This window comes from Lactuca virosa, chromosome 5, assembly GCF_052849685.1.
Source record: "Lactuca virosa cultivar CGN04683 chromosome 5, Lactuca_virosa_CGN04683_v6, whole genome shotgun sequence".
In the NCBI taxonomy this organism is placed as follows: Eukaryota; Viridiplantae; Streptophyta; class Magnoliopsida; order Asterales; family Asteraceae; genus Lactuca; species Lactuca virosa.
Window position 1 is genome coordinate 172320986 of NC_136430.1, and position 72089 is coordinate 172393074.

General features: G+C 37.3%; 1 protein-coding gene across 1 annotated transcript; it reads right to left on the minus strand.

Annotated features, from left to right (window-relative positions):
• Positions 1-22723: 22723 nt before the first annotated feature.
• On the minus strand, positions 22724-25976 carry LOC145112030 (uncharacterized). The gene is made up of 3 exons (XM_079048244.1): positions 25746-25976; positions 24910-25661; positions 22724-22847 (listed from the first exon to the last, which is right to left on the minus strand). The coding sequence occupies exons 1-3, from the start codon at positions 25974-25976 to the stop codon at positions 22724-22726; spliced, it is 1107 nt and encodes a 368-aa protein (XP_078904370.1).
• Positions 25977-72089: the final 46113 nt, after the last annotated feature.

Consider the following 72089-nt stretch of genomic DNA (forward strand, 5'->3'; position numbering starts at 1 on the left):
TTTGTATAATTAGTATTTTTAAAAAAATATATGTTTTTTAATGTATTTTTGAATTAAATTTAAACAAAAAACATAAGGTGAATGTGTGTTTAGTGGTAGATATATCATGGTTAGTGGTAGGGAGTGTGGTGATGATGTGACAATCATCACTATAATAATTAGTGTTGAATATAATGGATGGCGAACAGGGCTTTATCAATTATCAAATGGGATATGCACGACATCGTTATATGTCGGGTCGACAATAGCCACGTTATCCTATCAATAGGCCACATGACTTATACTAACCTTATTATGATTCATCTTTTGTATTTTAGTGGAAACAATTATTGTACTTGTGAATGTTATGCAAAGAGGTATTTAAAATCAATTAGTTTTAGGAATATATTATAATAATACTTTTTTGTTTTCATCGTAGAAGTATAAAAGTTTTTAGTGTAGCACATGCATATCTTCTTTATATGGCCATAGCTAACAATAGAACAATTTAAAATTTAAAATAAAGCTTCCTTTTTGTTTTAGAAATACCATAATTTTATCTTTTCTTTTAAGTACGATAATATCTCTTTATATGATAAAATCCAATTTTGTCTCCTGGTAACAGGTTTTTTATATGAGTAAATGTGACCGTAGTTATTCTATTGTTTCAATTCATCAGATTTCGATCAAACGTGTTTCAAATGAACTTTTAGATGATATTTATAGCATTCATATTGCTTTTAAAAAATAAAAAGCTTTGAAAAAATTCATCATATATTGTAGAAGCCTTATTAAATAGAAAATTTTCGCAATGATTTATAAATTAACACGCTTAGAGGGCTTTCTCAATCAATTTGACACGCCTCTTAGTTTTCAACCAATCTTGAAATAGGACTCATATAAAAATTAAGAGTGTTCACAGTAGGGTATTGTTCGGTTTATAGTCAAAACCGAATATACGGTTTTGAATTTTTAACAAACCACTAACCAAATCGTTGAAGTTCTAAAACGAGTAATGCAGTAGATTTGGTCCGGACGATTTGTATGGTTTGATGCGGTTTAATGAGTTGGCCAAGTTAATTAAATATTTCATAGTAATAAAACAACTAAAAATACAAAAAGTATTAAAGATAACACTAACAATATCCCAATCATCTAAAATGGGGAAAATGATATGTAAGAAGTAGGCAGTCCCTAGGACGTTAGGGAGACAACTTTCGGACTATGACCTCCGGCATAAAAAAGATTTTTTTTTAAAAATATGTTTGAGCATCCACGCAATTGATCTCGTGTAATATGAAAGGTTAGCCTAAGATAAAGAACAATAAATAAAAATAATAAATGACTTATAGCAAACAAAACTAAAATAAAATAATAAATAAATAATATTTTTAGTTGACTTGTTCGTGAATCAACACCTTGAAATCTCCTATAATATGAAAGTGTTACCTCAAAATACAAAATAGTATGTGGCTAAAACGAAAAAGGACAGATACAATAAAGCTAGACGTGAAGGTGGCAAGGGCAACTGATGTACATGTTGGAACACAAAAAAATGTTCAAGGCAAATAAAATGATTTGGAATTAAAATGAACACAAGCACATAAACTTTTCAATTGGTTGATTAAATCAAGCTCAAATGTTCATAAAAAACATGAGCATGGAAAATACGTACCAAGGATTGCAATGGAATGTTTGATCTTGGATGCACACTTAATCCTAAGGCTACACCCACTTATATATATATAGTTCCAAAGGTAGTGGGCATGCAAATCAACTCATTATAGAATGATACGTGGAGCATAGTATCTCACCAAATCTCAACATAAAATATTCTTAGAAATATGACGTGATACTTGCATGTATGCTACAACACGTGTGGGTTTCGAATGAGCAAACGTATCGCGAAGGTCAATTACTTTGAAACCGTAATACAAAGGAAAGAATGAAACATGTATTTACATAACTATTACAAAAATGCTTGAAACAGAAAAAGACTCGAAATTATATTTTGAAATTAGACAGACACAATTGAACTTCAAGACTTCAACAATCTCCAAATTTGTGTCATGTCTTCGAAATCATCACTTGGTCGCTTGAGTGTTCATTGGAGCTGGAATCTTCGTTGGAAATATATCTAGAACAATGTTTAGCATTTGATTTCATACAAGAATGTACCATTATAACATTTCCAGAGTCTTTGCCTTCGGGTTCAGTTTGTTCTTTCCACACAGAGTAATTCTTTCGATGACATGTTCTAGAAAAGTAGTTGTGAAAATGTACTTCTCCGACGTTCTCATGAAAATATGGTTGAGTTTTTCTGTCTAAATTCCCAATCCGTAGAACAACACCCCACTCACGTAATGCAATTATTTAGCCAATTTGGTATGTTTGTATCTTCTCAAACACTTTATCCGGATGAGGAACTTAGATGTCCATAATTTTTAAAATTTTTATATCTTGCGAAGCGATACCCTTTAAGTAATATACCGATAAGTTTGCAATATTGTGTAATAGGTCCTTCGCCTTCACATCTGAAACTTTTTGAAAAAATTTCAACAAAACGATGAAGTTCGTCGGGTTCATGTTTGGAAAATCGACTTAGGTGAATTTCTTTTTCGTTTTATTTGACTTGTGAATAATAAACATAAGATTAAAGAAAATGTATTCGAACTAATGGATTTCCTAAATTTATTCGATTTGGATAATACACATAATGCTCCAAACCTTTTATTGAGGTTGAGAAAGTTACATACATAATAGAATCAATCTCTAGTTATATGACATATCACCAAGATTAATGTCTTTAGACGAAATCAGATGATGATAGGCAAATCCTTTGGTGAAAGTGACATGTCAAGAAGTTTATAAGAAGCATAGTTGTAATTTGGAGTTTGAACGGGAACAATATCCATTTGAATTTTCGGAGAAAAGTTCTCTTGATTCCTTATTAAATTCATGTTGACGAGTGTCCAGACTCACTATTTCTCGATCTCTCATGATCTATTCCAGATGCCTTTTCTCTATGACTTTTATTTTTTCTTCACATTTGATCGTCTTTAACATGTCAGGATTAGTTTTTGTGGATGAAACCTCTCAAGTGTCTCGATTTCATAGTGGAGGAGGAGGGTCATTTGAAAAAGATTTTGGAGTTGAAGTAAGAATGGATGTTGGTTTTGGAGGAACTTGGTCTTAAGGAGGTATGATATCGCTATAATTTCACATACATTTTGTGTGATATCTTACTATCTTAGGTTGTGTTTTGATGTGAATTAAGATAAAAAGTGCTTACAAAACTTTGAATTAATATATTATAGATTATAAACATTGTTAGATCAAAAGGATTTTTGATTGTTGGATTGGAATCAATGAAGAAAAATTAAGTATTGGAATAGAGGTTATACATGACGCGTCCAAAACCTTACACGTGACGCGTTGAGGTGGCTAACTTGAAGAATACATGAAAACCCCACAAAATGTGACGCGTCCAGCTGAATTATGTGTCGCGTAAATTGGATCAGTATAAAACTAGAAATAGACATATATCTTTAGCCTAAGTATCATTCAGATCATATATCATAACTTGGACATCAAGAAATCTCAAAGTTGTGGTTTTGAGAGTCTGTAGGGTGGCCAGAAGCGGAGATATACAGTATCGAGAGTAGACACATTCGATATTTGTTTGGTTTGTCTTATTGATCATATTTGGCATTTTATGTTGATTTCCTTATGTTTTTACTTTCTAATTTGGGGCTTAATACCATTTTACTTTGTGCTTAGATGTTAATGAACACTTGATATTTTGGTTTGATTGATATTTAGAATGTTACAAGTTATATAATTTATTGTGTTTGTTTGATCGGAGATCCATATGTGTTGAAGATTGTAACTTTATTGCCTAATACTAAGTTTATGCAGTTTAGAAAACAAATCTTACTATGTTTGCTTGAATTATAGTACTTTTATGACCATGAAAATAGTTATGACTAATGATGAACCGAATCCTAGGGTTAGGTTGATAAAGTAATGAACTTTAATGTGTGGTAATTGCATTTGATGACCATTTAGTGCTTTAACTGATTTTCATGACTATTTAAGATCAATAAAGATCAAATCTCACACAATACGAACTCAATATTAATGATTGGGTGGCTAATTTACATGACCATTGTGATTATTTTTCCTTATAATTAGGATATTATTATTGGACGGACCAAGGGAACTAATCAACCGAGAAATCGGTAAATAACAAGTAATATCTCTTGCACATCATAGTAATCAATCTTAATTAAAGGATATTATCACGTCTAAGTGAAGGTACCTTAAATGATCTATTTCCAATCTGTTTTCCATAGTTTTAGTTTGTGTTTGTTTTCCATTACTTAGGTTATGCATTTGTATAAAATACCCCATATTTATTTTCTATGTGTTTAGTTTAACTGATAATCAAATGTTCTAATATTAATTCATTCTGGTTCCCTTAAAGTTCGACAAAATGGTCTTACGAAAGCTATATTATCATATGAGTGTGTACACTTTCCAAGTTGTGTAATAGTCCCTAATGTTAGTGAATTCAATCTGTAATTTTAAGACTGGATTAAATTAAACACATCAAGGTGGACTTGAAGGAGTTACATTTCCGATAGGAGTAGATTTTGAACATGAACCATATTCTCCCCTTTGTTGCACGGGTGGGGGCCTTGCAACAGATATGTTTACTTTCTGCAAAAACTTCTTTGAGATTTTGAAAGTGGTTGCATAGCTATCAATTTCTAATCAACCATGTTTTGAATTGATTGCAATTCTTCTAAAATCTTTTGTTCTAGTTGTTGGGGTTGAATTTATCAAGATACGACTTGAGGGTTTTGAAATATGGTTTCATCTATGTAATTTGTTTCGAAATCTCCTTAACCCTTTTCTTTGAGTCGATAAAAGGCTTCGCGGTGGAGGCAATTGTGGCCTTGTGTTTGTCTTGTTGGAAATGGGTGTCTAATATCATAACTAATTGTATAACTTTGGAAATAATAACAAAGTCGTTTTTGGGTTTCCCTTAGGAGCTAAAATATCTAGAAAAGTATTTAAGATAGTGAGATAAATAGTTTATTAGTTTATCATAGCTTGATAAATTAATTAGAAACTTGTAAAAATTAATTTAGAATAATTTTTAATTAACTTGGAATTAATAAGGAAATTATTTAAAGGTACATGGATTGAATATTAATTGTTCAATAGTTAAGCAACTGAAATATTATGGAACCCTTTATGGGGTGGACGGTTTTGAGAATGGTTAGAGACCTTCTAAAAATCATCCAAAGCTGTTGATAAGACATGGATTTGAATTTGGATTAAATTTGATTATTTAATTAACTCAAATTTGTTTTCTCTGCAAGTCTTCTCAGCTATAAATAGACCCTTTGAGCCTTTATAATTTTCGTTCCTTTCTCATTGCATTATAATATTTTGTATTTGCAAGTGACTTCTCTCTCTCCATGATTTTTAGTGTTTAGACTTTTGGGTGTGCACTTTAGAGACATTCTACTTTGGGTGCTAGTCCTTCCAGAATCTTCAAAGGAATTCAAGATCTACAAGTGGTCGAGAAGCAAATTCGATTTTCGTAAAGGTTTATAATTATATCCTTCTTGTAGCATTAATCTTGTAGTTTTGAAAGTAGGTTGTTATAATAGTAAAACCTAGATCTAGGGTGCATATACACTTAAGGTTATTATTAATTGCTTATGTTGCCTAAAATTCGTGTACCGATACATAGAACACCCAACAGTGGTATCATAGGCATTAGGTTTTAGTTATAAGAACTACTTAAAAAAACTAAGAAAATCGCAAGAAACCTGTTAATTGCAGGATGCGGCGCGCCCTTGGCTGATTTAGGTGATTTTGGGTTTTTTCCTATAGTTTCAAAGGATTTATCTCTAGATTTAAATATTGTTTTAATATGTTAAACCTGAATAATTAAACTATGAGGATAAATGTCTAAGTAATTTGAAATTATAGATATTTGATTTAAAATTAATTAATTAAAAGTTAAATAAAGATAAGATGTTTAAATCATGTATTTTTAAATTGTTTAAATTGCATCTTACATTTAATTATATTAGTTTATATATAGTATATGCAAAACTAAAAGATTAAATAGATCGTTAGTCAAATTAAGAGTAGGTTTCATTCATGAGACCATGCTATAAAAGAGGTATAAGGAAACGGCCTATAAAATGATAGTTGAATGGGTGTTTGTTTCACTCATTGCTTCTTTGCATGCTTAATTATCGTTGAAAGGGTTTGATAGGACGGTGTCTCGTTAATAGTATAACGTATAGAGTACTAAAACTAAATACTTGTCTTAGTTATATTAGGAATTGTGAATTGTTTCTAACCCATGAAAAACACACATTATTCCTTGTTGTCTATTTATGGAGCGTGTGTGGTTAAATGACGCATAAATTTGAAACATAAGAAGAAGATGATGTGGCACTTGTGGTTGTGGTTTGTTGGCAGAGCGTGTGTGGTTAATCGGTACATCAGTTAGAGAACCATAAAATAATCAAGGGATCACAAATTTTTGCATGTTTGGTTCACCATCTTATTTATGAGACCTCGGTATCCCAAACGCCAATAGAGGATGTGCAAATCCGAGATTAACATGCCATTAAATAGTTTTAGTGAATTTCAAAAGATCTACGAGTTTCATAGAGATTGAAACTGGCAAAGTGCATTGCCTACCTAAATAAATTTATGTTGTTCCTGTCAACACATCGCAAAGCCAAATATGGATCCTAGCCTTAGTAAATAATAAGTAGGGTTGAAAAGGTTATTTAAAGGATTGATACAACAAATAAGAATGGAATTAATATTGAATGATATAAGACCTCTCAAAAGGATTAGCTAGAAGGATGATTAATCTAATCCAAATTTTGTAATTTGAGAATAGTTCTCATTTACAAATAGAAAGATCATGTCTTAGATAAAGCTCCACCTGAGACTCCACTAACCAATGCATTCCAAAATTGTTAAGAACAGTTATTAAATAAACATATTGAAGTAAAATGGAATTTAGTTAGCAGTTGATTATGGTTATCAACTAGTTAACATGTACATATAATTAGTTCACTCTGATTTTTTATATGAATTACTTGGAAATGCCCATAAAAGAGTTGCATGGCATACTGAGACCGTTTTGGCCGAACATGGAAAATCGTACAAAATTCAACTTCAAATGCTCCCATATTCACTATCATGAATAGAAGTGTCAAAAGGAAGAAAGTCGGTTGCTCATGCGATTAGTGGTGATATACGTAATCTGTCCTGAAACATCAAGGACAATATGAAGGCTTATTCTAAGACTTGTTCTGATAAACTATCGTTGCCGAAATAAGACAAGGACTTAGAAAGCATTAGAGCCCAATATGCCTGATGATTGAGACTGTAACATGGAGAATATAATTTAATCATGGACTACGAGCCCATGCTACTCTCCTATAAGATCAAACGAAAACTCGTTCTCGTGAATGTTTAGCCTAGAATCAGATATGAAAATTCATAATTTCATTGAAACATTACTTACAATCATTGAGTATTTTACTAAGGATAAAGTACTGACATTTGCAAGAATGTGCAGTGGCCGTAAGGAGTAAAAGGACTGAAACAAGGAGAAGCAAATTTGATCATGAATATCGGGCTCTTGATACTGTTCGTAGGATCAAAGACATATCGTTCTCCTAAATTTTTAGTCTATGTTCTTAGGATTCAAAAACAATTTATACAAATGTCATGAGATTATTTTGACTCATTTGAATGTAGAATATTTCATATGTTTGTATATAAAAGAAAAGTCATGAAATCTATGAAACTACTATGTTAACAACAATTCAAAAGGTTGATTTAAATATTTGAGTGAGATGTAATATTGTGGAATCGTCTTCTTGAAAATGGGAATTGTATTTTCAAAGATCCAGTTGGATAGGATTTTGGAATTCATTTGACCACAAGTCTTATGATAAATGTGAGTCCTATTTATCAAGACAGGTGATAAAAACACTATGTGATAGTGTGAATATCTGTTGGAATTAGTTTTGATTAATGGGACATTCAGACTATCCATAATATATACTAATTCAAATACATCCAAACTTTTGGATAAAATATATTTGTAGAGTCGTTTTCTTGAACATGTAAAGATGAAACGAATTGCCAAGTATCCAGTTGGATCGGATCTTAGATATCATTAGATTATGAGCCTTATGGTAAATGCAAATCATGTTTATCAAGATAGATGATTAATACATTACTTGGTAATGTGAATATCTATTGGAATTAGTTCACATTAGTGGACCATTAAGATAAACCATGACACATAGTAAAACTAACTTTGTGTGAACATGTTTATCTAAATAAACATTAAGACTGGAACCTTCTACGTGTTCAGAGTTCTCATAAAACGAAGTTAAGAATCAACTGGGCAAAAGGATAAGATACTCGGATCAATAGGGATTGTGAGTATTTTAGTCAGTACCATGTCAATCATCTAAGCAATTATGAAAAAGTTTCATAAATTATCTCCAACATTGTGGCGGGGAGTATTGTTGGAAAGAGAAACAAATCATTGTTTGATTTGATACTTAATGAGTCAAATTATGCTTAACATAACAGTTCATGGATTGTACCTTGAATAGTGTTACAAGAGTCCTTGGTCTTATACCAACTAAGAAGGTGTCTAAGACACTCTCTAAAATGTGGAGTAAAGGTTCATTTCTCACTAGCACATGTAGAAGTTTGCGATTTTCAGGCTTACGTTCTTCGGAAAGCGCTTGACAATGTAGGACTTAGCATAGAGATGTGTTATCTCGTTGGAGATCCCAACAAGACTTTTTGGTAATTGTTTTACAAACCTTTTGAGAACAAAATGTTTTTTGCTTGACGGGAAATCTTCCAAGAGAGGGAACTGATATCCAAAAAGGTTAGTGAGAACCACACTGATCTTGATAAGATTCAAGAAGTTGTTCCAAGCATCCAATTCGAGATTGAAAGAGCTATTGAGGAAACTAACATGTCTCTAACCCTTCCGAATAGACTTGATAGAGGACGCCATAAACCCAGATGTAAAGATTTTATGTTACTAAGGTAATATGAGTCACTGGACAATAATCAGAGTATGCCAGTTATTGGAAGGTATGCCAGGCCCTATAAGGTTGCAAAAAAGGATAAGGACATGGAGAGAGAGAGAGAGAGAGAGAGAGAGAGAGAGAGATAGAGAGTCGGTCTATGGAAGTTTCAAAAACTTGGTTGATCAAACACTTCACCTTAAAACTGTAAGTGTTAATGAATCTTCAAGAAGATGAAAAACATGGATGGGAAATAACACATAGTCGAAATAAGATGGATGTGAAGAATGTGTAAGATTATGGAGATTATTTATGAACTATACGAGCTTGTCGCGAGATGGAATCTTTTCTTCAATGAGAGAATTCAAGGAGTTTGTAACAATTGCGACTTTTGGCACTGATCGTTATTTACAAAAAGTGACAAACTTCAAGTATAATAGACTTAATATGTTATATATACATCAATATATGATAAAAATATAAGTTTCATAATAAGAAAGATAGGAAAAATCAACCGAATCGACTGTAAATCGTAAAAATAAGTGTGCCAAAACACACACACACACACACACACACATATATATATATATATATATATATATATATATATATATATATATATATGTGTATATATATATATATAGAAAGTACACGTCATCCCGATCCCGAAAATATAAATTTCGTAGAAATCCGACTCCATATGAATTAGTTATAATATTTATAAAATATAAAAATCGAACGCATAACTAAAATTATTAACGTCAAAATCTACGAAGATAATGGTTGACTTTTAGCTAAAGTCACCAAAAGAATAATTATAGTACTCCTTGAGGTAAGAATTTTGAAAAAAAAAAAATAAGAACGCCAAAATCGGAGACCGTACGAGAGAGTTATATTTTTTGCAAAATCATTAAATCATATAAAAATAAGGGCTAAAAATAAAATCAGAATTAGCCAATGTAACCAACAGGAAAGTTGTATTACTTGCGGATAGCTACGCGTGGATATAAGTAACGTCGAAAAGGATCTCGTATGAAGAAGTTACATTTTTTCAAGTTTTTCAAAATACACAACACGCGGATAGATAGGCGCAGCACGCATACCTTCTAGAAGTTGAGACGCGGACCATTCTTGACCTGACACGTGGCACCTTCCGGCACCACCCAAGAGCGTAGCGCGCCCTCCCCTTTTTTTCCTATAAATAGCCTGTTGCAGCTCATTTGCTTCTCACCTCAAAACTCATTCCTTCTCTCTCGATTTTCCTCGCAAAATCCCCCTAAAAATCTAATAAAATCTTATTATTTATAAATTTAAGTTATTATTATTATACTTTCGAGTCCGGTCGATTCCGAGGCGAATTCTGAGGTTCCGAGTCCCGAGTCTACCCTACTCCAATGGAATCACGCTTCAAGGGTGAATTTCACGGCTCCTTTTTCCATCGTTTATAAAATATAGGGGGGGGGGGGGGGTACATATTATTGTATTAAAAATTGTTATATATCGTTGAGTTATAATTATTATTTTCACATAAAATATTTTATATCACCACTTTGCTCACTCAAATTATTAAATATTACTCTTTCGTTACCTTGCCAAAATCATAGGATTAACATTATGTCCGGTAGATACTCTATCTAGATTTAAGCAATGATATTATGACTAGTCGTTATACTGTCCGATATACTACAAAAGGATCATACATAGATGTATGCTGGCCGATTTCCTAGGATAATATAGTACCTACAATTAATGTTGGCCAAATTTAAGAATATGCATTGTACTTAGTTGTTACTCTACCCTAATATCATGTTATCTAGACAATCGTAATTATTATATATATATATATATATATATATATATATATATATATATATATATATATATATTATGGTTAAGCGTATATATAGTGATAATTATGGAAAGAATTACTATAAGTATCATCTATATGTACTAAGGTTAAGGGTACCTATATAGGGATAATTATAGGAAGAAAGTATATCAAAGGAAATTATATTATGTCGTCACTCCTTGTGAATACTAGATAAACATTATATATCGCCATTCCGCCAGTTTGGCTTTGTTAAAGATATCTATTTAATAAAATTAAATAGTAAATTAATTAATAAAGAAAAATGGTTATGTTGATTAAGATTGTATGGTATCCCCAACTTAGTCTTGCATATGAAAGATCCCTCTCACTCTAAGACTAGAAGTATTGCTCTTCATGAGCATACTTCTGGGATAAAAGTATATGTAGTATATGTATATTTCTATAAGATAATTATACTACGAACAATATTATATTATACTACATTTGATAGGGTAAAACCTAAAATGAACGGTAGTATGTGATAAATAATAAGTAAAGTATTTGAATTACAATATCTATAAATAGTAGAATACTATTAAAAGATACCCTGATAATGTAAATCAAAATACTTTTACAACTTAATAAAGTTGCAAAGTATTTTCAAAGATATAATATTTAAATCTGTGAAATCACCAACATTACGTTGACATTTTCAAAACCACATGCATTCCTAGGAAACCCTGAGATGGAAGATTGCACCTCCAAAAGTAGCAGTTGATCGATGAAGCTACCGAAGACTTATTATCGTTATAGTTATGCCTAATTGTGAAGACACCTTTTGTAATCGAAATTTTAGTATTTTCGAAACATATTTTGATGTAATATTTTTGTCCATAATGGAAGTGATATTTATTTTTTATATTGTTTTGGACTGTTCAATTACTGTCCTCCAATATTCCTATGTCACGCAACCCGGCGTTTCTGTTGTCGGCCGGAGGTGTCACAGATTGGTATCAGAGCTATTGGTTATAGCGAACTAGTACTTCCTTATGCATAACGACTATAACGTAGGGGCTTATACTCTGATTAGGTTTGTCCCCAAATGTACAAATAAAAGTATCATTATTAATTACCCTACTGATAGACTACTTACGGGAGAGGTGTCTAGTTTGAACTGACGCTTGGGTTGCTGGATTTCAGAACGGCTATATGCTAAAATAATCATGCCCTCTGGCACTTCTCATCTGGCCGATCTTTACTTGATAGTCTTGAGGTACAAAACAGGAATTAATAAAACACACAAACAAACTTCAGATATAGAATTATATATAAACTCAGTCCCTCGATGATAATACACCTAAATATATACAATAAAATCCATAGGAGCCCCAAACTCAAGAGTTTAGGGCAAATACGATATCTGAGATTAGCACGTAATGTGGGTCGAACCACAACTAGGCATAGCCTATACACCTATGCTTAATTATGGTTATACCGACATACAACTACCCGTGGATATGGCAGTTGATAGACTTGAGCCCATCGATTCAGACCAGTACTATCTAGCACGGTCAATGCATAAGAATGGAAAATCTTGGAAACATGGTAATGAAACCATTTCCAGAGAAAGATTAAGTTGTGACATCCCCTCTTAAGATCAAGGATACCCATTTTTTTAAAAACTCCGACGAGGAGCCCCACACGCGGATGATTTCTCAGAAGCAACTAAAGACCCAGTTGAATCGTCGTAAGAGCCATCCAAGGACCCTTCAGATTCCTTTGAGGAGGACGATCCTGCTGAGACAGAGACAAACCTTGTAAGAAAATAAGTTGATTTATCGCATTATGAGAATAACAAGGCCAGAAATCAACATAGGATTTGCTACCTATCCATTTCCCTCGAAACGTCGCCTAGTTCCGGCATACATGTCCTATCTATTCGTCACACCATAAATGATGAGTTGGGAATCATCAAAAGAAGCACCACGATCCGGTCTAATATGAACCAAAGGTTAGATAAGGAGCTAAGATTGGATAGAAGGATTGAAGCTCCAGGAACAAGTTTCAGAGCAAAAGTCATCGCAGCAAAGGCAAATGCCTATGCGATAAAGATAAGAACTCGGTCCACTTAGAAATAGCTCCCTAACCTAGTATGGTAGGCTTCCAGGTTATTCCCTAAGTCTATAGATTATAAGTATAATGAGAAGTCCGGTTATGGAAGAAAGAAATATCGTCGCTATCCCCATTGAGATAGCCTTTTAGTACATCGAAGTGTTCTCATCCTAACATAGAAATTTTTATGATATTTGTTTTTACATTAACTCGTGCACTTAGTCGTTACTACTCACATCTATAAAAAGGTGTCATCAACTAACATTCTCTTTTCTTTTCACTAACTATAATAAGGTCCAAATATGCCTCAAATATGAGTCACCAGAAGGAACCTCATGGCACAATCGAACCTTGACGCAGCAGTCATCGAGGCATTGATCATCCAACGGGTCGCTGAAGCCCTGGCTAATAGGAATGTCAAATCCGGACAAGGTAGAGGAACCGTAGGAGATAGTACACAGGGTGGTAACGGGAGTCACCCAAGAGTATGTACTTATAAGGAATTTAGGAACTGCAAGCCCAAACTCTTCTTATGAAATGAAAGAGTAGTAGGACTGACTCGTTGGATCGAGAATATGGAGTCAGTATTTGACATCAGCTTTTGTGCTGAGAATTGTAAAGTTAGGTTTGTTGCATGTACCATCGAGGACACAACATTGTCATCGTGGAACAACCACGTCAATACCATGTGAATTAGTACATCTAATGTCATCTCCTTGCATGAGTTAAGACAGCTACTGATTGAAGAGTATTGTACCAGAGAGGAGATGCAAAAGCTAGGACAAGAGCTCTGGAATCTTACCATGCAAGATGCATACATTGCAGCTTATACCAGTCGCTTCAATGATCTCTCCATCTTCTGGCCTAGTTTTGTCACCCCAAAATACAAGAAATTAGAAAGGTATATATGGGGTTTAGTAAAGCCTATCCAAGGATTGGTTACGGCTTCCAGACGAACTACTTACAATAGTGCCAAGAGATTGGTCTTTACCCTGACCAATCAAGTAATCCGCCAGGGCACCATGGTTCTAAAGATTGATCTCAGAGGGTTAGGAAATAGCAAGAGATAGCCTGATGAAGATTTAGGGCAAGTAGCATGGAGGAAACAAGACTTAAGGAAAGTTTACGTTTCAACCACCGCATCACCCACTCCTTTAATGTAGTATGCAGGAGATCTTTCATTATGCAATAAGTGAAACCACCATCATGTAGATGCATGTAAAGAACTAATATGTAATAACTGCGGTAAGAAAGGCCACAAAACTAAGTCTTGTAGGAGTCCAACAGTCGCCACTACCCAAGGAATTGGTATCGGCGGGAACCGCAACTGTTATGGATATGGAGAAGTGGGCCACTTCAGAAGAGAATGCACACGATTAGCAAATTGAAAGATCAATGCTCAAGGCATATCGTTTTTCATCGACTCGAGTGACGATAACTAGAATCCACCCCTAAGAATTGGTAAATTTCTCCTTATAACTTACGAGCAAACTAGATAATGATATAGTTTTATAAACATTAGATGAAAACACGTTAAAATATGAACCTAATAAACACATGTTATTAATTATAGGATGGATACATAGGCTATATTATTCCAGAATTAAATAGTTTTGTAATGTGTGATTCAGCTCTACTGCGCAGCTGTCGTCTGTGTCTAACTGTAATAGGGAGGAATCATACGGTCGAAATTTTTTTTAATTATAGCATCATGTGATAGTACTCACTACATAATTAGATAACATTTTACGGGTGATAATGAAGGGTGAAGGTGTCCATGTAGTAATACCAGGATCCTTCAAAAATTCTAAAAAGAATTATTAAGAAACCTTTCAGTGATTATAGAATTTCTAAAGTCTATGTAAGTACTTGACTGAGGGATCATTCTCACTCTAAAGTCTCAGTAAGTACTTGACTAGGGGATCACTCTCACTCTAAAGTCTCAATAAGTACTTGACTGAGGAATCACTCTCACTCAAAAGTCTCAGTAAGTACTTGATTGGGGGATCACTCTCACTCTAAAGTCTCAGTAAGTACTTGACTAAGGGATCACTCTCACTCTAAAGTATCAGTAAGTACTTGACTGAGGGATCACTCTCACTCTAAAGTCTTATTAAGTACTTGACTGACGGATCACTCTAACTCTAAAGTCTCAGTAAGTACTTGACTGAGGGATCACTCTCACAGTATAGTCTTAGTAAGTACTTGACTGAGGGATCTCTACCCCTCTAGACATCAGTAAGAAATTGACTGATGTGTTATTAATCACGACTATCTTAAATGATAGGTGATTGTTTATAAAATAAAGTATTAATCATGACTACCTTAAATAATAGGTGATAAGAAAAATATTAATCACGACTATCTTAAGGGAAAAGCCTTAACGATAGGTGAATGTATAAGAAAAGTATTAATCATTACCATTGGTTCTAAACTTCAATTTGAAGGAGAACCCTAGGGAGTCGGTTACTTTCTATAAAAATAAATTTTAGGATAAGAATTGTACTCAATTGTATCATGCCCTAATATCCTAAGAATATCAAGAACCTAATAATGGTTTTATAGATATGGTGTAACATATATATGTATCATAATAATTATGGAATAAACAGTATCGAAAGGAAACGTAAGGATAGGCAATCTACTTAATTGTACAATAACCTATCAAAGAACATCTATAAAAAGATAACTATTATTATTATTATTATATATATATATATATATATATATATATATATATATATAAAGCTAGGTTCAAGTATTCTAACTAATTATTGTGTGGATGTAGGAATCAATATAGACCAATCATTCTAAAAGGGTAATTATGTAATGTTGCATTTTATTAATATTTTTAAATTAATTAATTTGATATTTCTCCTAAATTAAATCCCTTATATTAGGAAGCTATTTATGAAAATGTAATTGAATTTTTCTAACCCTAAATTTCCCCCTTTTATCTATCAGCTAAATACCCGATCACATACCAAAATTGAAGATTTTGTGCTCGTGAAATTGAAGTCGAGAATTGGGCTTGTGAAATTGAAGTCAAGAACTGGGAAGTAGATGATGCGTGAGGGAGAAGCAGTTTCGAAGCTGTCGACCATACCAAATGACTGCTTCATCTTATCAGTAGCGCCTTGATCCTTGCTCTTCACCTGGTCACATGTCCGCTGCATCAACCCTCCGGTCTTCTCTTTCCCATCATCCGTCGTCTCTTTTGTAGGTTAACCATATGCGACGTCTTTTCTTTTGCTTCTCCGGCCTTCTACGATGAAATACAACTCGTTTGGACACCTGGAAACCAGCCTCGTTTATCTATTAATTCTCAAGATCGAATTATTGGTAAGCTCTCTGTTGATTAGGATTTTTGGTTAGGACATTCAGCTCCCTTGTTGAAATTAGGGACTGTAGATTTAGCATTACCTGGAAAACCGGAATTTGGTTCCTTAATTCAGCTCCCTCGTTTATCTATTAATTCTCAAGATCAAATTATTGCCAAGCCTTCCCCATTTAATTCATCGACCCCAGGAACCCCCATGGTTTTGGGGGTGTGTGTCGGTGGTGGTTCAACTGACGACAACGATGAGCAGATGTTCGGACAAGTGTTATGTTTACTTCCCGTTTCAATTACTGGCTCCATCTCTTCCTCTTAAATGCTAATAATCACTTCATCAACCATCGTCTTCTTCTTCTTTAAAATTAGGGTTCTTGGTTTTAGATTTTTTTTTTAAATTTGTCTGCTGATGTTCTGCAACTTAATCATTATAGATGAGAAAAGATCATGAAGGAAGGTGTTATTGTTGCTTACATCATCAAGTAAAATACTTCAAGAAATAGGTTTTGATGATGCTGTCAAAAAGATCAGGAAGGAAGGTGTTTCTTTTGCCTACAAGATCGAGTAAAATACTCCAGGAAATGGGTTTTGTATCTATTTCTCTTCTTTGATCCTTCCATACCAATCAATTTGTTTTAAGTAATATATTCTCTATTTTGTTTGGTTGTATATGTATCTATACATTTTGATTTGCTTCGAAAGTACTACTGTTTTGTTTTGAAATATGATTACAAATTCTTTCTTTTATTCTACTGATTTACTGATTTATGAATTTTTAGTTGGATATTTTTCCAACAGAATGCATACGGTAATTGAATCTTGAATTCCAATTCCATCGGAATGGAATCACGAATTACAATTATGTTGGAATGGAATATGGATATTGGTTTTGGTGCAATTCACAAGTCCGCATATTTTTCCAAAGGAATTTTGTTTTTTATTTTTCATTTGCTAATGCGTTATTGGATTCTAAATTACAATTGGTTTTATTTTCATAGAAGTTGATGCTTGAAGAACGGACCACAAAATTGAAAGTGATTCTTAGCAACATTATTCTTTTAGAATGTATTAGTGTCTTTGTTAGGTTTTGATGTTTTTTTTCCCGATTTGAAAGTTTTTTTATTTTTATTCTTTAACAAAAAATGTAATTCTTAGCAATTGTTACCCGTATTCTATAAGAAATAATGTTATTTTTGTTTTTATTATTCAATTGATGGTTCGAGAATTTGTTATTCTAATAAGTTTTTAAAGTCATGATCAAAAAATAGGTTCAAGAATATTTTTATTATTTTATGGGTCAAGAATATTTTAATTTTTGAATATACTCATAAACATATTCTGTCAGAATATCCGAATTAAAAGAATTATAATTCATAAAATCGGATTTTTAAAATTAATAGAATCTATGATCCCTTAAAATATGCAATTATCCTTTATTAAATATATATTAATTGACTAAAATACCCTTCTAATTAAATTAGATGGTATTTTTCAATTATATTTAATTCAATAATATGTATTAATCACTTTCTTAAAATAAGTAAAATGATTGGCCCACAATCATTCTTACATCCATACAATAATTAGTTATAATACAATAATCTATGCCTATATATATATATATATATATATATATATATATATATATATATATATATATATATATATATATATATATGAATAATTATGTAAGGAAAGTATATTAAAGGAAAACTAAAGAAAAGAATAACAAAGATAAATAATCATACTTAAACGGTTTATCAAAGTTAGTGTTAAATGAGACACATTATTCATCCTTTAGCCTGATTAAATTTGGATAACCCCGGACCTATAATCGTAGATAGTAGGTAAAGCAGAAAAGTTATGTATAAATCTGTACAGGATTAACACCCCCACCTGTGGTTGGTAGCTACAACCCTAACAGTAATTTCACAGCATGCATAACTTTCTAAGCTATTTTACGAAGTCTAAGGAAGCATTGAGTAAGGAAAATTTCAAAGTCATATAGCTCGATTATAGGGACTCATTGTAACATTGCTCGTCAACCTTAATTAATTAAACTACTTAAAGGAGAATGCCTAGGAGGTAATAAAAGTATGAAAGGATAAGAAAAATGGATAAAAATCTATAAAAGAAGGGTTATAAGATAAGTACGGAAGGAGTGACATATCTAGAAAAGATAGATTATAAAGAATATAAATCCATAGGAGAATAAATGATAAAACTAATATAAAGGAAACTATGGGAAATGATATAAAAAAACAAATCCAACATAAAGACAAGCAACTTAACGGGTGTAAAATATCCCAAGTACAGTAAAATAAAATGATAAAAGAAACCTTCAATAAACTTAGAGTACAGAGGATTATGATACTAAGGTCCTAAGATTCTCCCAAGAGTGCCTCCGCGTCAAGCACTCCTAGTTGAATTTCAGGGACGAAATTCCTTAAACATGGGGAGAATATAACAATTGCGACTTTTGGCACCGATCGTTATTTACGAAAAGTGACAAATGTCAAGTATAATAGACTTAATACATTATATATATCAATATATGATAAAAAATATAAGTTTTGTAATAAGAAAGATAGAAAAAATCAACTGAATCGTCCGTAAATCATAAAAATAAGTACGCCAAAACACACACACACACACACACACACACACACACATATATATATATATATATATATATATATATATATATATATATATATATATATATATATATATATATATATATGTGTGTGTGTGTGTGTGTGTTATAGATTTAGAAAGTACACGTCATCCCGATCCCGAAAATATAAATTACGTAGAAAAATCCGACTCCGTATGAATTAGTTATAATTTTTATAAAATATAAAAATCAACCGCGTAATTAAAAATTATTAACGTCAAAAGCTACGAAGAGAATGGTTGACTTTTAGCTAAAGTCACCAAAAGAAGAATCATAGTACTTCTTGAGATAAGAATTTTGAGAAAAAGAACGTCAGAATTGGAGACCGTACGAGAGAGTTATGACTTTTGCAAAATCATTAAATCATATAAAAATAAGGGCTAAAAGTAAAGTCAGAATTAGCCAATGCAAACTAAAGGAAAGTTGTATTACTCGTTGATAGCTACGTGTGGATATAAAGAACGTCGAAAAAGGAGCCCGTATGAAGAAGTTACGGATTTTTGAAGTTTTTCGAAATATGCAGCGCAGATAGATAGGCGCGGCACACATACCTTCTAAAAGCTGAGACGTGGCCCATTCCTGACCTGGCACGTGGCATCAAAGGGCGCGGCGTGCCCTCCCTCTTTTTGCCTATAAATAGCCCGCTGCAACTCATTTATTTATCACCTCAAAACTCCTTCCTTCTCTCTCGATTTTCCTCGCAAAATCCCCCTAAAATCTTAGAAAATCTTGTTATTTATATATTTAAGTTATTATTATTACACTTTCAACTCCGGTGGATTCCGAGGCGATTTCCAAGGTTCCGAGTCCCGAGTCTACCCTACTCCAACGGAAACACGCTTCAAGGGTGAGTTTCATGACCCTTTTTTCATCATTTTATAAAATATAGGGGCGAATACATGTCATTTTATTACATATTGTTATGTATTGTTGTGTTATAAATATTATTTTCACATAAAATATTTTATATCGCCACTTTGCTCACTCAGATTTTTAAATATTCTGTCGTTACCACGCCAAAATCATGGGATTAACATTTTGCCTGCTAGATACTCTGCCTAGATTTAAGAAATGATATTATGCCTAGTCGTTATACTGCCCGATATACTACGAAATGATCATACCTAGATGATATATTGGCCGATTTCCTAGGATAATATAGTATCTAGAAGTAATGCTGGCCAAATTTAAGAATATGCACTGTACTTAGTTGTTACTTTGCCCTAATATCCTGTTATCCAGACAATCGTAATTATTATATATATGGTAAAAGATTATATATATATATATATATATATATATATATATATATATATAGGGGATAGGGAATATACATTACAGCCCCACCTAAGCTTAGGTACTAAACTTCTAAAATATGTTGTTTTAACATGCTAAATATACCCGATTTGGTTTCACTTGGTAAATATATCATCCTCCATAACATTTCTTTCTTTCATTATCGTTTTACCATCTCTGTTTTCTTTCCTCAATTACCGTTTATTATTTCACCCAAGTGAACATTACTAAACCTTAAACTTAAACCCTAAACCCTAAATTTAAACCATAAACCCTAAACCTAAACCCTAAACCCTAAATCTAAACCCTAAACCTTAAATCTAAACCCTAAACCCTAAACCTAAACACTAAACCCTAAATCTAAACCCTAAACCCTAAACCCTAAACCTAAACCTAAACCCTAAACCCTAAATCTAAACCCTAAACCCTAAACCCTATTGTGTCGATCTTGAATTTACATCTTGAAGTATTAATCGTGAATCCATTAACCGTAATTTTTATATAGTAAAACAATGTATTTTCAAGAGGTTTAGTACCTAAGTGGTGGGTTGTCAAGTCCACCAAGCAAATTACACCCTTTGTTTGCAAATAAAACGTAATATAATGGTAAAAAGGGGTATCGATCCTCGGGGAAATGGTTGTATTCAATCACCAATGCAATCTAAAAGAACTATTGTAAATAAACTAACTAACTACAATTAAACTAAAAGGGGGGGGGGGTGTTTGATTACTTGAAAACTAAAATACTTGAATAACTAAAAACCTTGCGATTAAGCAAGTTGATGAGATGCTCAAAGGTTGGGAATAATTGGTTAACTAAGGCAATTCAACACAATGAACATTTGTGTGTTTATCATTAGGATCTAATACAAAGCTTATCCTTCATCCCAAATTGGTTATAGCAATCATGAAGCATGATATGCCAAGATTCCTCATAGGTAGTATGGAGGTTGGGGAAGCCCACAACACACCTTCTTAATTAAGATCAAGGGTCAATTGAAGCAATTAATCCCAAGAAATCAATTAGCCTTAAGAATGAAGGAATCCCCAATTCCTAGAGGATGTCAAATGCTTACACATCCATAAAGGAGCTATGATTCATAAGCTAGAGATGATTTCTACCATCATAAAGCCTTTGTTCTAGATAAATTCAATGATCCAATGCAAAATCAATGAAACAAATCAACCATTGGTCAATCAAATACTAAGCTCATGATCAAAGCATCAAATAAGCATAAGAATTGTAAACTAGAATCATAAACATGGAATAAATTGATAATCAACATAAATCCTTCAAAACCCACAAACATTCATTGGTTTTCAGCCAAAGTCAACCAAATAAGAGTATTAGCCACTCATAGCAACAAAGTAACAAGAATCACAAAAGTCTAATTGCATAAAGAAACTACCAAAAATCTTGCAAAGATGAAGAGAAATGAGTCTTGAGCTTCAAAAATCGCCTCCTACAGGTCTCCAATGGTGTGAAATCGAAGTTTTGGCTGCTAGATCTGATCCCCCAAGGTTATGGTGAGCTAAATGACCAAAATGCCCAAACTGGGCAGTTGCGCGGGTACCCGCGCAGCCAAAATTCCACCCGCGCAAATGCTGCTGGAATGCTATTGGTCCACCATTCCACTACTCCACCCTTCCACTACCAAAGATTCCTTTGGTCCCCCCCTTGTCCATGTAATTTGAATCCACCAATCATCATTTAGCCACTAAATGGATGCTCCAAGCCCAAAATTAGAAATTTATGATCCATCTTCACAAGCCCAAATAATCCAAGCCAATAACTTTCAAAGCCCAATTCTTCTTCTTTGATTCCGCCAAGCCCAATAATGCTTCGGGAGCCCACTAAGCCGTCTTCACTCAAATCCACAATCACAAAAAGCTCCAAAACCCTGCAAAATTCCTCATGCAACATAAAAAGCACCCGGTACGATCCAAACTAAAGAAAATAAAGAATATACAATGCAATACTAATAAAAAGAGCTAAAAATCTAAAATAACCTAATAAAAATTAAGGAAATAAAATAAGCTATCAAATCACCCCAAGCTTAAACCTAACTTGTCCTCAAGTTAGAACAAGACTAATATGAGATCGGGATGAGCTAAACTAAAAAGGAAAAAGAAAGGTACCATAGAACTTGGTCAACATCAGTCAACATGGTCAGAATTAGTCCTTCATGGACCCTATGTATCTTCAAAATTGTTCCCCGCTTTAGAGCCATAAACCACATTCTCAACCACTTGATGGGCGAATAGATCACGGCTGGATGTAGTCGCGATGTGCAAGACAAAGGAAACAGGGATGCGCCCAGTGGGGGCACTTTAAATCACCAATGCAGATCATAATGCACGAAGGAAATGCGCCTCTTCACACACAATGATTCCTACATTTGTCAGGCTAAAGTGTATAGTACGAAATAGGGCTTTGCAGCGCGGCCTCCAGGCAAACATCCGGTTTCAGAGGTTTCTCCCTTGTATTGTCCTTTACAGTCTACTGTCTCATCGTCAAGGCCTTTTCTCACCAAAAATCAAAAAAATAAAATAAAATAATAAAAAATTCTACTTAACCTAAACTTAAACCTAACAGCTTAAATCTTCAATCTTGAACTTCTGTTATTTGGTCTTTAGCCTCTTTGTTGTTTGATATTCAGTCTCTTTTTTTTTCGAACTAAAGCCTTGAACTTGGATTCTTGTTCTTCTTTTTGTGTTGCTCTTTTTCTTCATTTTTTTCTTCTTTGTTTTTCTTGCTTTTCTTTAATCTTCTTCATTGTTTCTTTTTGTGTTTTCTTCTTTGAAGGTCTAAGGAATTTCACCATGTAACATAGGATGGAGGCTAACATGAACACCTAATGATCATTGACAATGTGCCAAGATCAACTAAAAAGGGTGGGGAATGACTCAAAAATGGGTGTTACCGAAAAGACTTGGTCCCAAAAGATGTGAATTGGGGGACCCACTTCAAAGTTCATCAAGCACCTTAATGCAAGGTGTGATAAACAAAATCTATCTAACTATCTACTCTAGACTCTTTAAAAAAAATAACCTATCTTAAAAAGGTGGTGAGAATCTAACTAAGCAAGGCTCGGACGAGACTCGGGAGTACTAAGGGGTATTCCCCCCAAAACCAAGATGCGAGTCTTCAATATCTTCATTGTACCTTACCGGGCTAATCTTTGCTCGCACACATTGGCATGACCAACCACATCCCTCCGCACCTAGACCCAATCAAGCTACCTGCATCTGACTCCCACACAAGCGGTCTTAAAATGGTCTGTGAGGCTCAAAACGTGTCCCACTTATCAAATACAAGGAATTCCATATCAAGACCCGGGACCAATCTATGATTCAATACTTATGACTCGGTGCTCTGGTACCTGTAGGGATGAGAAGACAAGAGAGAACAAAAATGCATGAACTTAAACTAGAATGCATCTAAAAAGTATGAAAATTAGAAAAGAAAGAAACAAAATACGGAAATTGTTTTTTTTTTTGAAATTTTTATGCAATTTTTTTATGAATGACCTAAATGACTTACTCTAAATGCAACAATATACAACCTAAATGCAATAAAAAAAAATATAAGAATACCTCACCCCAAGCTTAAAATTAAGCATTGTCCTCAATGCTTAGGATAAGAGTAAGGAAGGATCATACCGGGATCAAGATGGAGGAGGCCCGCGAGGACGGTATGGAAGCAACACATGGGTCGCATAATGATGCTTGGATGGAGTTCTTGGCCGCCTAAATACACATGGATGAAAGCTTGGTCGCACAAAGGACACATATGAAATGGCTCGAAATTTTCTTATGAAATGACATATTTGCGCGGGTACCCTCGCAAACTTTGCGCGGGTGGGGGGCAGCCGCGCGCACACATCAGAATACATCCCATGTTGGGGTAATTTTCGAGCTCGGATTTGCGCGACTAGGGTTGGGTCGCGCAAGGGTTGCGCGGGTGGCAGTCGGTCGCGCAAACATTTGCGCGGGTGAGGAACCGGCCGCGCGCATACATCAGAATGTATCCCATTTGGGGGTAATTTGGAACTCGGAATCTGCGCGGCTGGAGGCCGGTCGCGCAAAGTCTGCGCGGGCACCCGCGCAAATTTCAAATTTTAGCATTTTTCAAACTTCACCAAGATCATTGCAAGACTTCCATATGCTTATTTTTAGACCAACTTCAAGCTTAGAAACACCCAAAACTTCAAGTGGAGATTATTTATTTACAATGCATTTATTTAACGTCTTTGCCAAGACATAGCTCCGCTTCCGTCAACCTTCGTAATTCGGATTTTCCAATGTTATGTTGTCGAATTCTCCCATGTCAAAGCCTTCATAAAATGGTTTCAAACGGTGCCCATTCACTTTGAATATTTGATTTATTTCCAAACTCTTAATTTCAACCGCACCGTGATCAAACACTTTTATAACAATAAAAGGTCCGTGCCATCGAGATCGCAACTTTCCCGGGAATAGCTTTAAGCGTGAATGATAAAGAAGAACTTTTTGACCCGGAATAAAGTGTTTTTGGGTTATGTGCTTGTCATGAAATGCCTTTTTCTTCTCTTTGAACCTTTTGAACCTTTTAATTATCTTCTTCTTGATCACTTCCATCATTGGATGATTCAATCTTCTTTGAGCTTCCCTCTTAGGCTTACAATCATCTGCCATGGGTATCTTGTTTGTGCATACATTAGGGCTTATCTCGTTTATTGGCTCAATCACATCAACCCGATACAATGGCGAAATGTTGCTAGGGTACCTCATTGCTTCAAAGATGTTGAAGTGAATGGTTTCTCCATCAAACTCCATAGTTATCTTTCCTTTATGGACATCAATGATTGTGTGAGCGGTATGCATGAAAGGTCTTCCAAGGAGGATCATAGATGATGTGGAAGGAGTCGTCTCTTCAATATCAATGACATAAAAATCAACGGGAAAAACAAGTTGATTAACTTGTACTAACACATCCTCCAACACTCCTCTTGGAGATACACTTGACTTGTTCGCTAATTGAATGATGACTCCGGTTTCTTCCAAAGGACCAACATTGAGAGATTGAAAAACCGAATATGGCATGACATTGATTGAGGCTCCAAGGTCTAACATGGCACTTTCAACATGTAAATCACCAATGGTACAAGGGATAGCAAATATTCCCGGATCCTTGCATTTGGGAGGTAACTTCTTTTGGATTACCGCAGACACGTTTGCATTGATTTGAATCTTTTCATTCGCTTTGAATTTCCTCTTCTTGGTGCATAAATCCTTTAGGAATTTTGCATAACTTGGAATTTGCTTAATAGCATTCAAAAGTGGAATGTTGATTTGGACCTTGCGAAAAGTTTCAAATAATTCATTTTCTTCCTCTATCTTCTTGGAAAAGGCTAACCGGGAAGGGAAGGGTGGTGGTATGACCAATGGCTTAATAGGCTTGTTGGAATATTCGGGTTGCTCAATGTTTGGAACAACCAGTTCTTTTGGAGGAACTACCACTTTCGAAGGTTCAACAACAATAACCTCATCCTCTTCTTCTCTTGAAACTCTTTTGGGGTTGCTTTCTCCAAGTGTTTTCCCACTTCTCAAAGTTATGCCACTCACATTGGGATTCTTCTCAGTTTGAGATGGAAGTTTTCCCCTTTGTTCCATCTTGTTGAGAGCGGTGGCCAAGTCTCCAATTTGTGCTTGAATGTTTGAGAAAGTGTTCTTGGTCTCTTGTTGAAATTGGGTTTGGCTTTGAGCAAGAGAAGTGACAAGTTCTTGAAGGCTCATTTGGTGGGTACCACTTGATTGGCCTTGTTGATGATGTGGTTGGTAATTTGGAGGGGTATAAGAAGTTTGTGGATATGGAGGTTTTTGAGAGGGGTATTGTGGATGTTGAGGTCTCATCAAAATGTTTGGTGGATTTTGCTTTGGTGGGTATGGGATGTTTGGGTTATTCCTCCAATTTGAGTTGAAATTGTTTTGAAATCCCATGGGTCTTGGTTGACCTTGATATCCGCCCATTGCATTCACATCCTCCGGTTCACTTCCAAGTGTGGGACACTTATCCGTATAATGCCCCGTCATTGCACAAATACCGCATACCATCAATTGTTGACCACTTCCCACCACCATTTGACTTAGCACATTAGTCAAATCTAAAAGCTTTGATTCCAAGTGTTGAGTGTTGCTAACTTCACCAACTACTTGTGGAGAATTTCTCTTCATGTCATTTCTAGTCCCAAAGTTCCTTTGATTTTGAGAAATGGTTCCAAAAAGTGATCTTATCTCTTGAGGTGTCTTGTTGAAGATGTCACCACCACTTGAAGCATCAATCATCCTTCGATCTTTTTCATTCATACCCTCATAAAATTGTTGAAGAAGTAGTTGTTCGGGTATATTGTGTTGAGGACAACTTGTACATAAGTTGTTGAATCGCTCCCAAAAATCATGAAAAGTCTCATTCTCCCCTTGACGAATCCCCAAAATGTCACTTCTTTGACTTGATATCCGGGAGGTGGGATAGAACTTGCTATTGAAGGCCTTGAGTAACTCTTCCCATGTGTGGATAGATCCCGGTGGTAAGTTGAATAACCACTCTCTAGCTTTATCTTCCAAGGTGAGCGGGAAGGCGGTTAGCTTGAAATCATCCAATGTCACGTTTTCGGGCAACATGCTAACACATATCATATGAAAGGACTTCAAATGCCTTTGAGGATCTTCTCTATCCAAACCATGGAATTTGGTGAGTTGATGTATGAAACTTGACTTCAATTCAATCCCTCGGCGGTTTGCGGGATAAACAATACCAAGAGGTGTGTGAGTAACATCCGTCTCCATCATTTGTCGAAGTGTCAACTCTTGAGGGGGATTGGGTGGATTGGGGTAATTGGGAGTTTGTTGCAAGTAATTAGGATGTTGTTGGTAAGGTGGGTATGGGTATTGTTGGGGATTGTAGATTGGTGGTGGATAAGGTTGGTAGTTAGGGTATTGGTTGTAGGGAGGTTGTTGTTAGGGGTACATTGGGTTTTGGTATATTGGAGGGTGTTGGTAATTGGGTTGATTTGGGTAATGTACTTGTTGAACTTGAAAAGCATTATTTTGAGGTTGGTTGTTATGGTGGAATTGTTGGTTTTGTGGTTGCGGATAATTGGGTTGGTTTTGAGGAGGGGCTTGATTCCAAGGTGGCATATCAATGAGAGGTTCTTGTTGTTGTTGTCTTGGTTGATGAGGTGGGGTATTAGCATCTTGATTGTTTGGGTTTGGGTTAGGATTGTGAGGTGGAGTGTGATTCATGGCTATGTGGTTTTCAAACGGAATGTCTTCAAAGGATTGACCAACAATTGGAGAACTCGGCTCGGTGTCGGTATCACTTGAAGTGTGAACTTGATCTTCTATGTTGATTAGTGGAGAAGAGGAAGAATCTTGAACGAGTTGTTGTTGCTTTGCTTGTTTGGCTAACTTTTTCAACCTTTTTGCTTCTTTTTCAATTTCCGGATTGTAGAGTAGTTCACCGGTTCTTGTAGACCTAGGCATAAACAATCAAATAACAATAACCAGTTTCCCAGGAAACGGCGCCAAAACTTGGTGGGTTGTCAAGTCCACCAAGCAAATTACACCCTTTGTTTGCAAATAAAACGTAATATAATGGTAAAAAGGGGTATCGATCCTCGGGGAAATGGTTGTATTCAATCACCAATGCAATCTAAAAGAACTATTGTAAATAAACTAACTAACTACAATTAAACTAAAAGGGGGGGGGGGGTGTTTGATTACTTGAAAACTAAAATACTTGAATAACTAAAAACCTTGCGATTAAGCAAGTTGATGAGATGCTCAAAGGTTGGGAATAATTGGTTAACTAAGGCAATTCAACACAATGAACATTTGTGTGTTTATCATTAGGATCTAATACAAAGCTTATCCTTCATCCCAAATTGGTTATACCAATCATGAAGCATGATATGCCAAGATTCCTCATAGGTAGTATGGAGGTTGGGGAAGCCCACAACACACCTTCTTAATTAAGATCAAGGGTCAATTGAAGCAATTAATCCCAAGAAATCAATTAGCCTTAAGAATGAAGGAATCCCCAATTCCTAGAGGATGTCAAATGATTACACATCCATAAAGGAACTATGATTCATAAGCTAGAGATGATTTCTACCATCATAAAGCCTTTGTTCTAGATAAATTCAATGATCCAATGCAAAATCAATGAAACAAATCAACCATTGGTCAATCAAATACTAAGCTCATGATCAAAGCATCAAATAAGCATAAGAATTGTAAACTAGAATCATAAACATGGAATAAATTGATAATCAACATAAATCCTTCAAAACCCACAAACATTCATTGGTTTTCAGCCAAAGTCAACCAAATAAGAGTATTAGCCACTCATAGCAACAAAGTAACAAGAATCACAAAAGTCTAATTGCATAAAGAAACTACCAAAAATCTTGCAAAGATGAAGAGAAATGAGTATTAGCCATTCATTGGTTTTCAGCCAAAGTCAACCATTTGTCAGGCTAAAGTGTATAGTACGAAATAGGGCTTTGTAGCGCGGCCTCCGGGCAAACATCCGGTTTCAGAGGTTTCTCCCTTGTACTGTCCTTTACAGTCTACTGTCTCATCGTCAAGACCTTTTCTCACCAAAAATCAAAAAAATAAAATAAAATAATAAAAAATTCTACTTAACCTAAACTTAAACCTAACAGCTTAAATCTTCAATCTTGAACTTCTGTTATTTGGTCTTTAGCCTCTTTGTTGTTTGATATTCAGTCTCTTTTTTTTTTCGAACTAAAGCCTTGAACTTGGATTCTTGTTCTTCTTTTTGTGTTGCTCTTTTTCTTCATTTTTTTCTTCTTTGTTTTTCTTGCTTTTCTTTAATCTTCTTCATTGTTTCTTTTTGTGTTTTCTTCTTTGAAGGTCTAAGGAATTTCACCATGTAGCATAGGATGGAGGCTAACATGAACACCTAATGATCATTGACAATGTGCCAAGATCAACTAAAAAGGGTGGGGAATGACTCAAAAATGGGTGTTACCGAAAAGACTTGGTCCCAAAAGATGTGAATTGGGGACCCACTTCAAAGTTCATCAAGCACCTTAATGCAAGGTGTGATAAACAAAATCTATCTAACTATCTACTCTAGACTCTTTAAAAAAAATAACCTATCTTAAAAAGGTGGTGAGAATCTAACTAAGCAAGGCTCGGACGAGACTCGGGAGTACTAAGGGGTATTCCCCCAAAACCAAGATGCGAGTCTTCAATATCTTCATTGTACCTTACCGGGCTAATATTTGCTCGCACACATTGGCATGACCAACCACATCCCTCCGCACCTAGACCCAATCAAGCTACCTGCATCTGACCCCCACACAAGCGGTCTTAAAATGGTCTGTGAGGCTCAAAACGTGTCCCACTTATCAAATACAAGGAATTCCATATCACGACCCGGGACCAATCTATGATTCAATACTTATGACTCGGTGCTCTGGTACCTGTAGGGATGAGAAGACAAGAGAGAACAAAAATGCATGAACTTAAACTAGAATGCATCTAAAGAGTATGAAAATTAGAAAAGAAAGAAACAAAATATGGAAATTTTTTTTTTTTGTTGAAATTTTTATGCAATTTTTTTATGAATGACCTAAATGACTTACTCTAAATGCAACAATATACAACCTAAATGCAATAAAAAAAATATAAGAATACCTCACCCCAAGCTTAAAATTAAGCATTGTCCTCAATGCTTAGGATGAGAGTAAGGAAGGATCATACCGGGATCAAGATGGAGGAGGCCCGCGAGGACGGTATGGAAGCAACACATGGGCCGCATAATGATGCTTGGATGGAGTTCTTGGCCGCCTAAATACACATGGATGAAAGCTTGGTCGCACAAAGGACACATATGAAATGGCTCGAAATTTTCTTATGAAATGACATATTTGCGCGGGTACCCTCGCAAACTTTGCGCGGGTGGGGGGCAGCCGCGCGCACACATCAGAATACATCCCATGTTGGGGTAATTTTCGAGCTCGAATTTGCGCGACTAGGGTTGGGTCGCGCAAGGGTTGCGCGGGTGGCAGTCGGTCGCGCAAACATTTGCGCGGGTGAGGATCGGCCGCGCGCATACATCAGAATGCATCCCATTTGGGGGTAATTTGGAACTCGGAATCTGCACGGCTGGAGGCTGGTCGCGCAAAGTCTGCGCGGGCACCCGCGCAAATTTCAAATTTTCGCATTTTTCAAACTTCACCAAGATCATTGCAAGACTTCCATATGCTTATTTTTAGACCAACTTCAAGCTTAGAAACACCCAAAACTTCAAGTGGAGATTATTTATTTACAATGCATTTATTTAATGGTAAAAAGGGGTATCGATCCTCGGGGAAATGGTTGTATTCAATCACCAATGCAATCTAAAAGAACTATTGTAAATAAACTAACTAACTACAATTAAACTAAAAAGGGGGGGGGGGTGTTTGATTACTTGAAAACTAAAATACTTGAATAACTAAAAACCTTGCGATTAAGCAAGTTGATGAGATGCTCAAAGGTTGGGAATAATTGGTTAACTAAGGCAATTCAACACAATGAACATTTGTGTGTTTATCATTAGGATCTAATACAAAGCTTATCCTTCATCCCAAATTGGTTATAGCAATCATGAAGCATGATATGCCAAGATTCCTCATAGGTAGTATGGAGGTTGGGGAAGCCCACAACACACCTTCTTAGTTAAGATCAAGGGTCAATTGAAGCAATTAATCCCAAGAAATCAATTAGCCTTAAGAATGAAGGAATCCCCAATTCCTAGAGGATGTCAAATGCTTACACATCCATAAAGGAGCTATGATTCATAAGCTAGAGATGATTTCTACCATCATAAAGCCTTTGTTCTAGATAAATTCAATGATCCAATGCAAAATCAATGAAACAAATCAACCATTGGTCAATCAAATACTAAGCTCATGATCAAAGCATCAAATAAGCATAAGAATTGTAAACTAGAATCATAAACATGGAATAAATTGATAATCAACATAAATCCTTCAAAACCCACAAACATTCATTGGTTTTCAGCCAAAGTCAACCAAATAAGAGTATTAGCCACTCATGGCAACAAAGTAACAAGAATCACAAAAGTCTAATTGTATAAAGAAACTACCAAAAATCTTGCAAAGATGAAGAGAAATGAGTCTTGAGCTTCAAAAATCGCCTCCTACAGGTCTCCAATGGTGTAAAATCGAAGTTTTGGCTGCTAGATCTGATCCCCCAAGGTTATGGTGAGCTAAATGACCAAAATGCCCAAACTGGGCAGTTGCGCGGGTACCCGCGCAGCCAAAATTCCACCCGCGCAAATGCTGCTGGAATGCTATTGGTCCACCATTCCACTACTCCACCCTTCCACTACCAAAGATTCCTTTGGTCCCCCCCTTGTCCATGTAATTTGAATCCACCAATCATCATTTAGCCACTAAATGGATGCTCCAAGCCCAAAATTAGAAATTTATGATCCATCTTCACAAGCCCAAATAATCCAAGCCAATAACTTTCAAACCCCAATTCTTCTTCTTTGATTCCGCCAAGCCCAATAATGCTTCGGGAGCCCACTAAGCCGTCTTCAGTCAAATCCACAATCACAAAAAGCTCCAAAACCCTGCAAAATTCCTCATGCAACATAAAAAGCACCCGGTACGATCCATACTAAAGAAAATAAAGAATATACAATGCAATACTAATAAAAAGAGCTAAAAATCTAAAATAAACTAATAAAAATAAGGAAATAAAATAAGCTATCACTAAGCTTAGGTGGGGCTGTAATGTATATTCCCTTTTCCCATATATATATATATAAGAATAACTATGGAATATTCACTAATTATAATTATCCTATATATATTATGGTTAAGCGTATATACATATTGATAATAATGGAAAGGAATTATTATAATTATCCTCTATATGTACAAAGGTGAGGCGTACACATATAGGGATAATGTTGTCATTCCGCCAGTTTGACTTTGTTAAAGATATCTATTTAATAAAATTAAAAAGTAAATTAGTTAATAAAGCAAAACGGTTATGTAGATTAAGATTGGATGGTATCCCCAACTTAATCTTGCATATGAAAGATCCCTCTCACTCTAAGATTAGAAGTATTGCTCTTCATGAGCATACTTCTGGGACAAAAGTATATGTATTATATGTATATTTCTACAAGATAATTATACTACGAACAAGATTATATTATACTACATTTGATAGGGTAAAACCTAAAAAGAATGGTAGAATACTATTAAAAAATACCCTGATAATGTAAATCAAAATACTTTTAAAACTTAATAAAATTGCAAAGTATTTTCAAAGATATAATATTGTGAACTCACCAACATTGCGTTAACATTATTTGAAACCACATGTATTCCTAAGAAACCGCTAGATGGAAGATTGCACCTCTAAAAGCAGCGGTTGATCGATGAAGCTACCGAAGACCTATTATCGTTATAGTCATGCCTAATTGTTAAGACACCTTTTGTAATCGAAATTCTAGTATTTCCGAAACATATTGTGATGTAATATTTTATCCATAATGGAAGTGATATTTATGTTTTATATTGTTTTGTACTGTTCAATGTATGTTCAACAACTGTGATCCAATATCCCTACGTCGCACAGCCTGACGTTTCCGCCGCCGGTCGGGGGTGTGACAGAGTTTGAATTCATAGAAACGAAGATGGACCATAAGGTATGTCGAAGATAGTGGGAATAATTGGGATTTTTGTTTCAATGAGAAAGTTCAAAGATTTTGAGCTTCGACAAATCAAGATGAGCCATGTATATGTCAATACTAGTGGGAGTACTGTTGTCACCCTTGTAATGTATTTTCATAAGATACAATTCATAGGAAACAATGTTCTAATGTAGCAAGTATAAAAGATTGGTTTTGTTTGAGAAGATTGTTTCGCCTTGAGACACACGGGAGAAACAACACACATGTTGAATATGTTGATTTATGGAGATAGATATGGGTAATTCATTAGGATAAGCCAAGGTACATGAAATCCTGAACAAACTCGAAATAGTTCATAATATGTGGCATGACACTGAACATCGCTAATTTCATACTTCTACTATTGAGTTAGAAGAAATGATTTGTGTCCCACATGTTTCTGCTTATGGGATCAATCATGTATGCCATGACATATACCAAATATGATGACTCGTATGCCTCGAGCATGATAGGTCAGATCATATAAACTTTGAAAGAATTAATGACTCAAAATCAAGAACATTCCTTAGTGTCCTAAGAGGATAAAGGATATGGTATTAGTATGGAAGAGATCAATGTAAATGTTACACTAATGTTGAGTTCCACTCTAATAAAGACAATTTGTTTGCAGTCGGAATTTATGCTTTTACTGAATGGTGAAGTATTAGCTTGGAAGAGTACCAAGTAATACACCCTAGTGGATTTGAGAATAAATTTGGATATATTGCAACCAATTAGAATGCAAAGGCAGCTAAGACTGAAAGAGATTCATTACTAACATCATTGAAAGTTCTTTTGATTGAATGGGTGAACTTACCTGGAGTATAGATCCCAAAGTAATGCAAGCTCACATGGCGTATACACAGCAAGTACCATCACATTTTATAGTTGTTTGAATATGAAGACATCATAGTCAATAAGAATCATATCGAAAGAAAAACTTGTCGATCCATTCGCTAAGTCAACAAATCTGACAGTAAGAATTGGTCGTGATGCATTTGATTTGCAAATGATATAACTAGAGACCACTTGGAGTAGTTTGTTTTAAATTTGAGAACTTAAGTAGTATAAAGTCTTAATCTGATTTAGCGATTATTAAGTAGAGATCTTACTATATGATGGATATCATTCTTTTCAACTAGTTTACCACTGTGTTCTCCTTTTGCATGTTTAGAACCCACTTACTAGTTATTAATTTATTCAAAACTCCACAGTTGGTCTTACTCTTGGGAGTAAGTAGAGGAATTAAGATTGTCATGAGGTTGGTGGATCGTCGATAGAGAGTGGACATACAATGGAGATTGCACTAACACTCATGAGTACTTGATCTGGAGATTTAAGTATTAGAACAACCCGAAATCAGAGAGATTACTTCATGGATTATATTATGGGTAATGATGATCATATCTTTTATTATTAAAATGGAAATATATTTTCTTTACATACAATTCATTTGTGCATTGGTCTTACTCTAATGCTATCTGTAACTAGTGGTCATAACAAGTAAGTACATATGTGATTTGAGAAGTAGAGAAAAACTATGTAGTCAAAGTTTATTTGTTCCTTCTGCCTTAATAGGCGAAGCGATATCCTTGGGACCCTCGGTGATTTTGTGTTGATATCTAATGTGTGTGGCCAGGTACGGATTAAACTGATGTGTTCAATTAGTAGTCTAATTTGATCACCAGAAATTAGAAATCAAGAAGCATAATGTTGAAATATTAGGTTGATTCATAATCCATGACTTGGTTCATAAATATATCTTGTAGAAACAAAGGAATAATTGCTCACTTATCTAAGGGATGATACTTGATAAGATCGGAGTTTGACAGTTGTAATGGAAGGTACTCTTTGTTGGTTATTCGAAGATTATTCGATCAATAGTAGTTGATAACTTGTCCAAGTGAGAGACTGTTGGGAATGGGTGTACAATGTCATAACTAATTGGTATAACTTTGGGAATAATAACAAAGTCCTTTTAGGATTGCTCTTAAGAGCTAAGATAGCTAGAAAAGGATTTAAGAGAGTGAGATGAATAGTTTATTAAATTGCCATATCTTGATAATTTAATTAGAAACTTGTTACAATTAATTTAGAACTAATTTGAATTAATTTGGAAATAACTGGAATTAATTAGATTAATCAAGAAATTATTTAAAGGTATAAGGACTAAATATTAATTGTTCAATAGTTAAGAAAGTGGAATATTCTAGAACTCCTTATGGGATGTGTAACGCCCACAACTTCAGGCTAGACAGTTAAGATATAATAAGTGATAATTATTATAATTTGAGCCCTCGAATAGGGAGATATCTAGTCTTACGCGTTGCATACTACATATTATAAGTCTTTTAGGTAATTTATCGATAAACGATAAAATGACGTTTTGGTAGAAGGCTATTTAGGATAAATAATCTTAGCCAAAGTTATTGTAGATGTGAAAAGGATTACGTACATATAAAGAACTTTGAACTACTTTGTATGAAATAAATGCTTCTTCGAAGTTTCGCAATTAAACCGACACGACTATGTGTATCGTAAAAAGTGAATTTTAGATTGATTGGTTATTAGCCTAAGTAATCTAAATGAAAGTCATAGTAATTGTAAAACCGAGAGTGTGCATATAAAGAACGCTCAAACCAGTTGATTGTTAGACAAAACAATCTAAATCATAGTTGAAGATATCACGAATATGAGCTCGTCGTTATAAAGACAGCCGAAAACGGAGTTCGTATGAAAGAGTTATGAATTTTGTACGGACTTTAACAGTCTAAACCAGTCAAAATATGAATTTTAGTTAGATTAAGAATTATTTGTTGAGACCTTAATGAAAGTTGTAGAGTTCGTCGATATGATTTTGTGGATATAAAGAACGTCATAAACGGAGCTCCTATGTGAAAGTTATGGTTGTTCAAAGATACGCGAGAAACTGTTTGGGCTGATGACGTGGCACCACCTGGTGGTGCCACGTGACGTGGTCGGATAGCCGGCTCTTTCGAGAGGCGTGGCACCATGAAAATTCGGCACGTGGCTCACAAAGATTGTGACACATGGCGAGGTTCCAGAAGCGATAAGGTGGACCGCCGGTGCGGAAAAACATGGCGGGCAACGAAGGCAACTGTTTCATCAAAGGGCGTGGCACGCACCCCCTGAACGCTATATAAATGTTGCGAATTCCTTCATTTTCCTCACAACTTTTCAATCTTTCTCTTTCAAATGTTTTGCTTTCCTTGAGTCCGGCTCTTCCGGACTTCTGAGTATTTTTAGTTAGGCTATAGAGTATCTAGGAGTCCGACGAAAAGAGGTGTGCGGGTTGGAGTTCTGCCCGCGTAATTCCCCGGTGTTCACTAAAATTTCTATAAGTTAAGTTACATTTATTTTATTTCAAATGTAACTTATATTTATGTTCACATTCATTATTATGAACCTATAAATAAGATTTATCAGTTATTCCAAGTCATTATACTAATTGATCTACTTATGGAAATGATGTCTAGGCTAGATGTAGTGAGGTGTTTAAAGTGAGTTTTCCAAACAGTATACTCAGTATACCAAATGGACCCTACCTGCAACATGATTTACCTGGTTTCTCCTTAATTGATAGATCTTAATGTAGACATTGGGATTGTTGAGGAATCTAGACTATCATTAGTCACAAAGAATATAAGACTAAGACTTAGTAATATGAACCTAGGTCACATCAAATGAAAAGCTTAGTTGCTGAAGCGAAGTGTTGCCGAACTTTCCAATCATCCGATTTATCAAGTGAGTGCATAGTTACTTTCATCTTACACATAGATATGAAGTATTTAGATAATTAAGTACTATATGTGCCTATTATCTATGATTAAGACCTTTTATGTTAGGAGAAACTATATGAGCAGATTTTATTTAACCAGTTGTAATATATTGGGTAGTGAAGGGTGATTAGAAACGAAAATGATAATGAGAGGTCATGACTTTAAAGTACTACCAACATAGTAATGTAGTCACCTAGTAAGGTATTGATGATGACCACAAACTATTCTAGATAAGTCGGGTCAAACATGGATATGCATGTTACCTGTAGATGTTTCTAAGCCATACGCGGGCAGGTATACAACCTGTAGGTGTTAATAGATCATACATGGGCAGGTTTACAACCTGTAGATGTTAGTGAACTGTATGTGGACAGGCATTGATGAATCGTACGCAGACAGGTCTACGACCTTTAGGTGTTACGAAACTATACATGGGCCGGTCCTCGACCTATAGACGTCAAGGAACCACATACGGACATGACTAGGACATGTAGGTATGAATGAACTGTTCATGAGGGTACTATGTTCATCCTATGGTTGCCATATTTACACATGTTTCTAAGGAATCCCCGAGGCAACATTGTCCAGTTAGAGATCCTTTATGATAGATCCCTTGAGATCATTGGTTTAGGATTAGGGAGTGAGAATAATGGGAATGGATAATCGGGTTATTTGCTTTTTGCGAAATATATAATTATAAAAAATATTGTGGGTTGAAAACCCTATGTGCTCACCAGGATCCCAAAGCGTGACCCACTCAGTTTTTTTGTATCACAGGTAGCGGTACGAAGGTATTTCATGTTTGGATCTCATGAGGGATTCGAGTGGTGGAGTTTGTTTCGTTTGTTTCCGTCATTACCTTTTGACATTAATTGCTTAATCCTTACAGATCTAAACCCATAACTTCAGACCTAGTCATTTTCAATGACTTAATCGATAAAGTTTCCAACTTTATCCATTAGGACTTTACCACAAGGAAAGATCTATAACCCTAGGTCCATTAAGTCCTTCATGTGACCAAAACGTGTGCATGGACACAACTGACCCCAAACATGACTCTTTTCTCAATCCTCAGGTAACATCCATAAAAAATCATCCCAAATTTAATCTTTTAAAAAAATTTCAAACCAGTGATTATTACAAAACTAGTTTTCAAAATGGTTTAATGTCAGAGTTTCCCAAAATCAAATCATAAATACATGAGGAGGTGCACGATGTAACATCCGTGTTTCTAGGCTAGGCATTAGTGATGATGTAATAGTCTAGGCCAACCTTTGTAACTTGTTTTGAAATAATAAGATGTATTATTTGAATATTATGTGCTTTATCCTTAATTATTATGATTTAATAAGTTAAGGATAAAAATAAGCGTCGAAAAGAAATATTAGATGAACCCGATATCTATGAAAAAGTTGTAGTAGTTCAAGGATTCCGAAGATATAAAGAATACCGAAATCCAAGTTATAACGAAGAAGTTATGACCTGTCGAAGTTTCGCGACAGAACCGACATGACAATGTATGATGTAAAAAGCGAATTTACGATAAAGTGCTTTTTAGCCTTAGCAATCTAAATGAAAGTCGTAGTACACATTAAACTGAGAGCGTGCATAAAAAGAATGTCCAAATCTGACTTCGTATGAGGAAGTTATGAATTATCAAAGATTTGGCATAGCAGTATGCAGCCTGAAACTAGAATTTTAGATCGAGTGATTTTTAGCCGACACAACCTAAACGAGAATCGAAGATCTTGTTGATAGTAGTTCAACTGTAAAAAGACAGATTAAAACGGACGTCGGATGAAGAAGTTATGAATTTTTAACAGACTTTTCTTGTCCCGGCCTGTTAAAAATATAACTTTAAAAATCAAGTCAAAATAAGCTGACGGAGTCTAAACGAAAGTTGTAGAGTATAATCTCACCTACGCGTGGATATAAAGAACTTCAAAAACGGAGCTCGTATACATAAGTTACGAATTTTTGAAGTTTGAAAAATAAACTCGCGAAGGAGTACGCCCCGCATACAAACAAGTACGCCCCGCGTACAAGGACTAGCTTTGATGCGTGTTAGTAGCTTTGACACCTCCGAAGCCCAGAAACTGAACAGAAGGAACGTACCTCGTACACGCAACATAAAAAAGAGTACGCCCAGCGTACTTATATTTGATCGGTTCATAATTGCCCACGACACACCCTTCGCATGCTTGACACGTTGATGAACACGTCCGAAGTAATCCACTCCTACGCCCAGCGTACGTAAGTACGCCCAGCGAAGAACTTCTCAAGCCAGTACGCCCCACGTACTCTAAACGTATGGCCATCATAATACGAGGCATCAGCCTCCTATAAATAGAATGCGAAGGTCTCCGGGTTTAGGTTACAATTCCTCATATCCTTCATTCTCTAAACTCTCTCAAACTATCCTAACATTCCCCGACGCCTAGGGAACATCCCTAACACCCGAAGCAAGTCCCGAAGCCCCGAAGTCCCCGAGAAAATAAATTTTTCAAGTCAAAACTCTGCCCGCGTGAAGCCCGATTTTTGACCAAACATCCTGGTTTCATCGAAAAATATTGTTTTAAGGGACGAAGTGCTGTCCAATCACCATCTTATCAAGTGAGTGTATAGTCACTTTCATCTTACACATAGATATGGAGTATTTTATATAAAATACGTGCTATGTGAATATATATTGTTTGTTTATTTGAGATGAATGTTGAATGAATGATTGATACACGTTTTAAATGATTTAAACTGTATATGTATTTTATATCTACAAAAATGTTGGGTAAAACATGGGTAGATGAAATAGTTGGTATGTGATGAAAAATGAGTTGAATAAATGAGATGATCGGTGATATAGATCATGAGATGAGGGTGAGGGATGAAATATGAGAGAAGCCCTTACCCAAACATTGGCCTTGTCATTCAGCAGAGTATGGATGACAACCATGGACTATTCTAGACGGTCTGCGGAACACTAGCAGGCTCGCAACCTGTAGGTGTTGTGAACAATATGTTCATCAGATATACTCTAAAAAAACCATTGACATGTATTTCAGGTGGATTCCCGTGAATAATATTGTCGATAAATGAGAGATATGGACTTAGCACATGTTGGATGAACCCTGGCAACTATGAATTTAGTGTCTGTTGTATAAACCCAGGCGACGATGTACTTTGTGCCTATTCCTTAGGATTAATCTTTAGGAATGAGTGATAGATGATTCTTAGGGTAAATCTTTAAGAAATAAATAAGATAATGGGGATGGGTATTTGGGTTAATTGTTTGATGATAAAACACAATAACTTTATTATTGTTGGTTGAAAACCCTATGTACTCACCAGGTTTCCCAACCTGACCCACTCAAGTTATTTGTATCACAGGTGTCGATACGAAGCTACGTTACACTGAAAGATTAAAGGAGATGTAAAATCACTAGTGTAAATGAATGTAAGTGCTGTTTATGCTTATGTTTTTGTATTGACGATGACATCCCAAAGTTTTTGTCACACCCCAAAACCAAGAACGGCGGAAACGTTCAGGGGTGGAGGACGTCATGTAAAGTATCATAACAGTGCAAAGTAGTAAACAAGCAACAACATCATCCATTGCATTAAAAGTAAATTTTTAATACATGGGTGTTCTTTCATAGTAATAAGACACCAAAATATGTAATCAAAATAAAAGACGAGTCTTGTCTGTGCTCCGTCTTCTCAAAACCTGGTCATCATACCTGTCTACTGGTGACCTGAGAATACAAGTTATTTTGAAAGCGTAGATCAGCATAAAGCTGGTGAATTCATAAGTATTTTAGTGTCATTGATTTGAAAAGCTGTTATGAAAGACTTGTAAATGTTTAATGAAACATTTAGTATAAGTGTGAAAACCCTAGAAAATCCCATATTTCCTACTAGTAATAAAAAAAAAGTAGTCTTCTACCAAGACCCGAATGCTTTGAAGGTTTGCATTTCTGTATCAATGAAGGTTTTTCCCATGTGCAACTATTATTATAAATATATAGTCTACCTCATCGTTTATGTGAATGTGTCACAAAATAAAAGTAATAGGGAAAATTATATAATCATTGAAATCGTATCCTTTTGCCTTAGGATAATCACGGCGTGGAAACTCGCCGAACAGTACAACCGAGAACATCCGTCGATGAACAGGTCCCGCTGTAGCTAGCAGCCAGGTGTAGGATGGTCAGTCCCGTATAGTATATATAGTATCTCTCTCTGTATAGTATATAGTATTTCTCTCTGTATAACAAGTAATAGTATCTCTTCATCTAGTATTTAGTATATTTGTATAGACTCATGAATGAACTGACTCTTGTGTAATTCCTTGTACTAGGAATAATATTTTGTATCTCCTAAACTATACCTATAATAGTTTACTAGAATGTAGATTGAATGTCCAAGTAGGTTTATACACACTTGCTACACAAGAGTGTTGGAACTGAAGAAAGAATGAAAGCTCTCATATCAATACATATATGTATGAAACATAAGTGTATAGATATAGTTTTTAACAATAAGTTGAAAGAGGTTTTGTAATACATTTAAGAGTTTTGAACAATAAGTAAGAATGACTTGATGTCAGTTTATAAAACGATTCAAAAGTAGTTCATTTGATAACAAATAATAAAATAACTGAAAACCATTGTATTTAACACATTTTGAAGTATGTGAAATCAGTTGGTTGAAAACACAGTTATAAATCACATATGATTGATTCTATAACTTCCTGTTTTCTACTTGTATTCCCCCCATGAAAGCATTTAAAATCATTTAAAAGGATTGATTAAGGGGTATGAACTCACCTGTAGTGAGTGGTTTGGATGAACGGATGATGTAGGATGCTAAGTGTCAAGTGAAGACTTGTACACACACAATGATCCTAGTTAACATATAATAACACATATATGTAACCAATTAGTCATAAAACAACTAATTAACCAAATTTAAGACATCCTAAGACATGTAAAACACTTGATTTAAGTGCTATAATTCCTAAGGATTGCATCTAAGGGTGGTAGGACCTTGTAATTGAGTTTAGGGTTCAAGGGTAAACTCATTTGGAGTTTACGGTTTTGTGACTAACTCTTATTGATTTTACGGTCGTAAACCCATGAGTTTATGGCCGTAAACTCATGGTACTTTTACCATGTTGAGTTTTGAAGCCTAAAAGGTCATAAGAAGCATTCCTACTTCATATCTAAGCCTTTGGAAGTGATTAGAGCACCATTTCACTCCTTTGTGGAGTTTATGGTCCTTGGACCACTTCTCCTTGGGTTTACGGCCGTAAACCCAAATGGTTTATGGTCTTTTTGATGTTTCAAGTCCTAAGCACTTTAAGGATATGATCTAGACTAGTATCCAAGGCTTGGTAAGGGACTAGGGCACATTTTGGCCCCTTTATTAGGGTTTACGGTCCAAGAACATCTTGGACCGTAAACACCTTTGATCTTGTGTTTCTTGGGTGTTTTCTTGATGATTATAAGTGTAGCAAGTCTTATATTACACTAGGGTAAGAGTACTTACTAGGTAGAAGCTTGAAAAGGTGCTAAAAGTCCAAGAACACTAGTGTGTGTTCTTGGTGTTCTTGGTGAAACTTGAAGATCTACACTTTTGGAATGATTTCACGGTTGGAATCATGTAAGATGACTAGATTAAGTAAGATATCAACTTTTTAGGGATAGAAACACTTACAAAGTTGAAGATCAAGAAGAAAAGTTGGATGATACTTGAGAGGATTTGAGTTTGGATCTTGAAAATGTGAAAAACTGGTAAATAATGACTAAGTGTCATATTTATACCCCCTTTTAGGGTTTACGGCCGTAAACACCTTTGTTTAGGCCGTAAACTCCAAACTCTTGGAGTTTTGGGACATTATTGTTGCACAATAAACCCTAGGGCATCCTCTCTCCTGTTATCTCCTGAAGTACTAACTTCTAAACACTCAAACTTACTCCAGAAAGCTTGAAAGTTAGCAGAAACTGTTCTGACTTCTATTGAAGTGAATGTTGTACAGAATAGAAATTTCGGGTTGTCACAGTTTTAAAATGAATGAAATACATTTCCTCGGAAATGATTTGATAACATATTTATCATGTTTTTCTGGGAACAAATTTCGCAACATATTTCTTTAAAAGATACTCTGATTTTCAAAATCAAGCATAAACAAATCGGTCTTTTCGGGCCGTCAAATTGGGGATGTCACAGTTGGTATCAGAGCATTAGTTTAAGCGAACTAGGAATTTGTAGGATTTCTAGACTTAAACTTATAATGCTAAGTGATGATTGTGAGATGAGTGTCTACCATATTTTAGACACGAGCACTAGTATATTTGAGGAAAGATGCCTAAAATGCTTTTATGTGCTAAATGCTATATGTTTGCCATATATGATATTATTTGTTCGGATCTATGGTCTGTTGCCGACCAGATATGGAAACCTTATGCGTTCAGGATTCTAAACGTATGACTACGTTATTAGAACTAGCATGTAAAGGTTTCAGAGTGATAACGAAGATTTAAACGCCTATCAAAAATAAAGATCTAAATTCACCTACTTTGGTGTATAGATCGAAATGTCAAGCACTCAAAGTGGATTCGGAAATGATAAATCGCAGCCCGAGCCAATCAAGATAGCAAGGGTACAGGAAATGGTGCGGACGATGTTGGATCAACAGATGGAAGAGACAAAACGTTTACTTCAACAAAGTAAGGACGAACTTACTGTGCCAGTACGTCAGGCACCTACTTTTGGGAAACTATCTGGGTTGTTAAGTCTATTGAAGAAATGATCAATGACAGGACCACCAACAAGGTTGAAGTTGGCAAGAAGAGGAAGTTTGAGGGGTCTTCAAGGTCCAACAAGAGCGACATGTTCTCAAAGTCTGGAAAAAGAGGAGGTAAAGAAAAATGGTGCGGGAAGTGAAAAAATAAACACTCTGGAAATTATGGCAGGAAGGTGAATTGTTTCAAGTTTGGAGAGATTGGGCATTACGCCGATGAGTGTACGTTTCCCAAGCGGGTGTGTTACGGATGTAGGAAAGAAGGACATATTTCTAGAGACTGACCAAAGAGAAACGAGACAGCAAGGCCAGATACACCACCAAGGCCAAGGGAAATCCACATGATCCTCAATGAAGCAAATAACAATGCTAGGAATTAGAAGTAACGACTTGATACCCGAAGATCAAGTAATGAAGTAGTAATGTGAATAGTAACAAGTGGTGTAGCCTTTTAGAGTCATAGTATAGGGTAAACTTGAATCTCCGTGTGATCATTTCAAGAAATAATATAAACCCTGTTTTTGTTATCTGATGCATTGAATGACTATGTGAGATTCTTGTATGGTGACTTGGAAAAATGCGACACAATACTTGGGATGAGTATGAGTAGGTGTGAATGGTAGTAGAGGCCTATATTACCGGAAGCACAGGACTCGCACTTGGAACAGGGAAAGTCACGTGGTTACCAAGGAGTTAGTAATTGATTTCGTTTTGTTCTAGTCTGTCATTACCATCGTTTCAGTAATGACCAAGAAGATGATTGTTATCCAACCCAAGAGGTTATATCGAATCGAGTCCGACCAAGATGAGTTAGTCATGTGGTTCAGAGTACCAAGTCCGATGTAGTATCTCACTCAAACGGGAAGATTGAAGTATCCCAATCCTTATTAAAGTAAGAGGCTTGTAGCTAGAAGTAATACATGTTAGAATGTGATCACATTGGAACACGAAGGAAGGTATATTACGTTTAGAAACTCGACTCTAAAAGACTTGAGTCTAAGCAGTACATAATATGATGAGAGGTCATTAGAACATGACCCATCAGTCTACTATGGTAATCAAAGGAAAGAACTTATCTTAAGTTTGTTAAAAAGAAGGAGGAGTCTCCAATAAAGATCGAGATTGTGACTTGAAGGTCACAATTGAAAGTTCAACATAGGATAGGGGGCGGGAGCAAGATCGAGCACTGCCTGCATACAAGAATTCCAAAAGTAGATACTCATTCGAAGGAAACATAATAATTACGACTATTACCTAGGATGAAGAGATAACGTATGGATTCATTATACAATCCATGTCTTGTTAGTGTTTCCGAGAATAGAGTTGAAGACTTCGTAGTCTGTAGCGACGCATCTGAAGCTGGGTTGGTTTGTGTTCTAACCCAAAGGGATAAGGTGATAGCACATGCATCGAGACAATTGAAAGAACACGAAAAGAACTACCTCATTCACGATCTGGAGTTGGCAGCGGTAGTATATGCACTAAAGATATAGAGGTATTATCTTTACGGCACGAAGTGAAAACTTTTCACTAATTATAAGAGTCTTCGATATCTATTTAATCAGAAGAAATTGAACATGAGACAACAACGCTGGCTAGAGTTGCTTAAGGATTACGATTGTGAAATCCTTTACCTGTTGGGTTTTGAGCATTCTAACACTCCTATGGTGTACATGCAACCCTATAAACCTTGGATCTATGAAGCACCTATACTACAAAGTTCTAGTTAGATGACATACCTTTTGATGTAGCTTGATGTCTTCAAGCTTTAAGAGCTCAGCCCCAATAGTGTGGAAGCCTCAAATGGAATCACAAATCACCAAAACACCTTGGAAGAACTTGAGAGAATATGTATGCACACTAAAATCGGCTCACTCTTATTTTCACACACTTGTGCCAATTTTGTGAGCGAAGGACCCCTTTATATATTATGGAGGATTAGGGTTACATCCATGTAAACCCTAATACCCATGACCTTTCATTTACATAGGATCCATGGGTTAAAAGCTCCATAGACCATCCATGAAAGCTTAGCCCAACCTAAATGAACTTGGCCCATTCCATATATATAAGAGTCTATATTTAATTAGTTCTTTTTTATCACTTAATTAATTCTAAATTAATTCTTGATCAATACTAATTAAATAATATGATTCCATATTAACATCTTAGAACTTATAATTTATTAATATAAATCATAAATATACTATTCTCAAAAGACTATCCATATAAATTGTGCCGGTGAAGTGCAACCCAAATGGACCATGCCGGGTCGGGTCAAGTACATACCAAATATAGTTATGGACTTAGACATTAATCCAACATTACCACCCTGGTAAAGCAAATGTTGTAGCTGATGCTTTAAGCCGAAATGTGAGTCTTGAAAAGAAAAGGCCGAGGGCATTAAGAATCGAAGTTGTCTCAATGATTGTAGAAAGTATCAAGAAAACTCAGATAGAAGCTTTAGAGAAAAATGACCGAAAGGAAGAACGTTTGGGCAAAACGTTAGTGTTCGATACAAACGGTCAAGGACTGAAGGTATTCCAATATAGGATTTGGGTACCTAAGACGGCAGGAATAAGAGATCTTCTGATGGAAGAAGCTCACAAGACCATGTACTCGATTCATCCCGGCAGCACGAAAATGTATAGGGATCTAAAACCCTACTACTGGTGGCCGACGATGAAGCTAGATGTTGCAAAGTATGTGGTCGAGTGTGTGACATGTGCGAGAGTTAAGGCACAACATCAGAAACCGTATGGGAGTTTAGAACCTTTACCTGTACCCATGGGTAAATGGGAAGACATCACCATGGATTTTGTGACTAAACTGCCCAGAACGAAGAGCGGTCACGACATGATTTGGGTTGTCGTTGATCGTTTTACTAAAAGTGAACACTTCATAGGAGATAGTGAGACTTCACAGTATTCCTTTAACGATTGTATCAGATCGTGATAGTCGTTTCACGTCGAGGTTTTGGAGAAGTCTTCAAGAGGAATTGGGTACAAAATTGTGTCTAAGTACAGCCTACCATCCGCAAACCGATGGTCAGAGCGAGCGAACGATTCAAACATTGGAGGATATGCTACGAGCATGTACCCTGGAATTCCAAGGTAATTGGGATGAACATTTACCTTTGGTAGAATTTTCCTACAATAATAGTTTCCACTCGAGCATCAAGATGGCATCTTATCACGCTTAGTATGGACAAAAGTGTCGAACGCCGTCATGTTGGCTTGAAGCTGGAGAAAAGCAGTTTATGGGACCCGAGATAGTCCATCAGACTGCTGAAAAGCTGAAAGTGATTAGGGAAAGGATGTTAGCAGCTCAGGATCGTCAAAAGAGTTATGCTGAAAAGAAAAGATGACCGATGACATACGAAGTTGGAGATTCGGTTTTACTTAAAGTCTCACCGTGGAAGGGACTTATAAGATTTGGTAAAAGGGGAAAGTTGAGTCCAAGGTTTATTGGACCGTTTAAAGTTCTTCAGAGGATTGGGAACCAAGCTTACAAGCTAGAACTACCAGAAGAACTAGATGGACATCATAACACTTTCCACGTGTGTTATTTGAGGAAGTGTACGGGAGAAGTTCCCGACATAATTCCAATTTCTGAATTAAGGTTGGATGAAAGCAAGAGGTTAATTGAAGAACCAGAGGCAATCGTTGAACGTAAGACTAAGAAGTTGTGACGCAAGATGGTCGATTTAGTTCTTGTGTGATGCAAACATACGAATGGGCCAAATCTCACCTGGGAAACGGAGAGTGACATGATTAGTCGCTATCCGCATTTGTTTGCTGATGTATGATTCCGGGGACGGAATCATCCTAATGGGGAGAGAATTGCAACGCCCGTGTTTCTAGGCTAAGCATTAATAATGATGTAATAGTCTAGGCAAACCTTTGCAACTTGTTTTGAAATAATAAGATGTATTATTTGAGTATTATGTGCTTTATGCTTAATTATTATGATTTAATAAGTTAAGGATAAAAATAAGTGTCGAAAAGAAATATTAGATGAACCCGATATCTATGAAAACAGTTGTAGCGGTTTAAACAAGGATTCCGGAGATATAAAGAATACCGAAATCCGAGTTATAACGAAGAAGTTATGGCCTGTCGGAGTTTCGCGACAGAACCGGCACGACGCTGTATGACGTAAAAAGTGAATTTACGATAAAGTGCTTTTTAGCCTTAGCAATCTAAATGAAATTCGTAGCACACATTAAACCGAGAGCGTGCATAAAAAGAATGTCCAAATCTGACTTCGTATGAGGAAGTTATGAATTTTCAAAGATTTGGCATAGCAGTATGTAGCCCGAAACTCGAATTTTAGATCGAGTGATTTTTAGCTGACACAACCTAAACGAGAATCGAAGATCTTGTTGATAGTAGTTCAACTGTAAAAAGACAGACGAAAACGAACGTCGGATGAAGAAGTTATGAATTTTTAACAGACTTTTCCTGTCCCGGCCTATTAAAAATATAACTTTAAAAATAAAATCAAAATTAGCTGACAGAGTCTAAACGAAAGTTGTAGAGTATAATCTCACCTACGCGTGGATATAAAGAACGTCAAAAATGGAGCTCGCATACGTAAGTTACGAATTTTTGAACTTTGAAAAATAAACTCGCGAAGGAGTACGCCCCGCGTACTCGGACTAGGTTTGATGCATGTTAGTAGCTTTGACACCTCCGACGCCCGAAAACCGAACAGAAGGCACGTACCTCGTACGCACAGCGTACAGAAGAGTACGCCCAGCGTACTTATATTTGCTCGGTCCAGATTGCCCACGACACACCCTTCGCATGCTTGACACGTTGATGAACACGTCCGAAGTAATCCACTCCTACGCCCAGCGAAGAACTTCTCAAGGCAGTACGCCCCACGTACTCTAAAATTACGCCCAGCGTAATGCGAGGCATTAGCCTCCTATAAATAGAATCTGAAGGTCTCCGGGTTTAGGTTACAATTTCTCATATCCTTCACTCTCTAAACTCTCTCAGACTATCCTAACATTCCTCGAAGCCTAGGGAACATCCCTAACACCTGAAGCAAGTCCCGAAGCCCCGAAGTCCCCGAGAAAATAAATTTTTCAAGTCGAAACTCTGCCCGTGTGAAGCCCGATTTTTGAGCAAACATCCTGGTTTCATCGAAAAAGATTGTTTTAAGGGACGAAGTGTTGTCCAATCACCATCTTATCAAGTGAGTGTATAGTCACTTTCATCTTACACATAGATATGAAGTATTTTATATAAAATACGTGTTGTGTGAATATATATTGTTTGTTTATTTGAGATGAATGTTGAATGAATGATTTATACAGGTTTTAAATGATTTAAACTGTATATGTATTTTATATCTACAAAAATGTTGGGTAAAACATGGGTAGATGAAATAGTTGGTATGTGATGAAAAATGAGTTGAATAAATGAGATGATCGGTGATATAGATCATAAGATGAGGGTGAGGGATGAAATATGAGAGAATCCCTTACCCAAACGTTGGCCCCGTCATTCAGCAGAGTATGGATGACAACCATGGACTATTCTAGACGGTCCACGGAACACTAGCAGGCTTACAACCTGTAGGTGTTGTGAACAATATGTTCATCAAATGTACTCTAAAAAAACCATTGACATGTATTGTAGGTGGATTCCCGTGAATAATATTGTCGATAAATGAGAGCTATGGACTTAGCACATGTTGGATGAACTGTGGCAACTATGAATTTAGTGTCTGTTGTATAAACCCGGGCAACGATGTACTTCGTGCCTATTCCTTAGGATGAATCCTTAGGAATGAGTGATAGATGATTCTTAGGGTAAATCCTTAAAAAATAAAGAAAATATAGGGATGGGTATTTGGGCTAATTGTTTAATGATAAAACACAATAACTTTATTATTCTGGGTTAAAAACCCTATGTACTCACCAGGTTTCTCAACCTGACCCACTCAAGTTATTCGTATCACAGGTGTCGATACGAAACTGTGTTACACTTAGAGATTAAAGGAGATGTAAAATCACTAGTGTAAATGAATGTAAGTTCTGTTTATGCTTATGTTTTTGTATTGACAATGACATCCCAAAGTTTTAAAATGAATAAATACATTTCCTCGGAAATGATTTGATAACATATTTATCATGTTTTTCTGGGAACAAATTCCGCAACATATTTCTTTAAAAGATACTCTGATTTTCAAAATCAACCATAAACAAATCGGTCTTTTCGGGCCGTGAAATTGAGGATGTCACACACGATCACGCCTTCACCTTCCCGAGATCATCAGAAGTACCTGAAAAAAATAATCGATAAATGTAAGCTCGAAGGCTTAGTGAGTTACCCCTAAAATATCAACGCCATGCGATCATAATCATATCATATAAACAAACACAGCATGCATAATGAGCTATCAGTCTAACTGGACCGCCTCACAGGCCATCAGTCTATCTGGACCGCTCTCCGAGCCTTCACAACATCTGGACCGCCTGTCAGGAGCTTCAGCCTATCCGGACCACTCGCCGGGCCTTCGGCCTAACTATATGCCCTCCCGGGTCTGCAGTCTATCTGCTCCGCCCTGGGTATTTCAGCCTACAGCACAAAGCAGGACCTGCCTCAACCCAATCCCCCAAACCAACAAACATGTGCACATAAATATCATATTCTAGCATGCAAGTATAGATAGTCATACAGATCTAACAGATTACTAACATAGCAACCATCCTATAACCAGGATACCGATCTAACCGATCTCTAACATATCAACCATCCTATAAACCAGGATACCGACCTACCAGGTCACTAAGCATATCACCATCCTAACTACCAGGATGTAAATCAATAAGCATATCATGCAATAAACCCGGATACAAATCCGATAAGGGCCAGCATTGGTGCCTTAGACCCTGTTGATACAGTGAGGAGAACTCACCTCACAAGTAGCTCGAAGTGATAAAGTCAAACTCCACCAATTTCAGCTCCATGTCCTTCACCTACATCCACCGATGATCCTCTTCTATAATTTCCAAAATTACCAAAATACCCCCAGATGTCAAACTGGTCAACCCTTGGTCAAAGTCAAAGTCAACGGTCAAAGTCAACAGTCCATGTTGACCCAACTCGTCGAGTGTAGCTAGCAACTCGTCGAGTTCCTTAAGAACTCAGAAAGTCATAAAACCCTAACTGACTCGCCGAGTTTCCAACCAACTCATCGAGTCTATGTGTGTCCAGATGTAGGGGAAAACCCTAACTGACTCGTCGAGTCCTTCTACTGACTCGCTGAGTTCATGCAGCATCAAATACGGGCAACCTTCATCCGACTTGCCGAGTCGTCTAAGCGACTCGTCGAGTTCATGCAGTCCATTTCTTATACAGATGTTTTTAAGCCACCCCAAAGCTCCATATTGCAGATCCAACCTCCTAGGGCATGGTTTCCACGTAAAGTTTCAAACTTTACGTACATGCATGGTCCTAAATGCCAAAACTAGACTAAGGGAAAGGTTAACTCAAAGGGAAAGGCCCAAGCTTGCCAAATCTCATAACTTTATAGCTATAGGGACCGTGGGGAGTCCAGATCTGAAGTTACAACTTTAGATCTTGCCCCAATACTCGAAATGACTCCCAAATGTTCTAAAGATGGTCCTAAACCCAAACATCAAGAGATCTAGCTAAAGATAAGCCAAGGTAACGACTTGTTACCTTCAAAATGATGCCAAGATGAAGTAGAGTCAGATCCACAAGCTCCTCTTTCCTCCAAGCTTCTTATACTTCACACCTTCTTCACAAAATGTACCAAAGTCACTATTTAAGCCTCACAAACACTCAAGAACAAGGTTAATGGCGATTAGGGTTTCTTATGGCCGTCAAGGAGTGATAAGGAACTGGAAGAAAGGACTTAAGGTCCTTTAAATAGGGTGCAAACCCTAAAAATTAGGGTTTCATCTCCCAGCTCCTACTCGTCGAGTCCAGATCCTCCGACTCGTCGAGTAGATTCTAGAATCCACGTGGACTGACCAGGTTCTACACGACGAGTTGGGGCCTCCAACTCCTCGAGTTCCCATATTAATATGAATATAAAACCTTTAAAATATGCACCTAGGAGTCGGGATGTTACACGTCAGAAGCCTATTGACCATTAGAGAGCTATAACAAGCTTTGGAGTTCCTCAAACTCCAAGAGCATCAATGGAAGGGACCAAAACCACCCAAAAATGAGCTCAAACTTGTATCAAGAAGAAGAAAGGTTAAGGTATGAACTTTACACCTAAAACAACTTAGAAGTATGAAGAAGACGTTAGATCCAAGCTTGTTATTTGTTTCCTTGCACCAATATGGACTCCCTCCTTTCCCAAGCTTGACCAAAGTCTAAATAACAAGCCCAAAATCAAGCACACAAACTTTCAATCATGCATGGAGGCTAGAGTTTCGTGTTGGAGGGTTGGAGGCTGAAGAGGATACCCTAATCCATAAGTTTAACCCTTTAAATATGGAAGAAAGCCTAAATTTCATGGGCTTGGGCTGTAGTGTTCACCACATCATGGCACCCATCTTGCTACATCGTGCTGATAAATGAAACACATTCTTCATTAACCATGCACCATGTCGTGTCCATCACTCTACCACGTCGTGGTGCACCTGGGCCAACAATCCCAAAATCTGATTTAAGCCTAATGCCTTTCAAGGCCCAAAGTCTTAATACCATGCCAAAAAACCTTATTACTCAAGGTCCAAAATTAATCCTTTGAGACTCGTGACCTTCACTAGGCCAATTACCACCCAAGCCTCCAAGCTAAGGTTATCTTGAAACTGGATGTCACATACAAGTTCAGGATTATCAAAAAATGATGAAACTCCTATTTGAAAGTTACCATTGGAAGAGTTCCGACATAGGGGATTTAAAAATAGCTTGTCGTTCAAAGAGGTTGTCAACTAGAACTTGTTTTGAGAATCCTTCAAAGTCAAATTAAAACATCTAGACCCAAAAACATGAAAATTTTAACATTTGGTTTTCGATGGTTCATAATTTCATAAGGAGTAATGAGAAATAGTTTTTAAACGTATGATCAATTTTGTGTCAAAAAATAGTAATTGCTTCAACCTAGAAGTAAAGAGGCAAGTTAGCAAAATTGAGTATAGAACGAGTTGCTTCACAGATCGATTTTGATGTTTGGCGGAATCGTTCTGTTGAAGCATGTAGGGATCAGAAAATTTGAGAATTATGCATTTCCTCACTAATAATTCCTCGAAAAGTCGATTCTTGAATGCAGTTCTATTTTTGCTTTGAATCCATCTCACGCAAGTCTTTAGTTGAAGTTCTAAGAGCTTGATAAAGTCAATCATGATTTCAGGGGTTTTAGATTTTTGTCGAAGAAAGAACACCTAAGTGAATTGAGGAAATTCATCAAAAACTACGAAAAAATAACATTTACTTGATATGCTTTCGATCAATGAAGGTCCACATAAATCGATATGCAAGAGTTCGAGTGGTTTGACAATATGTGAATTAATTATGGAGGCATGGCCAACTTGATTCTATTTACCATGTTCACAAGTAGCATAAAGATGATATTTATCATACTTTAGAGTAGGAAAACCTCTAACTAAGTCACCAATAACAAGTTTATTAATGTCCTTAAAGTTCAAGTGAGAGAGATTTCGATGCCATAGCCAACTATTAATTAGCAGCAAAAGGGATTAGGCAAATCAAAGGTGCACCAACGACTGGTGTTAAATTAAGAGGATACAGTTCTCCTTTCCTACAAGAATGCAGAAGTGCATCTTTTGTTTCTTTCTTTATGATGGTACTTCCCTCATCATCGAAACAAATCATGTTTGTAGTTCCAACTATTAACTGTGGAATGCTTGACAGGTTGTGTTTCAAACCTTTTACGTATGTAACCATGTTGATAGTAATAGAACCATTAGTGATCTTCCCCTATACTTGAAAGGGAGAGGTTTCATTGTTCCTAAAATTCACATTTCCTACACTGTCAAGAGTCTTTTAGTCCTTCAAATATTTCGTCTTTGTCGTGTGATGCTAGCAACCACTATTTGTTATACCATTTCTTGTCGTATTTCTCATCACATGGTACCTACAATTAGTTAAGTTTTGTATGTACCTAAATCTAATTGGGTCTAGGTTTGTTAGAAATTTTCAAAATTTTCTTTGGATTTGAAATATCATACACTTTGTTACTTGATTTATTCATGAAATAATTTTGAGACAAAAACAAAACATCAGATTTCGAAACCTATTTGAAAGTCAGGACTTTTTTGTGTTTCTACATGGCTTCCGATTTCGATTCATTTTTCATTTTGTTTAGTCTAAAACTCTTGTTCCTAAAAAATAGAATGTGTATTCATGGAGTTAGCAATAACATTCTCTTTTGAAAAATAATGATAATGAGGTACATGATCCTTTTGTGACATTTATTTTTCTCTTCTATTTTGTCTATATCTAGGCCTTCTCGACTTTTTTGTAGGTTGACTCCCACTTGGTAAATTCTATTTAAGCTTAGTAATTAGAGTTCTACCCAACCTAACATAATTCTCATAACTTCTCAACCAAGTTGAACATCTAGGAGCATTTTGACCATTTTAGGGAAATCTTCTTTTGGATTAGTTTCTTCGATAAAAGGAGTGGAGTAGATGTTGTTATCCCTTTTAACCAATGTGACAAGTTCATCTACCACATATTTTTTACAATATTCGTTCACAAAAACTTTGTTTGGCGTTTTAAGAAACAATGGATAGACACATCCAACTTCATGCAATATGCTTTTCCCTTTGTTTTTCAAAATATATTTAAAGTTAGGGTCAATAATAGGAATAAGTTTTGTGGTTTATAAACTTATTCTTTCATTTCGAAAGCACGTTTTCAATTTGATATGCTTGCAATGTTTTTTGAATAAAGAAAAGTTTGAACAATCTACTTCCTCTTCTTCTTCTAAATCAGTATCACTATCGGTATGAGATTATTTTCTAGTGTTACCTTTGATTTTAACATCTGATACAAGTTTTTCATTAGAAACATATGTTTCGAGAATGATTTTCGAAACACCATTTTCATCATTTATGCTTTTAAGAATTGAATTTTTCTCCACGGGAGAAAGATTATAATTCACAAGTTTAGTAAGGTCACTTTTCTCTAATGATTTGACATTTGAAACTATACCATAGTTATAAGTGAAATTTGGTATAAAATCCGATAAGACAATACCTTCAACTTCATAAGTATCTTTAATAACATTTTCTTGAAATTCAAGGAATGGAAGAAGTTTTCGATCTTGATCTTTCGAAATATCACTCCAATGACACATTTCTTTTAATTTGAGTGTATAACGTTTTGGATGTGTTACAAATTTTTTTTGGTGTTTCAACAAATTAAGAATCTCTCTATGCATGAATATTTTCTAATCATATAAGTTCACTACATTCCTTTTAGACTCTATATCTTAAGCTTCAATCGTTCAATGATTGACGAAACCTTTACATTCTCTTGTGCCTCAAGGGCCTCTTTATTTGTCGAAACCAAAGCTCGTCCCGGGGTTTTTCAATCATTATCTTACATGTTTGTTTGGACACATTTGTATGTGTTAAAATTGTTTTTGTGATAATAACTTGGAGAACTGCAAGACAATACTTGGGACGAGTATGAGTAGGTGTAAATGGTAGTAGAGGCCTATACTACCGGAAGCACAGGACTCACACTTGGATCAGGGAAAGTCACAAGGTTACCAAGAAGCTAGTAGTTGATTCCATTTTTTTCATGTCATTACCATTGTTTCGGTAATGACTAAGAAGATGATTGTTATTCTGACCCTAGTGGTCATATCAAATTGATTCCGACTACGATGAGTATGTTATGTGGTTCAGAGAACCAAGTTCGATGTAGCATCTGACTTAAGCCAGAAGATTGAAATAAAAGACAATCAAAGCGATCAGTAGAGGTATCGCGATAGTTGCTTGTAGCTAGAAATGCTACCTTTTAAGATGTGATTAGAACATGAAGGAAGGTATAGTTTGTTCTGGAATTTGACTCTAAGAGACCTGAGTCTAAGCGTTGCAACATGCGATGATAGGTCATTAGAATATGACACATCGGTCCATTGTAGTAATAAAAGAGCTTATCTTAAGTTTGTTAAGAAGAAGAAGCAGTCTCCAGTAAGGATCGACATTCTGACCAGAAGGTCATAATTTGGAGTCTAACGTGAGATAGGGAGCAGGTGCAAGATTGTCACAACTAGCATTCTAGCTAGGAAATTCTGTACTCTTATAAACATTATCTACTATAAACTCGTAACCCTAATTCATGTTATGCTTGAAGTTCAACCTATGGAAACAAATTCAAACCTAGATTCATCAAGTAAAGTTGAAAACCCTAAAAATCTCGGTTTAAGCTCATTATGGACTAGAATTTTCTTATTGGGCCTAATGGGCCAATAAGCATCCAACTTGACTTTGTTGGGCTTAGAACCTTCAAATGGGCCATAATTGGACCCACATTCATGAAACCTAACTTGTTGGGCCATCATGGGCCTAAAATGGAATGGTGTACCTCTTTTGGGCCTTATTGGACCATAATTAATCAAATTAGCCCTAATGAGCCATAAATCCATCCCCTTAATATCACATTGGGCCGTGAACATTCACAAGGACCCAATGGGCCGAGAAATACTCTTTGGGCCTTAGAATTTCGAAATGAGGCGAATAATGGTCCAAACTAAGCAACTCTTTTCTTCTAGCCCATGTTTTCGGCCCAAGCATAAAAAAAGGATGAAATGAGGGTTGACATTAGTGGTGCCACCTCATAAATGTACATAGGATATCAATGCACCATTCTCATATCTCCATGCAAGTCAACTCATCTCTCTCTCCCCTCTCCTTTCTATCCTCGGCCGAGACCACAAACCCCCACCACCCTCTTCAATCTTCTCCCCAAACTCTCTCAAATATTAAAAGAACATTTCCTCACTTTCATCACATTTTCGAGATTTACTTAGGTTTCAAGAGGATCTTCACAAGATAATCATCATTCTTGGTAAGCCTTTACACATTCAAGTTTCATAACTCCATCTTCATGATAGATCACTTTTTTAAACAAAGTGTTTGGTGATCATACTCCTAGAAATCTTCTTGAGTTAGAGATCTACTCAAGGGAGTTGCTAGGGCCGAAAATGTCACAACTAGCACTTTTAGCTAAGAAAATCCGTCCTCGGGTAAGTAAGGACTATTGTGAGATTTGTGCTAACACCCCTAAGTGTTCAATATGGGTTCCTAAGGAGCCATAAACTGTTATAATGCAAATCTCTCCAAGTATAGTGAATCTCTCCCAAATCTCTCCAAGTATGTGAAATCTCTCCCAAATCTCTCCAAGTATGTGAAATCTCTCCCAAATCTCTCTAAGTATGAGAAATCTCTCCAAGTATGGTGAATCTCTCCCAAATCTCCCTAAGTATGCGAAATCTCTCCAAGTATGGTGAATCCCTCCCAAATCTCCCTAAGTATGAGAAATCTCTCCAAGTATGGTGAATCTCTCCCAAATCTCTCCAAGTATGTGAAATCTCTCCCAAATCTCCCTAAGTATGTGAAATCTCTCCAAGTATGGTGAATCTCTCCCAAATCTCCCTAAGTATGAGAAATCTCTCCAAGTATGGTGAATCTCTCCCAAATCTCTCCAAGTATGTGAAATCTCTCCAAGTATATGAAATCTCTCCCAAATCTCTCCACGTATCTCAAATCTCTCTCAAATCTCCCTAAGTACCTTCCTCAATCGAAAACAGCTCAAAACCGGAAGAGGAAACCCCAAAACGACCCCCTTGGTCCGGAACCTCTTGGTCCAGACTCCTCTTGGTCCTGAACTTCTTGGTCCGGACTCCTCTTGGTCCGGAACCCTCTTGGTCCGGAACCTCTTGGTCTGGAACCCTCTTGGTCCGGAACCCTCTTAGTTCGGACACCTTCTAAGGAACCGGGAAGGTTCTCACCTTCGGAACACCCTGCTTCGGACCTCCTTATTGCTCCGGAAGGTTTGACTCCGGATGGATTGACTCCGGAAGGTGCAAGCTCCGGAATGCCTCGCGTAAGCCTACTTCGGAATCCTAGCCAGCCCTCGCATCCCTCGGTCCGGATAAGCTAGCCTCGCATCCGAAGGAAGTGCTCCGGAAACAGAAGAGCTTCGGAACTCGCATGTGACTCCGGAACTCCCATGCTGCCACTTCGGAACCTCGCAAGCTTGTAGCCCTACTCCGTAATTTGAGATACAGCTTCGGATTTCACCTTATGACTCCGGAATTCATCCTTTAGCTCCGGATTTTGGTTATTTCCGGACCTTTTCACCATTTTAAGGTATTTTGAGGCCGGAAATTACACCAAACTCTTCTTTTTCCTATCCTAAACCCCTTAAACGCCTATTTTATGCTAAAATTAATTATTGTAAGCATATTCTTTATAAAAATAAATGGTTGGGATTTAGGAAAACCTTATCCTAAATCAAGAAAAGGACAAAGGGATTGACTTTGTGATTTGATGAAATTCCTCATTTCCCATGCAAATCACAATATCCCATGCTTACCCACCAAATATCCATGCATGGACCACCAGATACCCATGCACCAAAAATTCCTCCCTTTTCCTTATACTCCAAAGCAACGACAGTGAGGGAGTTTAGACTCCACTTTCTCTCTCACTTTCCCCATTTTCTCTCAAAACTCATCTTCAAGGCAAGAACAATGATCTTGCTAGAAGGAATAATATTCTCAATTTCTCCCTGGAGTTATAAGGTAAATTCCTCCACCCACCTAATATTTTATTATATTTCGAGATGAATCCATATTATTTTAATCATAATATGTGATGCTCATCCTTAGGAAAACATCCCTCCCAGGGAAGTTCCTCATCTCAGCAAGAGTTTAAGCTTGAGATCTTCACTCCATAACTCCAAACAACTCCTCAACCAACTCAAGGTGAGCTTCATACCCCACCTTTTCAATATTTTAATGTTTTTGGGGGAGAGTACAAGTCAAATCTTGCCTAAATACTTGAATAATTGCATATATAGGTATGTATGTATGTGTGTGTAAAATATTATTAAATTAATATTTTAGTAATATACTCATGAACGTAAGAATTCTCAATTTCATAAAGAACAGAGGATACTTTGTACAAAACCGCCTCCCAACTAATGGATGTGTCCAAATTAACCCCTTTATCTATGTTTTCATGTCTAAAGATAAAAGTTATAATAGAGATCTTGATAAGTGGACACCATTTCTAGTAAATTTTCGAAAATGGAAACTTTGTGACTATTTTGCAAACTGTCAGGGAGTATTTTATAAATATTCAATATAAAAGTTTGCGTCAAGAAAATACACAAATAGAGCCTTTATGACAGAAACATCCGCATGTCATAAACTGCTGTCATAAAACCTCCAAGAACATAAGTAATGTTCTATATGTCATAAAACAGAAAATGCGTGTCATAACCGGCAGTTATAAATTTATACAAATTATAACTTGACACTTTTTTTCTCTTGACTAAAATGACTTATTTTTCAATAAACGAAAAGAACGAACACGAGCACCTAGTTAACGAGCACAATCAACGATATGGAACGAGAACGATACTTCTATTCAATGAGTACGAATTTCATTATTTATCTAACAAATAATGGATCTCTAACGATTGCTCAAAAGGTTGTTAATATTCTAGTCAGACAAATCTCAAAAGTACCTAAATATAAAAATATTAGTGTACGTCTAAGTCCTGTAAGGAGTTATAGCCAGAGTCTCCTGGAGGGAGAGCGGGAATTTGTGTATAGATCTATACGGGGTTGACACCCCGCACCTTCGTTGTTTGCTACAGCTAGACAGGCCAGTCTAGGGTGACAAATGTCTTATCCAAACCGAGGGCGCCTGAGAAACGCCAAAACAGGCACTTCTTCAGATTAGTATGGTTATAACGACTCACTAGAATATGTTATATTAACTAGAAATTTATGTAAGGAAAACCTCATAAATAAATTTTGGCACGTTGTGTTGATTGTCCTACACGTGATAGGTGATGGTGTTGAGAGAAAAACTTAGAGACACACTTGAACAAACGTTAGAACAAGTGTATTGCGGAATAGTTAATCTCGAAGGATCTAAAAGCTCAACAATAATATTAATAAGTTAGAATTACATAGTTAGAGAGTTAGTTGCGGAAAGTAAAGAAATAGAAATGACAACAATTGTTATATCAAGTATACACATAAGTTGATTCATAACAAGGAATGCATTCAAACCGAGTTAATAAGGAAGATCAAACTTAGTGATTAAGTCATGAAAGACTTGCTCAGAAGAGAGGTTATAATCAGTTGTATTCTAGTAATATTTGAGAGTAAGAAGTGGTGCGTAGTAAGATAGAGAGATAGAAAGAATAACTTGAGAAGTGTATTCATAATAGATAGATGCGTAAGTTATGTTTTTTAGATACAAGAGAATGAGCTCTAGTTATAGAGACTAAAGAAGTACACTAGATTACATCTCTAAGAGTAGCCATGCAAGGCATACTGGACAATAGAGAGTATCATAATAAAGACAAGTAAAGTAATCTAGTTAAGTGACCGTGGTAGGTAGACTCCGGATTCGGTTGCTGATGAAGGAGCTTGACTGGCTGGATGGCTGCGGTAGCTGAAGAGGTTGCGGTAGCTGAAGAGGTTGCGGTAGCTGAAGTTCAAGAGGGTCACTTTTTATGATTCAACAATTTCCCCCTAAGTGACCTCTTTAACTTTTGTTCAGCTATCAAGTTTGAGGAACTTGATCAGGATCCACCAAAACTTCCTGATGTTTTCCAGCCAGGTGATTCTCCTTAAGATCTCGAACTTGACTTCTGCGGTAGTGTGCTTCGATCTTTCAACTACGGTTCGGCAGATGTCAAGTTGCTTCTTGGTGAGGCGATGCATGGCAGTCATAGGAATGAAATATTTGACATTATCTATCTTCCTTTTGAAAATGACTCCAAGTTCAGGAAAGTTGGTTGCGCCTAAGGATCTTTCTTGATAGCCTTCGGTAGGCATTGGTGCAGGCTCGAGAGGTGGCAGATCAAATTTCTTGGCAATGATAGGATAGATATCTGCATCGATCTTGGCAAAATCACAGACCATTTCCTTCAGAAAAGTATTGGCCTTTTCAAGCGCAATCTTAATTTTCGAGTGCTTTTCTGACTTGTTTTGGAACACCTTGGCAATAAGAAAGATTTCTTCCGGATTCATACAGGGAAATTCTGCCTGGGTGCGGATATAGTCATGCTCCCTTCTAGTGAGGGTATACTGCATGTAGTCAGCCTTCACGAACTTCCGGATTTTGTAGTTCTTGACTGCGGATGGTCTATCGTTAGACCATATATTTTCAATGGAAGAGGCATGTTTAGCATGAAAAAGACTGAGTCTCTCAAATTCCATTGGCAGTCTTTTGTGGTCAGGAAGGCTGCGGTCGAAATGCTCAAATACTGTGAAGTATTTGGCATTTGGAGAAATTGGGACATCCCAGTATCCATCAGTAGGGGGTTCAGCATAGGTGAGGTGGGGTCTGTAATCTTCATCCAGCAGTCTACGGTGAGGATTGATCCAAGAGTTTATCAAGGATTCGTCCATTATAGTATCAAAACCGCATTCTCTCCATATAAGCTCTGCAAGTTTGGCTGCCTTCCAATCGTGTTTCCTTTGGGTGGTGGCAGGAGAGTCAGTTGAGCTTGGAGATGACATGTACTCAGCCAGGTTTTTGAAGTGAGGGGGAGTTTCTGGCTTTTCAGGAGTGACCTTCTCTTGCGGTGGAGTGTTATGAGGTGGAGTATGATAAGATGGTTGCGGTGAAGGCTGCGGTGTAGGAATTTTTTCTGAGATGATGGGGGGGCTCTGATGTTGTGAGATGAAGTGATCAGAGTGATAGACTTCTTCTTCACTTCCCCCTCTTGAGGAATGCAACAGAGGAGCTTCCTCAAGCCACTTTTTAAGGCCATCAACCTTGGCAAAAACCTCTTGAAATTTAGCTTTGAGAGCTTCGGCCAACTGTTGATTATTGGGAATGGGGGAGCTGAAGAGTAGCCTGTGTATTTCCTTGGTGAGCTGGAGGATCTCGGGACCATGGAAGTTGGAGGAAAGGGAGCGTTGCAGTCTATTGATTGTTGCTTGAAGAACTGAGATAGTGGACTCATACGCAGTGTGAGTCTCAGCTATCAGTTTCTGAGACTGAGTGGCTTGATCCGCAATGGCTGCTTGGAGATCCGTTTTGATTGCGGTCACCTCAGTGATGAGGCGTTCCGCAACAGCCATAAAATCCTTGTGATCTGCTTTGCGGTTGTTGTCAAGGGACCGGATCCCCATTTCCACTTTGAGAGAAATTCTCTCAGCAGCCAAGCGTTCCTTGTTTCCAAGCGCTCTATACGTTCGATCAGTGACTGCGGCCCGGGAGAGTCTTCTGGTTGCGGTTGAGTGGGCTTGACCGCAGCTAAGATCTGATCGACTTTTGCTTGTAAGCTCAGAAATTCTTTCCTGGTGACAACATTCTTCTTCTTTTTCTTCTTTTCTTTGGTTTTAGAAGTCGAATGGTGAGAGCCACTGGATTCCTCTTCCTCATCGAACATCATGACGTCATCATCAGAAGGACTGGGCTTGTTAACCTCCTGGATGTCTTCATCATCAAGACTGAAGGTGGGAGTAGAATTGACTTCTATTGCGGTTCCTTTGTCTTGTGATTCATGAACTGTTGGAGTTGGATGTGGAGTTGGAGTAGGAATTGGAGTCACTCTGGAGGTACCTGCACCTTCACCTGCTGCCTGAGCTTTAAGGACTGTTTCAGCCATCTCGGTCATCCAGTCCTGAACCTTTTGAATGGTGGCTACGGTATTGGCATTATTGATTGCGTCTGCCCAATACAGTGCCACTGACTGGATATCTTGCTCCTTTTTTTGTTGTTGCTTGAGCTGTTGTTCCTTGCGGGCTTGAAATGCCCTCTTGAAAGCGGCATATTTCTTGATTTCTGACTCAGTTACCGGAGTGTAGCGTAACCATGAGTCGTTTGATTCATCTCCGTCAAATCCTTGAAAACGCACCGAAGTGTCCTTCGGGTCCACGGATCCTTGCACATTTGTGCTCACCGTGCCTAAACCACCTGCTGCGGATGTAAGCAGAGTAGGATTTCCTGAGCTTCCTTGGTCTCCTTGACCCGTGGTCAAGTTTGGCCTCGGCTCAGTTCTGGCATGGGCGGAAGAAGTGCCCTGCAGTTGGAAAGGTGTTTGAAGTGTTTGGGTGACGTTCAAAAGGATGGAGTGCAACTCCTCCGGTGAAAAGAAATGCAGTCGGGAAGCCCTGGAGACCTTAGGGCGAGCACCAGTGTCATCCTCTTGGGAGTGAACTGGGGGGGAGTCTCCACGATGTCGTGAATCAGACTCACTTTCTGAGTCTGAATGGAAAATGATAGTGGTGTTGAATGGGTCTGCGGCCACCCCAAGGACTATCGGAGCCTTTTGAGAGGCTTCAGTATCGGTCCGGTCACGCATTTGGCCAGAGGTATCGGTTTTTCTTTTCTTAAGGATAGCAATTGGTTGCCTATCCTCATCAGAGTCACTATCAGGTGTGGTTGCGGTAGGTTTGGTTTTACGTTTCTTAGTGGGTGCGGTTCATTTGGGAGCATCCTTCTTGGGTGTTCTTTGTTTCTTCTTGGTGGCCAATTGCTTTCTTCTTTGAGAAAGATTGGAGAGAGTAGTGGCAGAAGGGACTGCGGTACCTTCAGGGTTAAAGGTTGCGGATGGGTCTTGGAGAGGCGGGGTAGGAGGGTATGGGGAAATACCTTCCGTAGCCTCAATGTGATCTGAGACATCAGCAGTCTCAAGACCAAGTGTGGAAAGAATGTGGGTAGGGAGTCTTCGAATTGGTCCAAAAACAGTTTGATCAGAAGAAGGATTGTACCTTTTGAGATCCTTGGTGAGAAAGAAATCGATGTCACTGCCCATGTCGATTCCAGCATCCGCATGAAGATCTGAAATGCAGAGTGACCAGAACCTTGTAAAGGTGAGCTCGGTTGGGTTATCCCTTGGGTTCTCCTTGGGAATATATTGAATAAAGTCGTCCCATAAGATCTGCCCGTAGTTTACATCGTGTCCTGTGAATATACTCCATAACAGCTCTAGAAGCTTCAGTCCCATATTGTATGTGCCTCCGGTTCTGCCGGATAGACTGCGGATGATGAAGTGGCAGACAAATTGCCAGACCGCGGGCAATTGATTTTTCTTGAATTCGCCAATTCCCCTTATCTTTTTCTGATAACCCATTTGGTAAAGGGCTGAAGTAACATCCGCCATGGATGGGGAGAAGATCTTGATGGAGGGATGAACAAGAAGGTTAATGGCAGAAAGAAATTTTTCTTTGGACAGAATGACCAAAGAATCATTAACCAGGTTAAGGTGAACTTCTTGAGGGTTTTCGATTGGGCGATAAGCTGAGAATGCACATTTAAAGAGGGTTGAGATTGGGACAACATCTGTGAAAGCATCAAAGGGGCCAAACAGGGGATGATTCATCAGAAACTTAATCATCAGCTTGGTTGGAGCATTATAGGATGGATGATCTTCGAACACTGCTCTGAAGTTGCTTGAAGCAATAGTGGGAGAGTCTGAACCAGTAGGGTTTACTGATCCAGATGCCTTGGATTGTTTCTTTGAAATACCGGATTTCACCATTGTTGAGGGTTGAGAGAAAGAGTAAAGAAACAGAGTTCTTGAAGGATTTGAGAGGGAAGGTTCAATGTTCAGAAAGCGTAAAGTGATTTTGGGGAAGAAGACGGGTTTATAAAGGGATGAGATTTTTACCCTAGGTAAAAAAAGGATAAGGTAAAACGTCGATTGGAGGGAATCTTTTGAATCGGAGATTAAATCTCAGCCACATAAAATCAAACGATTTAAAAAAGTTTTTTTTTTTTGAGATTTGTCAAAAGAGGGTTTGCATTTAATGAAAGGTGAGAAGGACATCATCACGTCAGGTGATCATGGGGTGAGGGGAAAGGAAGTTGTAACGGATGGGACGTTCTGGGTAAGCGGAAAAGACAAATTAAGGATGTGATTATGGAAAAATGTTCTTTTTGTCATCATACCTAAAAATAGGTCTGACACAAGGCTTATTCAGAAAGAGAATGAGACAGTTTCTCAAGGGAATGTTTTTTTTATTTAATGTTTTATTTAATGAAGGATCATTAAATAGCACACAAAAGATTCAAGGGTTGATGAAACAGTTGAAAAATTATCAATGTGATTGCGGATGGAAACTTCATTGCGGATGACCAGGTGTCATTGCGGATGAACAAATGTCATTGCGGATGGATAGATTTATGACTGCAGTAGAAGAAGCTGAGAAGAGCACTTGTACAAAAGTTAGTAATAACAACCAATAAGGACCCATGAAAAATAAGTATGATATATGGTTGCGGTACCTAGACTGCGGTACCAGTACCATCTATCATAAGTAACTTTCAGTTAGAACCGCAACGGAGACCAAGGATGGTCTGCGGTATCTAACAATTCAAAAAGAATTGCGGATCTGGATTCATCATTCCTAACATTTGCAGGAAGGTGTTAAGTTTTGTGGAGTCGAGCGCTTTTGTGAACACATCAGCAATCTCTTCATGAGAATGAACAAAGATGAGTTCAATGTTACCTTTCAAGATGTGGTCTTTGATGAAGTGATACCGTAGTTCAATATGCTTAGTCTTGGAGTGCTGAATTGGATTGTGAGAAATAGCAATAGCACTTTCAGAGTCACAATAGATCGGTATCCGCAACATTCTATATCCGTAGTCCAATAATTGAGTTTTCATCCAAAGGACTTGAGAACAACAGTTGGCTGCGGCCACATACTCAGCTTCTGCGGTAGACAGAGATACAGAGCTTTGTTTCCTTGATGACCAGTTGACGAGTCTTTCACCCAGAAATTGACATCCACCTGAAGTGCTTTTTCTATCTAGTTTTCATCCGGCATGATCCGCATCTGTGAATGCTTGAAGGCTGAAATCGTTGCCTGCGGGGTACCATAGACCAAGAGATTTGCTTCCTTTTAGGTACCGTAGTATCTGTTTGGCTGCGGTCATATGTGACACTTTTGGGTCAGCCTGATACCTTGCACATACACCAGTTGCAAAGACAATGTCTGGCCTGCTTGCGGTGAGGTACATCAAAGAGCCTATGATACCTCTATAAGTCTTGTGATCCACAGATTCACATGAGGGATCAGCAGAGATCTTATAACCGAAGGCCATGGGGACCTTAGCCGAAGAACAATTGTCCATAGAATATTTCTTTAACAGTTCAGTGGTGTATTTCTCTTGATGAATGAATATCCCTTGCGGAACTTGTTTCACTTGAAGTCCTAGAAAGAAGTTAATCTCTCTATTCATGCTCATTTTGAACTTGTTGGTCATGAGCTTAGCAAATTCATCCACCATTCCTTGATCAGTCGATCCGAAGATGATATCATCCACATATATTTGTACAAGCATAAGGTGGTTACCATTTGCTTGTCTAAATAACATGGGGTCAATCACTCCTCTCTTGTACCCGGATGAGACAAGGAATTCAGAAAGAGTCTCATACCATGCTCTTGGGGCTTGCTTCAGACCGTAGACTGCTTTTTCAAGCTTGTAGCAGTGGTCTGGGAATTCAACATTTTCAAAACCTGGAGGTTGCTGAAGATAAACCTCTTCTTTTAATTCCCCATTGAGAAATGCACTCTTAACGTCCATTTGGTGTACCTTGACGTTCTTGTGGGCTGCGTATGCTAGGAAGATTTGGATAGCTTCCATGCGTGCTACCGGAGCATACGTTTCATCGTAGTCTATGCCTTCAAGTTGACTATACCCCTTTGCAACTAGTCTTGCCTTGTTTCTGACTACCGCACCAGATTCATCCAGCTTGTTTTTGAACACCCATCTAGTGCCAACAATAGAGTGACCACGTGGCTTCGGAACGAGCTGCCAAACTTTGTTTCTTTGAAATTCTTCTAGCTCTTCTTGCATTGCAGCTATCCAGTCAGGTTCAAGCAATGCTTCTTTGATCGTTCTGGGCTCTACCGAGGACATAAATGCTGCGTAGTGGCAGTGATCAGATAGGTCCTTGGAAGATCGAGTCTGGATACCTGCGGATGGGTTGCCAATGATTTGACCTGGTGGGTGGTCCTTCGTCCATACGTGCAGACGGGGCTGCAGATGATCAGCAGCTGCGGTAGAGGGAATATCTTGAATATCAGGAGAGTCTGCGGTTAGAGATGGCAGTTCCCCCTGGACTTGAGAACATCCTGCCGAGTCATCTTGGTTTGGAACGAGAATGGAGTTTTCTTGAACAGTTGGGAGAGGTTCCCCCTGGACTGCTGACGGGAGTTCCTCTGGAACCTGAGAAGGTTCCCCCTGGACTTGAGAACATCCTGCCGAGTCATCTTGGTTTGGAACGAGAATGGAGTTTTCTTGAACAGTTGGGAGAGGTTCCCCCTGGACTGCTGACGGGAGTTCCTCTGGAACCTGAGAAGGTTCCCCCTGGACTGCGGATGGGAGAGTGATAATCCTTGGATCGGTTCTCGTGTCAATGTTCTCTATGAGTTCATCATCCGAATCCGAAGATACGTTTGATGGTAATGATTCTTTCCGGATAGGAACTTGAGCAACATCAAGTACTGGAACCTCGACGGTTGTTGCTAGATCCAGAGTAGAGCTTTCCCCCTCAACTGGAGAGGTGGAAGTATTGAGAAAAGGGACTTCGAATAGAGATGGTCCAGAAACATCAGCGTGTTGTTGTTGAGCTGTGGGTGACACAAGAACTTCGGATAGTTTCTCCGTTTCAACAGGATCGAAAAGATCGTCATAATTGACTTCAACTAGATTTAAAGGACCTGAAGAGGCAGGAATATCGCTTTCCATGATTGCGGTGGTTTCAGTGGATGGAGGGGCGTTGCGGATGTGGGAATCATCAAATTTCACATCGAAGCTTTCAATGATCGGCCATGTTCGTCTGATGAGCACTCGATAAGCAACCTTGTTAGTGGAATAACCAAGGAAGATGCCTTCATCAGACTTCGGTGCAAACTTGTTAAGCTGCTCTCGGTTGTTGATCACGAAACATCTACACCCAAAGATATGAAAGAAAGGTACATTTGGCTTGCGGTTGTTAAGGCCCTCATATGGTGTTTTGTTGAGGCGTTTGCATACAATGCTTCGGTTTTGAACAAAGCATGCGGTTGCTACAGCTTCAGCCCAGAAGTACAGAGGAAGGAGTGCGAAGTTGAGCATGGATCTGGCTGCTTCTACTAGTGTGCGGTTCCTTCTTTCTACTACTCCATTTTGTTGCGGTGTGTAGGGAGCTGAGAAGTTATGAGAGATGCCCTTGGACACCAAGAAACTGTTGAGAAGATGATTAGTGAACTCGGTTCCATTATCACTGCGGATACGTCTTACTGGAAGCTTGATCTGAAGTTCGATCTCTTTGATGAAATTGATGAAAATCTGCGGTGTTTCTGATTTGAGTCTGAGGAAGAAGACCCATGTGAAGTGTGTAAAGTCATCCATTACCAGAGGGTGACTTGCTTTGGACTGTTTACTACATTCACAAGCCGGACAAAGAGTATCGTTGCTGAATTTGAGAATAAGGAGACCTTTGACTAGTTCTCCTGTGACCAAGTTGTTGATGTACCTGAAGTTGAGATGAGCTAGCTTGCGGTGCCATAGCCAGCTGACTTCGGATACGGCTTTGGATAGGAAGCACAACTGCGGTCTACCAATGATCAGAGAGACATCCAAAGGATACATGGTACCTTCAGATCGGGATTTGATCATACACGTGTTCCTATCACTTGTCATTACGTAGCAAAATTGATCATCAAATTCAACTCGATGTCCTGCTTTACATAGTTGGCCAACACTGATGAGATTGTGTTTAAGGCTTTCTACATAAGCAACCTTCTGAATAGAAAAGTTCCCTGTAGTGAGAACACCGTAACCTCGGATGATTCCATTCGCATTGTTGTCGAATGTAACATTTCCACCATTGCATATTGGCCTGAAATCCCGAAGGTATTCTAACCTTCCGGTCATGTGCAAGGAGCAGGAACTGTCAATTAACCATTCTTCTTCTTGTTCCTCCTTGCACAAAGCCTGAGAATTACACGGTTAGTTTAGGCATCCAAACTAGTTTGGAGCCTGGGGCAATTGGTGAATTTTTGAAAGATGCATGGACCGAAGTTGTAGGGACGGGTCTCTTGTCAACTTGTATTCCAAGTCCTGGATGTTTGTGCAGATTTGGAGTGTTGTGAGTTTTTGAAAAAGTACTACATTTCTGACTGTGACTAGATTTGACATAGGATGAATCTTTTTGGCAACTACACTGACATTTGCAAAAGGATTTTTTGTCATTGAATCTGACATTATGCTTGGTCAGCGGTCCATAGGATGAATTGGACTTGTTACCGGTCCGCGGTTGAAAAGATCTGACATGAGTGTTGTTTGGTTTCTGAAAAGTTTGTTTTGAACAAGGTTTAGCACATGCAAATCTTTGAGTCCTTTTTGGTGGATTTGGTAGGATACCCTTCTATTTGTTGAAATTTTGACGTGACTTTAAAAGTGTTGGAGTGGGTAAAATACCTTTCCATTTATGATCATTTGAGGAGTAGACCTAAAAACCATTGTTTCGAAAAGACTGAACACCCTTTTGGGTTGTGTCAGAAGAAGTAGGAATGACTTTCGAAGCTGGACTTTTCTTTTTGTTTGTTTTCTTGAAAGGAGAGTTTTTTGAAAAGTAGTGTGAGAAAACAAATTTTTCTGGACTCTTGGACTTTGGAAATCTGACATGTTTCTTGTTTCTCGAAAAAGTTTGTCTAGTTGTGCCTCGAGATCTAATTTCTTCTTTGAAGGCCTTTTTGGCCAAAGATTTTGGTGAACCGCGGTCATTGTTGTTCAACTGCGGTTTCATGGAATTTTTTGAATGATTTTGAAAACGTGGGCTTGAGTCATCCGAACTTGAAGATTCTGGGGTTTGTGAGCATTGACCCACTTCAAAGTTCTCTATAGGTAATTCATGATGAATCGCCTGAAGGGTCACGGTTCCTTTTACTGAGGACTGCGGTAGTGAAGATTTGACTACTGCAGAGTAAGTCTTAGTTGGGACTTCAGTGGGACATTTGTGGGACTTTTGACTACAGTGTGAGACACTGCGGTCTGAGGACAGAGATGGAAAGTCTTTCGAGACTTCGGGGCCCTCAATGACAATTTCTTCATCAACCACGGATGAGGTTTGAGAATTTGGGTAAATGGTGCCACAGATAGGAATTTGATCACATGTGTGACCCGAAACCTCAGGCATAATTTCCTCAATGACACAATTATTGCTTATACTATGTAGTCTACCAAAGTGAGTTTTGATGTCTTCGGGAAAAGTCTTGTCATTGACTGGGAAATGAAATTCTCGGTCTGGAGGGACATACAGTCTGTCTTTATTGAACCGGGGTGAGGAATCCATTGCGGTAGGATATCCATTCGACCAACCCCAATTGTATGTATTGTCCACGGTTCCATTGTTTACCAAATTTTCAATAGCTTCACTTTCATTAAACAATTTTTCAATTAAGAGATTTAAGCGTACAATTTCACTCTGAGCTAAATCTTTCTGGTTCAAAGCTATCTCTAATTGGGTTTCACTCAACATTCTTGCATCTTTTTCTAACTCTAGGTCCTTCTCTAACATAGCCATTTTGAGTCTTTTGTTATCCAGTCGTCCTCTCACGTGGAACATCTCTTGGGACGCAATGTTCTTCTCATCTAAGGCTTTGTTATAGTCTGTAAGGACGGCAGCACAAGTGTCATTAAGATCATCTATGTAGGGCTGACAGTCATGCATGCTATAGTTTAGAGTTTGGATCATAAGTTTTACCTGTTCGACGATGCTTAGAGTTCCATCATTTGCCATGTAGCAGTAGTTCTTTTCCAGCTCTGTAGAACCATCATCATCCGCAGTTGCCACCATGCAGATTTTCCCTTTTCCTTTGACACTGCTGATGGCTTCATCTTCGTCTCCGGATGACCAAACTTGATGGTCTCTTTTGACATGCGCTACGTATGCCCTTGCCTTTTCCTTATCTTCCAACTCTTGAGCCATTCTAAGGTAGAATGCTCTGTCTTTTACTACATTGGCCTTACAATCTCTTGCAAAGTGATTCTCTTTGTTGCATTTGTGACAAATTACAACATCAGTCTTGTCTTCTGAGGGAGTACCAGAGTCAGTGGTTTGAGGAGACTGCGGTACCTCCTTTGGTTGATTAATTTGATATTTTGGTGGTGGATGAGAACTTTTGGAATATCGAGGATGGTTATTCTGGGAACCGAAGTTACGGTTGAATGGAGGTTTGTTGAACTGTTGATTCTTGCTGAAGGAAGGAGGTGGTAGACGGTTGAACTGTTGACTAACCAGAGCAATAGCCTTCTGAAATTCTTCTTCATCATCATACTCTGAGTCAGCTTCGTATGACTGCGGTGGAGTGTCATACGAGGGAGAGTAGAGTGACTGTGGTGGGGCTTGTGCTATGAGAGCAAGTGGTCCTCCGAAGCCAGCACAGTCTTTGAGTACGGTGGATTCTTGTGCTTGCAGCTCTCCATAGAGCTTGTAGAGTGACAAAGAGTGAATCTTTCTATCGCCCTGGACTATCATCTTAGTCGTAGTCCAATGTCTTCCCAAACCATTAAGAAACTGAAGATTTGTTTCATGGTTACTGCGGATGGTGCCTGCATTGGATAACTTGGTGACTATCAGGTTGAACCTTTTGAAGGAGTCTTCCAAACTTTCGCCAGTATGAGCTTTGAAGTTGTTGAACTCATTGAGTGCGGTAGTAAGTTTCTTGTCTTGTGCTTGTTCTGAGCCTTCGTACAAATTCTTGAGAACTTCCCAGATCTCTTTTGCTGATTTGCAATTTATGATAATATCGAAGTTGTCAGGAGCAACTCCACAAGAGATTTCATAAAAAGCAACAGCATCATTTTCCATTTTATCGAGATCATCCTTGGTGGGACGGTTCATGACTGGTTGACCTCCTCCTAGTCTGGTTGTAGCGCTGTCAGTCTGGACTGGTGTAAGGACTGGGACATGTGGTCCTTCTTCTACGGATCGCCAGACATCTCTACCAAGTCTCCTTAAGTATCTTTCCATTCTTTGTGACCAGTGATGATATTCATTTGCTACCAGTATTGGGGCTCGGTTAGAACCACCAACACTGTTGGAAACATTCAGAGATAACGATTGTGCCATTTTTGAAGTTTTTTTTAAGAAATGAGCTTCAGTGGTATAGAAGGCCCTTTAAAAATCAGAGTTCCGTTTTCAAAAAGCAACCACTATGGCTCTGATACC

Bases quoted from the DNA above. Each gene is read 5' to 3' on its own strand.
- LOC145112030 (XM_079048244.1), bottom strand. From the start codon at position 25,976: ATGGAACAAAGGGGAAAACTTCCATCTCAAACTGAGAAGAATCCCAAT. The intron at 25,662-25,745 runs GTCATACCACCA...ACTTTTCGCAAG, and splicing joins ACAAGCCTATTAAGCCATTG to GTCCAAATCAACATTCCACT. The intron at 22,848-24,909 runs GTTCAAAAGGTT...ATTTTTGGTGAG, and splicing joins AAGAAGAAGATAATTAAAAG to AAAAGGCCTTGACGATGAGA.